The 72,089-nt window shown below is 40.9% G+C and overlaps 1 protein-coding gene across 1 annotated transcript; it reads right to left on the bottom strand.

The window, feature by feature from the left end:
- Nucleotides 1-38,891: 38,891 nt before the first annotated feature.
- Nucleotides 38,892-40,509, bottom strand: LOC147883945 (UDP-glycosyltransferase 85A7-like). Its single transcript, XM_087398929.1, has 2 exons — nucleotides 39,928-40,509; nucleotides 38,892-39,841 (listed from the first exon to the last, which is right to left on the bottom strand). The coding sequence occupies exons 1-2, from the start codon at nucleotides 40,382-40,384 to the stop codon at nucleotides 38,892-38,894; spliced, it is 1,407 nt and encodes a 468-aa protein (XP_087255055.1). The 5' UTR covers nucleotides 40,385-40,509.
- Nucleotides 40,510-72,089: the final 31,580 nt, after the last annotated feature.

Genomic DNA, 72,089 nt, shown 5'->3' with positions numbered 1-72,089 from the left:
TGTATTGTATTTAAGTGTGTAGATAGGCTGACACTCATCTCTCTTGTGAGAGTTGTGTATTACAGTCTGTTTTTGTCGTGTATTGCAATTTTAATTATAATGTAAATAATTATCTTTTACCCGAGACTGGCACTCATCTCTCTGAAGAGAGTTGTGTGTTGTAGTCTCAGTTTGTATAAAAATGTTTGTTTGTAGGAACGCTTTGGCTGGCACTCATCTCTCTTAAGAGAGTTGTGTGTTACAGTCCAAGCTTAGTGATGTTTTCATAGATGCTTATTCTGGCACTCATCTCTCCCTTGAGAGTTGTGTGTTATAGTCTAAGTTTAGAGATGTTTTCAAGTACTTAGTCTGGCACTCAACTGTCCCTTGATAGTTGTGTGTTGCAGTCTAGGTTAGATATCATGCGACGTTGTCTTAGACATTTAGTTTGGCACTCAACTACCCCTGGATAGTTGTGTGTTGCAACCTAAGTTAGAAATCATGTGATGTGTTTTTAGACACTTAGTCTGGCACTCAACTGTCCCTTGATAGTTGTGTGTTGCAGTTGAATCCTAGTGTTAGATGGTGAAGTCTACCATTAGGTTATACCTAGGTCATTTTTTGTGTTTTGATTTTCTATAGTATGTTACATGATTTGAGGCTTGAGCTTGAGTTGAGAGGTTGTACCTAAGTAATTTCTTAGACTTCTTGCATTTCTTAGACTACTTGCATTGATTTTCCTATTGCATCTCGAATTGAATTCTTTTTTGAATTCTATGTTGCAGCTTACTACATATGAGATGGCTCACGTCGGTGAGAAGAGGAAGTGTCAACAACCTGATCTCACAAAGTTTCAGAGGAAGGTGCTGAAAAACAAGAATGTACACTTCTTAATGAATGTCGATCAGGACATCATTGAGACAGCTTTCCAAAATGGTGAAAGTGGTGTACAAAATTTGGTGAGGACAATGGCACAGTGTGGAGGGAGAACCTTGCATGATCGATTTCCAGATGTTTTCATACTAAAGTCTATAGACCAGTATTTGTACCACTTAGCGATGGAGAGCCGATGATGCCTCGGTCAAATAGATCGAGACATAAACTCATGTGACACAAAGTGGGAGGGTCCTGTTGTAGATGCCAGGGTCACGTACATCAAGAATGTGTGGCGAGGTTACAAAGGCAAAGGAGCTACCTCGACCTCCCTTCCATCAATGCACCCATATCCCCAAGCACAGTCGCAACCACAAGCATCAATGCACCCATGCCCCCAGTCAGATGCTGCATTACATCCACCACAACCACAAGCACCAATGCACCCACATCCCCAGTCATATGTTGCATTCCACCCAATGCAGCTGCAAGCACCATTGCAGCCATGCCACACATATGCACCAGTGCATCCACCATAACATGTCGAACCCCATATCCCTTTTTTCCAAGATCTTTCATACCTAGAAGTTCCTCCTCCTTTTTCACATCTCCCACCACATGCATGATCACATTTCACATCTTTTATGCCTCCATTTGTGCCTCCTACCACATGCGCAAACCAGTTTTCATCTCCCGTAATTTTTCCTGCACCACAAATGCACAATCTATCTGCACAAGTAGATACATTCCCATCTCCTTCATTCTTGCCTGCACAAGCACCACGCACATCACATGGCTTGTGTGATCATGTAGAAGTGCCAAGACCCATGTGGCCTATATTGCTTGAGAGATGAGACATTTGATTCATGCCTAGTGTAGATGTGGGCACATGCATGAAAGGAACAATCAACATGTGCAATATTCTTGTCGCTCCCTTTGAAAGGGACAAGATTTATGCATGTAAGGTGCTGAGGGTTTATGTGTCCGTTAATGCATTGAAGGCCAGTGCATTGGAAGAAGCCACATGCTTGGGCGATGTCGTACATCCGGGCATCATCCAGGCAATAGGTCTAACCCAATGATACTATTTCCATTTTGGAGTGGAGATCATTTGGAAAGATGGCTAACCTACCTCGGACATGACAGAAAGTGACCATCTCCGGTGTTTCATCTCCTTCAAAGAACTAAGGTTTAGATGACCAAACCTCTCATGCCACAACTTAGTGTTCTTCACATCTGCTCAAGCACTGAAAGCTGAGAGTTCATAAATGTTGTTGTGCTGTGTACCTTTACCAATGACCTTTCCTTGAAGATCTAGGATCTGTGCACCATTTTTATCGAATTGAACTTTGAGGTCTCGATCCGTGATCGCAGAAATGGACAACAAGTTCCTCTTGATATTTGGAACATAAAGAACATCGGACAACTGTTTTACAACTCCATCTGACTTGAGAGCAATCGTATCTTTTCCTTTTGCTGGACATTTTGCATCATTGCCGACTGCTACTAGGATGTCATTCCCTACCGGCTGTAGAGAAGTATCCCAATCCTTCCGAGTGGTCATGTGGCATGATGCACCATTGTCAATGATCGAAGGTTCATCCGCATGTACATGAACTGCCTCCATGAAAATCTCCTCAATTGCTACAAACAGCTCTATTGGTGTTGCCTGCCCACTATTGCTGGACTCTTTCTATACTCCGTTCTTCTCATCTACAATCTTCTTTTGGCACTCATTCTGCTTGTGCCCTGCCTTGTTGCAATAGAAGCACTTGATCTTCTTCTTTCTCTTTTTATCATCAGAAGAAGATGGGTTACCAGAGTCCTTACCCTTACCTTCTTTGATCCGGTCTAGAAAGCCGAATCTTCTCTAGTCCTCATCTTTTGACGCATCTTCTCCTCCAAAAGCATCGCACTGAAATCCTCAAAGTTGAGGGGCGGATTTCTATTCTGCATATTCACGCCATAACAAGACCGCCGTACTTTGGTGGGAGAATCCGTTGCACCTTCGTGTTAGATTCTCGCTGATGATGGTGATGCCAATCGCAGTCATTTGATCGCACAGATTCTTCACCCTGGTGATGAACTTCTCTGCCGCTTCAGACTCGCTTCAGACTCAGACAACTTCTCATTCGTGAGTTGAGTCTCTAGATTTTGAATCCATGTTTGATTCGTGGTCTCATACTGATTTTTCAAGACTGTCCATGCTTCCTCTACTGTGGTGACATGTTGAATTAATGCCATTATAGAATCACTAACACTACAGACAATAGAACATAGCGCATCTACATTTCTTCTTGTCCATGCGAGAATCTCATCTACAGTTGGTACTATCTATTGTCCTGCATTGGCTGGATCCGGGCCTCACTTCCACCCCAGTAGGAGTTTCCTAAAGCTCGTATGTGCTTAGGATGGTCTTCATCTTGAACTTCCAGAGTAGATAGTTAAAGCCATCCAACTTTTTGCTTTCACCAAACGGTGGGATTCACCGTCTTACAGGCTAGGCCATCTCTCACAATCTGCTCGCAAACAGAAACACACTACCAAATCTTCTTGCTAGAGTCCAGGCTCTGATACCATGTAAGAAAATAATACAACATATGTGCTCAACAGATAACAAGATCTCGTACACAAGAGAGAAAACAAGATAGTATGGAGTATAAAAACTTTGATTACTGTAGAACTGATACAATAGATGGCGTTGCCTCCCAACCGTGCGCTCCTGTGAAAGAAGCTTCGATGGCATGCTGGAAATAGTAGAAGACGGAGGCTGGATGCTAAGGAATCAGGGTTGCTGTAGCCAGTGATGAAATGGGCTTCACGGGCTTGCTCTTATATAGCCACCAGTCGTAGTCGGTTAGGCTCAATTGGGTGACCAACCGAGTCCACCCAAAACGGTCGACTAGGGGTCAGTCCCATTTGATTACTGTAGAACTGATACAATAGATGGCGTTGCCTCCCAACCATGCGCTCCTGTGAAAGAAGCTTCGATGGCATGTTGGAAATAGTAGAAGACGGAGGCTGGATGCTAAGGAATCAGGGTTGCCGTAGCCAGTGATGAAATGGGCTTCACAGGCTTGCTCTTATATAGCCACCAGTCGTAGTCGGTTAGGCTCAATTGGGTGACCAACCGAGTCCGCCCAAAACGGTCGGGCAGTCCCGAAATAGGCCACCGACCATACGATAGAATCGATGTGCAAAATAGAGCAACTGACCTACGATAGAACCGTTCGGCCCAGAGCCATCCGGGATCATCTGAGGCTCCAAATGGGCCCCGCAACCCGAGAGTGGGCTACCTCGGGAAATGCTCTGTCTACCCTCAGTGTGGTCAGTCAAGGGATGCCTTCTCATACTTGCATGTAGCCTAGTTGGTGGTGTGCCAACTCTATCTGAAGCCGTCCAGCCATCAGGCCACACATGGCCCCCATCTAGTGTCCAAACCAGGACCTACTAGATAACCGAGCTACTCAAATGCCTTCTCCTCATATGGGGGGCTTACAAGTAGAGTTAGCTGGTTCCCGCGTAGCTACACGAGAGTGGAGCATTGATATCTAACACTTGTTTCCACCCGCTGGCTATGCCCCACCTTCAATTGATTTCAATCTTATTCCTAGCTATCTCAAAAGTAGCGGCAGTTATCTCCCATGATCATAGAGTCTTTGAGTTGCTAATGGACCTTAATTGGGCAAGCAATTTCCCTGATTTAGTCAACCTGAGAAGTGTATTTGAGTCCTACATCGATGAATTTTATTTGTGGATTCTAGAATCTATATGGGCCACATAGCTATGGGAAAGTGGGGGAGAATAGATGCATTATGGCAAGAGGAGTGAGAACACATAAGATATTGAAATGGGTGTTCTATTAATTTGATAGGGAAGTCCCTCTTTTATAGAAATGGAGAGAGGGTGTCCTAAATTAGCAGCACCTCTCCTACATCAATGGCAATCAGCCCTATATCATAGGCACCTCCCCATGTGGGGGCCCTTGTACTACATCACCACCTGTTTCATGGTCTTGACATGTCATAGCACTAAGTGTGCTACACTACCTACACACACTCAAACATGTGACTACTAGTGGATGCACACATGCACCTAGCAAGCCCTTGATCACAAATGTCCCAACATACCCCCCCTCAAGGGTTTGCCTCATGCTATGCCAAGGATACATCTAGTCACATAGTTTCACAAGCCATCTCATGGTGGTCAAGGATAAATATATGGCTAGCCTTCTTATTCTGGAAAAGGTGCCCAAGGGTCAAGGTTTACAAAAATGGGATAGACCCCCCAAAATGGTTATCTCCCTTGCATGTACAATGAGTAATCTTAGGCCTTTGTGTGGACCTAGTTTCTCATGTCTACAAGAGGTACCATTGTTGAGAGTTGTGGTGCCATGAGCACATGTAGAGTAAAGGTATGAGTAAAGGGCAAGCTGCCACATGGCATGGAGGAGATATCCCACATGTGAGCAAGCAAATGGATGTAAGTACCCTCACCTATAAAAGGGAGGTTCATTTGAAGTAATATCAATCAAGCACTTTGCACTATCTCAAGATTCTCTTTATGAGTCCAAGCTAATCTATCTTGGAACCTAATTGACTTGAGGTACATGTCGTGAGCACTCTCTTCATCATGTTTACACTTAGGTTGCATCCTCCTTAGATTAGTGTTGTATTAGGATGTTGTCTCATGGCTAGGAGAGCTCGATCCCGTGATTTCTCATGGTATCAGAGCATAGGTCTAGTCTCCTAGATTAGTTGTAGGCATGTCTTAAGAGCTCATGTTTTTCTCCTAGGTTAGTTTTAGTTCTTAGATTGAAAGAATTCCATCCATGAGAGTTGAAGATTTCCATTCAATTGTTTTGTGAGAGTTCCATTGTGAAAAAGAGAGAGCTCTTGTGAGTCCACTCTTTGTGCTGATAGAGAGAGATAGAGAGGTGTTCTAAGAGAATTTGATAGTGTTTCTTTTGTTAAAGAGAGGTGAGAGATTTCAGTCTGAGTGATAATGCTCCTACAAGGCCAGCAACAACAACAAAATGACCTCATGCAACACTGTAAACCTCAGGTGGTGAAGCACCTCTTGCAACAGTAGCATCGATGAGAAATCCTCCTCGTAGAGCAGCTCCGTGTTGAAACAAGCTCCATAGCATCTATTAAAGGATGCCCCATCCCAGGTATTGGGTTGTGATATGAGACATCTAGTGGGGAGAGTGTAGGCGATAGCAACGACCTCTTCAGCACACTTGAAGGTTAGGAAGCAGTCCAAAGCATCACAACAATGTAGCTCCAACCATCGACCATCTCTACGAATAGTGGTGCTCCCGGCTCTGTGGCTGTGTAGCAAATCTACAGTCTCCACCTCACATGAAGGACCTCTATAATGAGCTCTACCAGCAGCGCAATCTGGTAGTCCACGGGCTTGGATCATCCCAGCATCAACAGGACAGACTCTCTCTGTAAGTCTGCTTGACCTCTCCAGTCGACGTTCAACTTCAGAAAGCCATCACCAGTGCAACGCCCATGCTACAGCCTCCGAAAAGCCCTTCAACCAGTAGACAAGGCAACTTGACATAGAAGGCAACAACTCTCCTCCGTCTCCAAATGTGGCGACTCCAGCAACCGAAGCAAATAGTGAACGACTCAGCTTGTCTACCTCAACTCAGACAGCCTTTGCGGCCTCCAGAGACTAGTAGACCAGCCCATGACACCATCTCTGTGCACGCTCCAAAATCGACCTCCCGCGATGCCATACTGCATTGCCACCATCATCGTCGCCACTTCAACGCCATCACGGAGTGTTTTCTTCAAAGTTGAAGGTTCACCATTGATTGACATGTGTCAAGATTGGATGTGACAATGGTTAGGTTTGTTTAAACTTTGGGTTATCTCATTTGGTTAAAAGTTTGCCATGTGGCAGATAAGACCTTACTATAGTAAGGTCAAACATAGCCATGGTTAGGTTATGGGGTTAGTTAAAAAAGCCACATCACCAAGTGCCACCTAAGCACACATCTTCTTGCCAAGCACAGTTTGCAAGCAACATATAAATCCCTGTGCCACATCATCAAAAGCCCTCTTCTTCAAGAAAATTTCAGCAAGGAGTAACTTGCAATCTAGGAAGAATTTGGACACGCTCCAAAAAGAAAAAGTGATCATCTTTTCAAGCTCTACATGCCTATTAGATAGGAATCATTGTTAGCAATTAGACATTGCCAATATTGAAAGAAATCAATTGGCAAGACCTTTGCAACAAATGATAAATCAAAGCATGAATGCACACATTGTTGTCATAAGCATGCCAAAAGCTCAAGTGCATGAGATGACCATAGCACGAAGCATGGCATCCACACGTAAAGCATCGAGGCACATGGAAGAATCATGCATGAAGCTACACAAGGAAGAAGATTGCAGATTGAAAAACCAGCAAGTCAACTATGTGGAGTCATCATCAAGCCATGAGTATTCTATGACAACAACATGTATTGAGAAACAAAAAACTTGGCAACCTTGCCTATATTTTGTAAATCAAACCTGACCACCTGAGAGTAGCTATGAAAGCACCCAGGGGAGGTATTGGCATGTAGAAACCACATTTGACCACCTTAAGTAGCAATGCATGCACTAAGGGGAGGTGATGGATTTGTAACTCACATCTGACCACCTTGCAGTAGCCAAAGGGTCATGGCACCAAGGGGAGGTGTTGAGAGTTGTGGTGCCATGAGCACATGTAGAGCAAAGGTATGAGTAAAGGGCAAGCTGCCACATGGCATGGAGGAGATTCCCACATGTGAGAAAGCAAATGGATGTAAGTACCCTCACCTATAAAAGGGAGGTTCATTTGAAGTAATATCAATCAAGCACTTTGCACTATCTCAAGATTCTCTTTATGAGTCCAAGCTAATCTATCTTGGAACCTAATTGACTTGAGGTACATGTCATGAGCACTCTCTTCATCATGTTTGCACTTAGGTTGCATCCTCCTTAGATTAGTGTTGTATTAGGATGTTGCCTCATGACTAGGAGAGCGCGATCCCTTTATTTCTCAACCAGAGGGCAAACACATATCACATGGCCTACATCATATCGTGATTAGAGGTGATTTACAAAAAGACTATAAGGAAAAACATAACCAAGACATTATTTTTTGAGTACTACTCCAAAAAGACTAGAAGGAAAAAATAACCAAAACATTTTTCTTGGAATAGTACTCTAAGCAAAGAACCTCAAAAGTTGACTACATGACCAAGTGGTGACTAAAGTTCAATATGTTGGACTTAGAAGGTCCAAACTTTTTCTACCACAACATTTGTTTCTTCATTTGCTGATGGATTTCTTTCCTCACTATATTTGCCTTGTTGTTGATGTTGCCCTTCTTTACAAGATATGCTTCACTTTCCTTGGAGTTGTAGTAGGAGCCATTTCTCTCCTCTTCCAAAAGAGAATCTTCAATATCCACCAACTTGGATGTAAAAGTGTAGCTATACTCTTCATCTAGAGGACTTTTGAGTAAAACTTGTGCACCAAATACCTTTTCAAGTTGCACCCAAACTTCATGTGAAGTCTTACACCCATCTATGTGATGAATGTATGAGCCTCCTATGAGTCACTAAGTCCCAATGCTATGATAGCAAGGGCCTTTTCATATTGGACTATCCATTGTACTTACCTTTTTTTTAGGATGGTGAACTTCTTGTTTTCCATAATCTTCTTGAATTGTCCAAGCTTTATCTTGGTACCACAACATATCATCTTGATCAAATCACATCCAAGATCATCACTTACAATCTTTTTAGACATCAAGGTCAGGGTAGAGCACCCAATGAAAAGTGATGACCTTCTATATATGTCACTATGAACAAGTAAGTAGCTTTGGGAAACTCCTTCACCTTGTGAATATATGATATTGAGTATGTCTTACCACTTGATATATTATTCAAGGGCACTGTCTATACTCTTACAACCAAGATCTCTCAACACAAGTCACCTATCTCCAAAATGATGACTACCCCTTTGCAAATGGCACTCCAACATAGACAATGTAAGCATCATCACCATAAATGTGCCCTTTTTCATGAGATGAAAAGGCATTGAGCATGGGGACATAAATGGATATTCTTAATTCAATTCAATTAATTAGTTTGTTTGGTGCATGAAGGCTAATAAACCTATGTTTTTCCATGGTTGATTTATTTTATGCGTAGGCTAATCTTTAGGTTAATTATGTCTATGAGAGGCTTCCCCAAAGATTCAAGAAAGGATCCAAACCCAAAACATTATTTTTTCACCTGTTTCTTATTCGCCATACAGAGTTGATGATGACAGCACTGATAGACTACCAAACTTTCCAAAATTCCTCATTAATTCCATTGGATTTTTTTAGTACATTTGTTAAAAGAAAAGAACGTGTTTTTTGAATTAAAATGCGTGTATGTTCAAAACACCAAAAATACTTTTTTACAACCAGTCAACGTGCATCGGTTGACCAGCTATATCCTTACCGGTAAATCCCAATATCAACCGGTATTTTCCCAAAAATATTGACCGGTGTTGGGATTTACCGGTTGATGAATCACCACACCAACCGGTATACAACAAACTAGTTGGTGAAACCAAAAATCGGTTGGTATATTCGAGAAAATACTGGTCGATGTAGTGAAACATCGATCGGTGTGCACGGACTGACTGTCTCTCCATCATTTCTTCAGCAACCCGCCTTTGTCCTCTAGGGTCCCGCATACTTCTAAATGTTACTAGTCCTGTAGGATTCATAACCCGACTATCAGCAATCAGAAGAGGCTTAAAGAAACCTCTATATGTCCAATCAAACAACCAAATAGATCTATTCAATGAGGCATCACTTGCAAATCACTATTAACACTATATTATTAAATTTGGGAATTTTCAAGTAGCCTGGGAATTCCAAATATGGTCAAGATTTGGCCACATGGTTAAATCTTAAGCCATTACTTGAGAGTGGAGGAAACCTCCCTAAACACTATATTAGTCTTGGAATCCTTCCAAGTACCACTTTCCAATAAGGGGTTAAGATTTAGCCATGAGGTCAAGTCTTGACCCCTTAATTAGAAACGGGACCTTGGGAGATTCCCAAATTCTCTAATATAGTGTTCATTTTCTTCCCAAGAGGCATCTACAAAGGCCGATTTCCATTTGGTAACCCCTACCCTCCATTATTATTTAATTGAACCCCCCCCTTTTATCCCTTAGTTTAATCATGGCCTTGCCCTCTTCCTTTTCACCCCTCTTTCAATCTCCACAACTAATTAAGTAAAATTAGATTAAAAGTTGCGTAGGGGCACATATTAAGCTGACCTCTTTTTACTCATAGAATAACATTTTGTAACACTAGGAAATACAAATTGAATAATTTGACTACTAGGAAATTTCACAACAATTTCAACCAACCACCGGGCTCATCATCAATTATTTCTTTCTATTTGTGAAATATTTTTCAGTTTCAACCACGTTGGTTTAAGAGAATCACATAACTCCTATTTGACCCAGAGCTCTTGGTGATATATTTCATGATGTCCTAACCACTAGGTTGGTTTAGGACACTCATATTAAGTCCAAGCCAGCCCGATTTAGAAATTAACTAGTTTATGACCCGAACCAGCCCAAAACTTAAACTTACCTAATAATAGCTACTAGGAAACACAACAACTTTGACCACCATGTTGCTCATCAATAGGATAATAATAATATAATATTGTTGTGTCTTTCTGTTGTAAATTATATTGATGTTCAACCATGCTAGTTTAGTACAATCACCTAAACCTGCATGGTGATATATTGCATGATGTTCCAACCATCGGGCCGGTTTAGGATCACAACCACTATAAGTTCAAGCCGGCGGTCTAGTTTAGAAATTTAATAATTAAACTATTTCAAAAATCATTTAGAAACAACCATCGGTTTGGTCAAATATGTTGTTCAACCATGTTGTTTTAGGACAATGATATACCTAGTGTTCCACCTAAACCAAAATAGTGGTATATAGCATGATGTTCCAACCATCAAGCTAATTTAGGAGAAGCACATTAAGTCCAAGCTAGCCCAGTTCAAAAATTACACAATTAAACTATTCTAAAACTCATTCACAGGGAATATATTGTTGTTCAACCACACTGTCATAGGATAGTCAGATAACTGGTGTGTGACCTAAACCAATGTAGTGATATATTGCATGATGCTCCAACCACCGGGCTAGTTTTAGGACAATCACATTAAGTCAAAGCCAGACTAGCTCAATAATTAAATTACACTTTATGTCTAAGACGATCACATAACTAGTGTGTGACCTAAACCAACATGGTGACATATTGCATGATGTTCCAACCACCGGGCTAGTTTTAGGGCAATCACATTACGTCAAAGCCAGACCATCTCAATAATTAAATTACACTTTATCTCTTTCAACACATGTTGGGGATGCGCTATGACATGCTAGTGGGTGACGTTTTCAAATTTCAAGGTGAGCTCATGCTCTCATCAAGTCTCTAGCTCTCTTTCACTTGGGACAAAACTATTTTTTTGCATTCACAAGGAAATAAAAACTTCCTCATAACATGACGATAGAAAGGAATAGCAAGTAAAGAATTCTCACAAGCTAGTTCAAATTAGAAAGAAAGATGACATTACCATAAATACAATGAAATATGAATTCTTTTTATACTAAAAACTATACAGAGCCTTCTTCAATGTAACACCAAAAAATATCCAATTGTACATTTGTCAAAAAGTGCTGAGGAGCAACGCCCACATGCACTACAAGGCATAGGCCCTTTTTCGACAAAAATACCGACGCTTTTTATAATTTTTTTTTTTGGACAAGCGCAAAGGTCGTTATTTACGTCACTGTAAGCGTCAAAAAAGAACGGTCACTATATAAGCGTCGCTATATAGCGACGCTGGTAAATGTCACTATATAGCGACGATTAATAGAAGCTTTAAGAAAACATTAGTGGGGCTAAACAGGGCCACAGCAAGCCCTGTTTTGCCCCACTAATGTTTTTTATTTAGTAATTACAAAAAAAAGTTTTTTATTACAAAATTTCCATTGTGGAAAGGGTGATACAAAATCACTCAAATGAACCAATCGAGCGATAGAAGCATATACATGTCGAAGATATACAACATTGTTTGTTACAAAATTACCCTTTTGAAAAGGGTGATACAAAATCGCTCAAACGAGCCGATATACAAAAGCATATACATGGCGAAGTATATGCAAACTACTACTACTATTGAGACTACTCATCCGAATCATTGTCATCGTCCTCGTCCTTGTCTTGTTGGCCTGATCCTTGGCCCTTGTGAGTTGCACTGGATCCCTGGCCCTCGTGAGCTGCGCCTGATCCATGGCCCTCATCAAAGCCGTGTAAGCCTAATCCCTCATCATCACCGCTCACCTCCACTAATGGGATGCTCGAGCTTTGATTCTAAGAGTGAAACACCATATTAATTGGAAATTAGATTGGAACTTAAAGAATAAAACACTTTAAAAAGTGAGATTACAAGTAGGAGTAGACTTATAATGTGCAAGCAGCCACCTCAGCCCAAACAACCGTTGCTCCCATTGCCTCTTGCTCAATAAACCACGGCTTTGTTCCTATGTGAAATGCGCATCTCGTCTTTGTGTCTATAGGAAGGCAACCCATCGTAGCTTGCTGTGGGCCCAATTTATGAGAGTTATATAAAGTGCATGCAATATGTAATAAAACAAATAGAACTATACATTAAATGAGAAGAAGTAGACTTACCACGGTTGCCTCAAACGCCAACCGTCTGCTTGCACCAAAGTGCGAAGTACCTACGGTGTCTAGTCATCTCCTCGTAGCCCTCCTCTGACCCTCAAACATTTCGAGATGGTCCTTGTTCTGCTTCTTAAAAAGCTTCTAATCAGCTTTGTCTACCCAGCTGGGTTTAGCCCTCCCCTTTGCGATGAAATTATGCAAGGTTGACCTACGATGCTTCAAGACCAAACCCATGCGCTCTTGCATGTCATTCTCATTGAACTCCCAATTTGGGGGGTTAGGGTATTTTGCTTTCAATTCATCAATGACTGCCTGCTTCTTTTGGTCATCCTTACACCGCCAGTCAGTAGCTATGCCGCTCTTGAAGTGGTGGCTCATCAATCGCCTCATGGTGGCCATCACTACTGCACCCTTTTTATCTTCTATTATCTCTCTAGTAGTCGTGATTCGATAGGACACGTCCTCGATCGGGTAAGGAGGACTCATGGTAGTGGCAGAGTAAGAGCGAGTGGTGTTTGTGCGAGCGCTTCTAGAGCGAGGAGTGTGAAGATAGTGGGAGAGAGGGAAGGAGTCTCACTTGAGGCTTTCTCACAATCACAATTGGGGAATACACACAAAGGTGGAGGCTGAAAACAGTTTTCCTCTTCTTAGTTGTGAAAGCCAAAAGAACTCACTTACAAAGAAAATAGAAGAACCCTATATGTGGGTCTCAAACCAAACTCAACTAACTAAGGTGGCATACTAACTGAGCCACAAACTAGAGTAGATAAGGATAGCTGTCATCCAGCTATTATTCGTGGGTGGTGTACCAACCGCATCTCCAGCTAACAAGTCGGTGACATAAATACAAAACGGTCACCCTGGCATATCGCGAGTGGAGCTCGATATCTCAACACTCCCCCTCGAGCTCAATCCCAATTCCTACACACCAAGCAGGTCTTTGAACTTGCGCAGCTTCTCTGTGCCCAATGCTTTCGTGAATATGTCAGCTACCTGATCCTCTGTGCTGACATAAACTAGATCAATAAGACCTAGTAAAACCTTCTCCCGCACATAGTGATAATGCACCTCAATGTGCTTTGTTCTAGCATGAAAGACTGGGTTCTTTGCCAAGTGTATGCTGCTCATGTTGTCACAATAAATGACAACTGGCCCATCTGTAGACTGATGCATATCATAGAGTAGCTTATGCAACCAAGCTACCTCACATGCAGCCATTGCTGCACCTCTGTACTCAGCCTCTGTGCTCGACAAGGCAACTGTAGGCTGTTTCTTGCTGCTCCAAGTGACTGCAGCACTCCCAAAAGAGAACACATATCCACTGGTAGATCGTCTATCAGAAATACTACCAGCCCAATCAGCATTAGTGTATCCATGCAACTGTATCTGAACCCCAGCCTCATAAAATAGTCCATACTGCAATGTGGACTTCACATACCTGAGTATGCGTCTAGCCGCATCCAAATGCGGTTTCCTTGGAGCCTGCATAAACTGACTTGCCAACCCAACAGCATAGCTCAAATCTGGCCTGGTAATAGTCATGTAAATCAAACTTCCTACTATGCGTCTGTACATAGTAGGGTCTTCCAGAAGCTCACCTGCATCTGCGCTCAGCTTCACATTCTGCTCCAAAGGAACTGAAATAGGCTTACAGCCTGTCATCCCATATTTGGACAGCATGTCCAATCCATACTGCCTCTGCAAGAGCTGTATCCCACTTGGTGATCTAATCACCTCAATGCCCAAGAAATAACGCAGCTCTCCCAAATCCTTCATCTCAAACTTCTGCTTCAATAGCATTTTCACATGAAGGATATCTTCATCACTATCACCTGTGATGATCAAATCATCAACATAAATGACAAGCAGCATAATCCCTTTCTCTGTTTTTCTCACATAGAGTGAGAAATCTGCCTTGGAAATCTGAAAGCGAATAGTGACAAGATACTGTCCTATCTTGTCAGACCATGCTCTAGGTGCTTGCTTCAAGCCATACAAGGCTTTCTTCAACCTGCAAACAAACTCAGGATGAATAGCATGAACATAACCTGCTGGCTGCTCCATAAAGACCTCTTCTTGCAAATCACCATGCAAGAAGGCATTCTTTACATCCATCTGATGTAAAGACCATCCCTTTGATGCAGCCATAGCAATGACTGCTCTTACGGTTGCCATCCTTGCAACCGGGCTGAAAGTCTCTTCATAATCAATGCCATATGTCTGTGCATACCCCTTGACAACTAATCTTGCCTTGTATCTATTCACAGAACCATCTGCATTGTGCTTGATCTTATAAACCCACTTACAGCCAATTGCATTCTTGCCTTTAGGCAAAGGCACCAATTCCCATGTAGCATTAGCATCCAAGGCATCCATTTCTTCATCCATGGCTTTCTTCCATTTTTCATTTCCCATGGCTTGCTCAAAAGAAGTGGGTTCTGGTTCCTGTATCACTTTGACCATATAGGCATAGTGAATGGCAGTAAATCCATCATATTTCAGCCTATCCACAGGATACCTAACCCTGGTAGACCTGCGCAAAATAGGCTCACTTCCAGGTGCTCTCAAAACATCCCTGGTCTTCCTTACTCCAGGTGTAACAACAGAAGGAATACCCAACTCATCATCAATGCTCTGCTCTGAGCCACTGGATTCACCATCCACATAAGAGTGACCTGCATTCACATCAAACATGGGCTGATCTACCTTCTCTTTTCCTTTTCGTGATACCTGCATACCACTCTCTGCATTGCTTTGAGGAGGTTCTCCTGATCTCAATCTGCCTGTCCATGGCGAAGTATGTGAACCGTTGCTAGAGGACACTCCAGGTCCACTAATATTTTGTGATTGCTGCTGTGAATTCTGTGCAGCATTACCATTTTGTGCATCTACATCAATCATCACATTTACTGGTTTATACCAGCTACTCATCTCATCAAAAACAACATCTCTGCTCACTGTGAACTTACGTGTAGAAGGGTTATAGCATCTATACCCTTTCTGCTGCAGAGAATAACCAATAAAGACGCACTTCTCAGCTTTTGGATCCAACTTGGACCTCAACTCATCTGGCACATGGACATAGGCAATGCAACCAAAAATTTTCAAATGAGAAATATCTGGTTTCCTACCAGTATACATCTCCTCTGGCGTCATGCCATGTATTGCTGCAGTGGGAGTCCTGTTCATTATATAAACTGCTGTAGCAACTGCTTCAGCCCAATAATAATCTGGTAGATCTTTTTCATTTAGCATAGCCCGAGATACCTCTCCAATATGCCTATTTTTCCTTTCTGCAATTCCATTTTGATGTGGGGTATGACTGCATGAATATTGCTGCTTTATACCATGCTCCTGCAAGAACCTTGCAAACTCATTTGAGAGGTACTCTCCCCCTCCATCTGACCTTAGGCATTTTATTTGCAGGCCTATTTCTTTTTCAACCATAGCTTTGAAAGCTTTGAAGTGCCCAAACACTTCACTTTTCTTTTTCATAAAATACACCCAAAGTTTTCTGCTGAAGTCATCAATAAATGTGACAAAATAGTGACAGCCACCAATAGATGCAGCTTTAGTAGTCCACACATCAGAGTGGATTAATTCCAATGGCTTTTTACTCTCTTGAACATGCCTAGGAAAAGGTTTCCTTGCCTGTTTCCCAAATTGATAGGCTTCACAAACCTTGTGCATTTCTGCAACTTTGAATTTAGGCAATCCTGCAACAATATTTTGGGCTTGCATTGATTTAAGTCGCTGTATATTAACATGACCAATGCGTTTGTGCCAGATATCAATATCTGCAACTACACCGGTCCCATGTGCAAACATTGCTGCACTCAATTCAGGCATGTCCGCATCCAACGTAAACATCCTGCCCTTCTTCTTTCCTTTTGCTATCAAGCGACCATTATTTTTCATATCCTCAACAAAGCATCCATGAGGATTAAATCTGACCTGCAAGCCCTGCTCAACCATCTGGCCAACAGAAACTAGGTTCTTGGTGATATTCGGGACATGAAATACATCATACAAGTATTTCTTTTTCCCATCCTGCATAGACAAAGGAATTTTGCCAATCTGCACAATAGGATGTGCAGTATCATCACCAATCTCCACAAATCCTGGTTTTTCCATTTTCCTTGCATCCTGCATCCATTCAGCATGACCTGTCATGTGGTTTGACGCGCCTGAGTCAACATACCACACATCATTGCTTTGTTCTGCACTTGTCACAGAATTTGTCATATGCTGCACCAATAACAAATGCTCATTTCTGTCATCATCCTGTCTACTAGAGGATGCATAATTGCCTTGCTGCAATTTTGCATTCATAATGTCATTCTGCTTTTTGTAGCAGTCTTTAGCCATATGACCCATTTTGCCACAATAGTAGCATTCAACATTGCTGTTTGCATTTTGGCCTCTCTGCCATCCACCACGGCCTCTTTGGCTCCCCCTGCCTCTAGAGTTACCACGTCCTCCTGCATAGGACTGGTTTTCTTGCATTTGCTGCATATTCTGATTTCTACCACGGCCTGCAGATTGGCCTCCTCTACCTCTGCCTCTACCTCTGCCAGCATTTGAGTAGAAGACAGCTTCTTTTGAAGTTCCTGCTGAAGAAGATGCACCACCATTTCTTTGCTCTTCAGAAATTAGAAGAGCAATCAACTCCTCAAAATCAGGAAATTTTTCACGGACGGCAATGGATGTCCGGAACTGTGCATAATCCTTTCCTAGACCATTCAAGGTCACAGAAACTAAATCGTCATCATCCACTGGCGACCCAATGGAAGCAAGTGCATCCGCAATTTTCTTCACCTTCATGTGGTAGTCATTGATGCTCATATTTTCTCTCTGCACATTGTGCAGCTCCTGCTTGAGCTGCTGCATTTTCCTGGCCTGCGTATTTGTGCTATACATTTTAGCCAACGTATCCCATGCCACCTTTGGCGTACTTGCATCCTGAATATGCACAATCATGGAGTCCGAAATACTGATAGACAGCCAGTACATAACTTTCCTGGCTCTCTCATGCCATCCTTTGAATGCCTGCATTTCCTGTTGATTGGGAACATTAGGAAGAACAGGTTCTTCTTCATTCCCTGTAATGAACTCCCAATAGCCTTTTCCCATCAAGAAATTCGTCATTCTAAACTTCCATGCCTGGAAGTTGTTCTTGTCAAGCTTTTCAGTGACAATCTGTGAAAGGGAATCAGATGCCATTACAGAACACTGCAAAATATTCTGTCACTGCAAAAACACAGCTTTTGCCTCACACGAGCAGATCTCCAAAACTGACGAAAGTGGTATTTTACCACACAGTCACTTCCTAGTGATGATTTTGCATCAACAGGCAACAAGCATGAATCTGCAACTCCCAAAATCTCTGCACACAGGCATATGATGCAATTTTTGCGGCAACTTTTCACCGACTAGCCGAGTAGTGGTCACACAGCAAAAACAGGGCCTTTTTCTGAGTCCCTGCGGAGAACTTCCGCCTCCAAAACGGGCCCCGAAATGACCTCGAATCAGAAAATGCCCTCTCACAGCATATAATGCCCTCTCGCCACACCACGAAGGGCGTCTCAATCTGAGACAGTGCACTCTTGCACTTCTGGCTGTGCTACCTGCAGAGATTTGCTCCCAAACTCAAAAAAGGAAAGCAACACTTGTCCTCTTACCAGGACACTGCGAACTTGGTTTGCTTTCTTGAGCTCCTTACCACGAACAAGGCTCTGATACCATGTGAAGATAGTGGGAGAGAGGGAAGGAGTCTCACTTGAGGCTTTCTCACAATCACAATGGGGGAATACACACAAAGGTGGAGGCTGAAAACAGTTTTCCTCTTCTTAGTTGTGAAAGCCAAAAGAACTCACTTACAAAGAAAATAGAAGAACCCTATATGTGGGTCTCAAACCAAACTCAACTAACTAAGGTGGCATACTAACTGAGCCACAAACTAGAGTAGATAAGGATAGCTGTCATCCAGCTATTATTCGTGGGCGGTGTACCAACCACATCTCCAGCTCACAAGTCGGTGACATAAATACAAAACGGTCACCCTGGCATATCGCGAGTGGAGCTCGATATCTCAACAAGGAGTAGTAGTGGGAGTAGGAGAGGGCAAGGGATGTGACTGGTACTAGGTCTTGGCACTAAGTGGAGACCTGTAAGGATGTGAGTGTGCTGACTTGTCTACATATCTCGAGTCAGCACAACATAAGCGACCCCTCCTACTCTTTCTTCCCTTACGATGGGCACGTTCAGGTGATGGACCTTCATTCGAAGGGGCTAGAGGGGATGGCTGGGTAGTAGGTCCAGTCGTCGGTGTAGGAGAGGGAATAGCTGAGGTCCTCTGGGACAGCAAAGGGAAGAACCTCGTTGCCTCCTCATCGGTCATCTATGCCACAAACTCATCAAGACTCCCAACAAAGCCATGGGCTGCTAGTAAAGGAGTTCCTCGAGGGGCACTCACAGTGCTATGTCTGAGAGGAGTCAGGGGTAGTCGCAAGGGTAGGCCCCTGAGGTGTTGCCTGAGGGGAATCAAAGTCCTCTGGAGAATAGAGATCATGATGTCTCCTCCTACAAGGGTTTCCATACTTGTCGAACGTGCGATGTGATCCCATGTCTAACGTAGACACGATCATGAAAATAAAAAACAAAAAACAAGAGTGAGTAAGAAGCGGAAAGCATATGAGGGAAAGCATAAGAAGCAAAAGAGAAGGAGAAGCATAAGAGAAGGAGAGGGGAAAAGAAGAAAAATAAAAGGGGAAAAGAGATTGAAAGAGAGGAAAATAACCAAATATGCATAAGAGAAAAAAGAGAGAATAAAAATGCATAAGAGAATACATTGAGAAAGCATATGCTTATGCTTATGCATAAGCATATGAGCATATGCTCATGCATAAGCATAGGCATAGGCATATGCTTATGAAAAGAAGAGAAAAAGAGAGGGAAAAAGAAGAGAAGGAAAGGAGAAGGAGAAGGAGACATATGCTCATGCATAAGCATAAGCAAGGGGCAATTAATTAATTAGTTTGTGGAGGGAGCAAGATAAAGGGGGAAGGGCTTGAATTACCTACCATAAAGGTACCCCCAGATTGAATTAATTAATTAGTTTGTGGGGGGGGGGGGATAAAGGGGGGAGGGCTTGAATAGTATGATCGGATCACAACACCCTATGCAAATGTGCCTTCGACAATGCAACTGACTAGGGGGTTAAGCTACATGCATATAGGGAGAAGAGGAGAAGAGAGTGACATGTGTAACGAGAAGGGAAACCATCTCAACTAATAAAAGGGAACTTTATAAGAGAGAGAATACCATTTTGCTGGTTTTCCTCCCCAAAAAAAATTTAAAAATAAAAGGAAACTTTGGCCATTATAAAAAATTGGACTCTAAAAGGGCCCTGTAAGGGAGCCCTTGGGTTGGTGACATGGAAGAATAAGGTGAATAAAACCCAATAGAATATTGGAGGGCAATAGAATATTGGAAGTGGCCTGACTTCTCTATTTCTTTATTCAATGGCCCAAACAATGATGTGGAGCACCCACTTGCTGCCTCAACTCTCCCATCACGTTTTTCAACTGTAACCAAACTAAGAAACCTAGTTTCTCAACCAAACTTGTACCATTTGACTTGAAACCAAATCCTCCCATCCAACTACCACAACATCATTTCAATTGCTTCAATCCTCTTTTCAATTTTCTTTCTTGCTTCTAAGTGGGAAGCTTCTTTCTAGATTCTCCCTATCATGAGATGGACTCTCATGCCAAAATCTTGTCACTTCTCTTCTCTACTTGCATTTCCCTCCCATTTCACTCTCATTCTTTCAAAACTTTCAAGATTTTCAAATGAGATTCAACCCACCTTCTTAATTCACTATTTTGGGCGCTTCTCTTTCAAATCTTGCCACTTCCTCTCTCATCTGAGATTCTGCCACAATCTAAATCGTTTCATTCAGGAAGACAAGGCAATCAATGTTTTGAGAAAACCATGAGAGCTTAGAAGGAGCTACTAGATGAGATTCTCTAAGAAAGGATCAAAGAAGATTGACTTTTAGGCATTGCAGTTGATGATGCATGAAAATCAATCTTTTTTTTTCCCATCTCTCAATACTAGTCACTTTCCCTATTACAATCTCTAAGGGTGCATGATTTTGAACCATTTGTGAAGGTTTGGGGTCTATCCAAATAGCTTGTATGGAGGTTCAGGTGAGGTAATCTTTGGAACAATGCAACATAATGATAATGATGAGATTTTTTTGTTAATGATGTAACTTTGAAGAAACAGTTAGTTCGTAGTTCATTTCGTGTAGTTGTGTTGTTTTGTTTTATTACATGGTTTGAAAATGTTGAAAGATTTTTGTAAGAAATTTCATGAGAAATGAGTCTTTTCCACTCTTACTATCAATAGTTTTCTACAGAATATTGCTTGAAATAGATTTTGAGATGTTTGGGAGCATATAATTTGTTTTGAAGCAAGAACCATCAACTTCAGTAGTCCTGGAACACAAGAGGGACGACTGGGAGGGACAAGTTTGATCACATTTTTCTTTCAAAGAACCTTGCTCCAAGAATCAGGTTTTGTTCATTCATGTAGTTTTAGAATGTTTTTTGTTTTCAACTCAAATTAGGGTCTATCAGAGTAACTTGCATGAAGATTCAAGTGAGAAAACCTTTAGAACAATGCAAGACAATGAAAATAATGAGATTTTATGATGCAATTTTGAAGAAGCAGTTAACTTGTAGTTTTTTTTGGTAATTGTGTTGTTTTCTTTTAATACATTATTTGAAGAGGAAGAAAGATTTGTTTGTTTTAAAGAATACACTCTTACTATTGACGTTTCGACAGAAGATGGTTTGAAATAGATTTGGAGTTGTTTGGAAGCATACAACTAGTTTTGGAGAAAATTTCATCAACTTCAACATCCTAGATTACAAGAGGGACCATTGAGGACAACAAGTTTGATCATGTTTTTCCTTCAAAGATCCCTATGAGGTATTGTTCATTCACATAGTTTAACACTGTTTGATGATAAGTAAATGTTTTTTGAAATTTGTAGATTTCAATCATTAGATTTTGCATGCAATTGGGGTTTTCATTTTTGCTTCATTTGATACTTTTCTAAAACATGTCAAGTCTGTATATTATTTGTTGATGTCAATGTTATATTATATTAGGTGGAAAGTATATGAAATCATGCAAGCCCCTCAAAATTAAAAAAAGGTGGATATCCATTTTCAAATTGATGTAGAGAATGCACCATTTTAAAAGAAGGAATGAATCCTCCTTAGCAAGTGAAAGTGATTTAGTAGCTCTTCAAAATCAAGGAAAAACACATATGGATTTGTGGTTAGAAGGGAAAATATATCCAATAGATCCACAAACTTGTTAGACTCCTCAATCCATGGATTGACCAACTTAATAAAGTTTTTGTGTAAGGGTGAGAATGGTTTGTTAGGATATTGTCAAAGGTTGATTTCTCATGGACCAAGTAGCCTTCACAACCAATTGATATCTTTGCTTAATGAAAGAGACAAAAGGATTTCAATGTTGATGGCTTGGAATCAACATTTAGTATCATCTATGCAAGCTACAATTGTTCAAATGTCTACATATGGTGGCATAGAAAAGAAAAATCAAGAATTACAGGTAAAGGTTCAAACATTAGATGCTCACTAAGGAGAGAGCACTATAAATACAATTCACTTACAGATGCAAAAGACAGATCTGAAGGATGAGATCAAAAAGTTAGAAAAAACATTATCATTAGTGAAGGATACTCTAATGAGTCCAAGATTGCATAAGAGGAAATTGCATCCAATGGATGAAATATCCAAGAAAAGTGGTCACTGGAACCGTCAAGTGAGAGCTTGTAGGAGTGTTTCAGAATTCATGTCTATCCATGATGAACACTCTGGTGCTATGGGTAAAGTGTTTACAAAAAAAATGTTGGAGTCTATTATACAACATCAAAAATTCAAAAGTCTAAAATCAAAGATAACATATGACTCAATGAACTAAATTGTGGAGAATTTCAATGCAACTAGCGCACAGGGCATTTGTGATATTGCAGGGATAAGTACAAGGGCATATAGGACCATATTTAAGAGAAAAAAAACATCGTGTCTTTCTATGGGAGCAAAATTTAAAGCCCCGCTTCCTAAACTGACTGATGTCGATAAGGCCAGGCATGCACTCGATCTGGGCATAGTTTATTTAGTTTTTAAGCCCCGACATATATGTAGTACACCAACTTTGAAAACAAAGGCTAGAGAGTCTAAAGAATTGGAATTGATAGTCAACAACAACTTTATGATGGACGTTCGAAGAGTTCTACAAGCCATGGTGAAGTTTTATGATATGCCTATGGAGGAATGCAATGGTCAACTGAAGATTGTACTAAAGCTTGATGAAAGTGAGATGGTCAAAGGTAAAAAATTAGAAAGGGTTAGTTTGACAATGATGAATAGAATATGGACCTTGAAGTTAAGCTTGATGATGTAAGACATCTCAATGTGCAATCAAAACAAGATATTTCGTGGTTGGCTACTTTTGAGGTACGATGGAAATTTGAAAGACTTAGAATATTTTGAAATAATATGTGAGTTCTTTTTTAGGTGCCTAAAGAGTTACATTCAATTTTGAAGTGGTTTTTGGACCAAACTGATATCCCAAGTGTGATCAAAGGTCATAACAATGGTGAGCTTCTTGAAGTTGAGGGCTATGGATCCTACCATGTAGAATGGCATCTAGCTACTGACATCAAGACTATTAAATGTACCTCACAGCTTGGTCCCCCTCCAAAACTAGAATTAACAGATTCATAAAAATTTGCAGATCTTTTCTATGGGGAGGCAAGATACCCAAGGTCAGGTGGGACTTCTTTATCAAACCCAAGCAAGAGCGTGGATTAGGAGTTATTGACATAGAACAAGCTTCTCTAAAGCTCTCCTCAACCTAGATTTTAAAGGCAATCCTAAACCCTATTGAAGACTGGGCTCAAATTCTCCTTAGGAATGTTAGCTCCCTAAGACACCTCAGAGTCCTCAAGTGGATAAACTACCCCATGCTATCAGCTATTTGTAACCCAAAACCCTGCAAACCTAAAGGCAGCTAGCTTTGGGTCTCTCTTTGGATAGCTTTTGAAGGGATTAAAAGCCAAATTGTCTTTTCAGGTAAAGGTGCCTTTATGACCTTAGACTCAATTTGGATTTCTGTTATTTTCAAAGAAGCTGTTCTTTCTGAAGAAGAGATAGCCAAGGCAACTCTTCTATTTAAAAAGGGTTTGCAAAGTTGGGGGCAACTGTGGAGCAAATATGAACTAAGGTGAAAAACTTGGGTAGAGATTAGGAGAGAGTTCAGTATAAACAACAAAAGCCAGTCACTTGTTATGAGTAGATTACAACTTTGGAGTGGCAGCCAACAGTGGAAGGGGGGATCTTTCCTTGTGTATAGTAGGGAGTTTAGTTGGGTGGAAAGTTCCTCTTTCTTCCCAATACCCACACCAATCAGGGACATGGGTGATCTCTATAGGGTTCTTAATGACAAGTGGAAACTTCATGACTCCAGAGAGAAGTGGAAATTCAGGTTCTATGCCATCTGGTCTCCTTCAATTCTAGACAAACTATTTGCCCTGATGTGGCTCATATTGCATAAAGCTATGTGGACTAATATCAGAGGACTCAAGATTAGAAAGGGTAATGGTAAATGTATGAATTGTCCCTCTACTAATGAAGATATATTCCATCTCTTTGTGGCTTGTCCAATGGCCAGAAAGGTATGGAAAATAGTCCAACTGGAGACAAGGGAGCCAGTGAATTGGAAGGCCATCTTGCTTGGAGACTCTTCAAGGACAAAACAGGACACCTGATCACCCTTGAGAGCACATGCACTTTGGTTTATATGGGTAACTAGGAATAATCTTCCATTTAATCAAGTTATTTTGCAAGCGGACTTACTGTTTGTTAACTAGCTAAATAGGACTAGAAGAAAATCATAGAACTGATACACACTTTCCAAGCAGAGGTTTCCATCTTCAATGATGACTTACAAGAACACACTCAAAGCTGCTTTGGGATTGATAATTCCACACCCTTTGAAGTCCCTACTGAGATCACTGATTTTCTTAATCAAGTACCTCCACAAAGGTCAAAAAGGAACCTGACTCACCTTGTGAAGCCTAGGCAGATGACATTGATAGCTCTGGAGATTCAGAGAGTTTCAATTACTCTGATTACTTCAATGATGTGACAATACAAATGACACTGAGGACTCCTATGTCCCTCTCTTTTGATTTTGCTCCTACTATTTATGTTTTACTCAGAATTGTTTTGATGAAACTCTCCCCATGGGGGCTGGTTTTTCTTTACCAAAGAACATGTAAATACTTATGGTGATGATGATATTCTAATATAACAAAAACTTTTTCTACCAATGTATGTTTAATGTGGCACATGAAGTAAATACAAGCCATCCTTGTCCACTGTGCATGCAAACGAGAGTATCTGCAAAGGGTGGTAAAAAGAATCAAAAGCAATGGGCTTCTGACCTTGCACAAATAGATCAAACTAAGGCATCGGATATGGTTGTTCTAGGGAAAGATCCATCATGGAGCCCAATTCTTGAAATTCCTCTTGATAGAGTACAATTTGCGTGCTTCATGCTATTGTGAGAATAATTGAAAACTTGGTGCATCTGTACATCATTGATGCACATAACTTGAAGCCCCAACAAGAGAGTGAGAGGATGATTGCAAGAATTGAAAAGGTTCTTTCAGATATGGGACTACACTCTAGGCAAGTAAGGATTACAAAAGATGAGAAAAGACCTAGAAAAGCAGGCAATGTTCCTTGTAAGACAAACTTTGGTGGTGTCAAGGCTTTAATATTCCTTTTTACAGAGAAGAAGAATGACAAGCTCAAAGTGCTAATGAGTTTGATGTATGGAGAAAGTTACAGAACGCCTGTTGTGAATAAGGGGGGAAGGGACCAAAAACATTAGAAGGCTTTAATGTGGTTAGCTCTTGAAATCTTGGTACCTTTAATACAAAAGAAGAGATTCAAAGCTGATGATGCACATCATTTCATCAATGCTATGAATGAATTTAGCGAGAATATGGAGATAGCTTGGGGAAAGAATCATTTCACATAATACATGGTAATCTCTAACTTGGACATTGAGATGTGCATATTGAATGGTCCTATAATTACTAATTTGTTTTTCTATTTGGCAACACATTTTATATGCTCATACACCATACATGGCATGGAATTATGGAAGCATCAGAGTGCGGTCCACTTAGAGCATGGAAAGATCGCATTGGCAAGCACATTGTGCATATAGCAAGTGACCCAACACAGGGGTGGTAGAACTAAGTCAAGACTGATGGTTCAATTGGTTCAATGGTGATACAGGCGTATCGAAATAAGAGTAGCTACAACACTAGCATTCAAAGAGTCCTTCGTGTCCCATGCAGTGCAAGATGTTAACGCGAAATGTCAAAGAAGAATATACAACTCATCAAATTCAAGACAGAATTATGCAAGGTGGCATGCAACCCTTCATAGACAAGGGCGTATATGGGTGAAGATAGATGAAAATGATGGTGTAGACTCTTTCAACGTGGATGCCCATGCCTAAGTTTCAGAATTTCTTTGTAATTTTAGTTATATGATTTGCAGAATAGCCAACATATAATGACCATGAATTGCATTACAATTGAGAAAATTTGAGTATTGGATGTTAATTATAAGTATTTAGCTCAAGGTTGCACCAGTTTTAAAATTTTGAGTTTTTATTAAAAACAAGTATTTTTAAAAATTAGGGTTTTGGGTCTTATATAAAAGAATGGGCCCTCATTTTCATTTCATTGTTTAAAGGGTCTCCACTCCCATACCACCTCCCACTTGCCCCTGACATTTCCACCCTTTCTCTTGTGCTATCTCCATCCTCCATGGCTTGGCCCAAGATCAAGGCACCAAAGAGATTGGCACAGCAAAATCCACCTCTAGACTCAAAGACAAAGAGTGATATCCCCCCTCCTCTCCCCCCAATGATCCTTGTCGAAGGGAGAAACTGCCACTCCGAAAACCAGAGAGGGAGCAAGGGGCAAGGCCATAAATAGAGGGACAGAGGAAGACATAGGACGATCATGATGTAGAGACCGATGACTCAAACAGCATAGAGGAGGAGTGCGAGGAAGAGCAATAGCGAAGGAAAAATCAGAGGACCAAGCCAAGAGCAGAGAATCAACATCCTTGCCCATGAGGGAGAGGACACCCACCTCCAGGTCCAAGGCAAAGAGGTCCTCCACATCCAAGAAGAGGACCTCCATGTCAAGAGCAAAGAGTCCCTCCTCTAGTGCGAAGATACAGGTTCAAGATAGGGATTGTGGCACTTCGGGAAATTAGAAAGATTCAAAAATCTATCGATCTGCTCATTCTGATGGCAAGCTTCACAAGGGTCATGTAAGACCTCAACAATAGTCCCATGTCCCAGTATTATAGGCATGGGATTGTGGAGGCTCTATGGTGTATTTCCAGAGATGCCTTGCTTGCCTTGCAGCATGCAACTAAGGTCTACCTGGTAGACCTCATGGATGACACCCACCTAGCTGCAATCCATAGGAAAAGGGTCATTGTGACCACCAAAGATATGCAGTTTATTTTTCATCTTAGGAAGCCCAAAGGCACTTAAGTTTTTTGTATATACGCATTGGGTGATAGAGTTCATGTACTCTGCCTTTGGGCATTAGTTTTGTATCACCCTTTTTTCAATATAATAAAGTGTTTTTTTTTGCATTGTCTTTGTATGTGCAATCTCAAATTTATTTTCATTGTATTTGCAATCTACAATTTACTTACATGCAATCTCAATTTACTTACATCCAAAAACAAGAAATATCAATGGAAGATGCAAAAGGAAACTTTTACAAGCAAAAGGAAACAATGTTCCGTAAAACAAGAAAATAATTTGAAAATTGTAGTCTTTATTGACATAGAGTGGTATTACAAAGAGCATCCACTTTAGGGCACAAGTGACTCTAGCCTACACTTCTTCTTGCTTGGTTTAGATCCCTTTTTTTGCTTGCTAAAGAAGAGAGGGTTGCACAAATCAATTCTATATAGCCTCGGGGTCTGTAACACCAAATTATCCTACAATAGTTATGATGCTATGGAGAGGGCTGGATAATGTGTATGAGAACAAAAATAAAGCTACATTACACCTAATCAAAAGAACATGATCACAGGAGGATAGATGACCCTCATCTTCACCATCCAACTAAGTTGAGCTTCATTATATTCAACTTTCCATCTGGCGATAATTGTCGATGGAAGACCAAAATGTGTAGAGCCACGCTATTAATGTAGTGGCCAATCGAAGCCATCCCTTCACCCTCGGATTCCACCCTTGCATCTAGCATATTCATCAACCCATAAGATATCCTGGAATCAACATATTACATCAAAACCCTAAACCATGATTCATGAATATATAAATAAAGAAAACATCATTTTTCAAGAATTAATAAGAATTAGGGTTTTCTCACATAGGAAATATAATCTATCAAAACAATCATTTCTGGGAGCTATTGAGACATAAGTCACCATGTATGGTAGCTTATGTCTCAATGGCTCCCAGAAATGATAGTTTTAATATATTATTTTTTCTCTATGAGAAAACCCTAAACCTAATTATATCCCCTATGGCTAAATAAAAACCCTAAACCTTATTTTTCCCCTATGTGAGAAAACCCTAGCCCTAATTTTTTCCACAAGTGGAGTGTCAAGGGCAAGTGGGAGGGTGTTGTGGGAGTGGAGAGTTTAATTTATTCAATTTCAAGTGGTAGGAATAAAAAATATAATTTAGGTTTCAAACCCCAACCTAATTTTTTTCTTTTAAGCCCAAGCTTCAAAAACAGGGCCTTGGTCACACGATGTCAGATATCATGGTTCCAGGGAATACTTTGGTTGGAAAATCCATATGCATGCCTGGTATGCATGTAGGATAGCCTGGGTTTAAAAGAAAAAAATTTGGTTGGGGTTTGAACACTAAACCCTAAACCCTATTTTTTATTCCCTACTAGCTGAAGACAAAGCATGGATTTTCCTTGCTAAAATGGAACCTAGAATTATACAAATGATATTGATACACATGATGAAGCTAGCAAAGCTACATACCTTTTCTACCTCATCGCGGACTGTGTCAACTATAGTGTCCAACTAGACACCCTTGTGTGGTTGGTCTTGAACTTCACGCTGGCTTGAGGTGCCAGCTTCTTCATCTCTCTCCCCAAACAATGCCCTCTATAAATTCATGAACTCCTCATCGAACATGTCATACTCTTGTGCAGCATCCTCGATTGCCTTCTCTGTTCATTGGATTGGCTCCAAATCGGTGAGGCTCGAGTCATCGAAGCATGCAATCTCATCAATTGATGAGATCGACTGGAACATCAAAGTTAATGACATCATCAAAGGTGTCATTTGAGAGCCAACATAGCACCTCATTCTCTCAAAGACCAGTTTCTTCCATCACTTCCTATAGGGTAACATATTCCTCACCCTCAATCTTGATTGGATCAACCAAATGGAGGTGTGGCTTAGTTGCTGCCTCATCTAGATTATAGGTGGAGGATGGGTATGCATGAGTTGTATATGATGATAAGATGACCTCGCTCTCAACTTGCTCCTCAGCTACCTTAATAGTATGCTCCTTAGGTTCTATGTCTAGGTTTATGCCATCTCCTCCACCACTTGTTGATGGACCTACTCCACTACTTCAGGATGCAGAAGGACCCCCAGGGGAATAGTAGTCATCAAAATCTATTCATACATGTAACAATGCCTATTTCCAAGAGCATTGTTGAAGAACTAAGGATCCAAGAAACTGGATATATGAAATACCTGACATCATGTCTCTACTATCTCTAGAGTATGGGGGGGGCAACAATTCCTACAAAGGATACTTGTCTCATCCCTATATCTAACTTTGCGATTATCAAGTATAAAATAATAGTCTTGGGGAGGGCTTGCTGTTGCCAACTGCAATTCTTCCTTGATAAGTTGCATAGTCCACTTCTCTTCCAATTCGAACATTAGATCAGGATGTCCTTGCCGATAAATTGATACCTCGACAACAGGACTGTGTTCTTCCATCTAAACCTTCTATATGTGAAAGTCATGCAGAGATTTTGCCTTCCAATGAAATACCTGCAAAATTTGGGATCTGTTAATACATAGTATCCTAATCATTTTTTATACAAACAAGAATTGTAAGATTTGCTCATTTCAATCGACATTGTACTAAATCTTCAGCATGACATGTTCTTGTTGTCCATCCATTGTCAAATAGCTTAGATAGCTAGTCCATTTCTAAGCTCTTGCAAGTGTAAGTAATCTTTGTTTTCCTTAATTGCCCACAACTTGCAAAGAAATCAACAAAGCATGGAAATGGAAGAAACCAGCTCAACCTAGCATTTCTTCCACCAGTAGTTGGCTTCATAGCATTTCTCACATCATTAAACATTATATTTCTATATGATTCACTTATCTCCATGCTTTGAAGCGGCCATTCTGGACTATCATCCTCATCAAACTTGAAAGTTGCAAGGAGAACGGTAAGGGTTGCATCTCTCTTGATCAAATGAATTGGCAAAGATCAATAATCCCTGATGGGAATAGCATACTCACGGAGAGAGATAGGGACATTATCCATGGCCCTGCCTAATGTCTTCTTCTTGAAGTTAGCCCTTTGGTCAAAAGAGCTCAAAACATCCAATGAAACCCATTGGTGAGGGAAGTCAGCAATCGCAATAGATTGCCCATGGATAAGTCTATCAAAAACTAAAGAGAGTAATTATCAACAGGAAGGAGAGCTCTCAGGTGATACTCAAGACTGAATGCCTTGTAGAAGATAGGATAAACCTGATCTGTAGAGGCATGGGAGTTAATGGATGAAATCCACTGGACAAAAGCCTCTCTAGGGGAAGCCATGAGTGTAGGAGGATGCTCGAGAAGATGAAAGAGAAGGCTGTGGAATGCAACATTACTCAAGAGTAGAAAACTGAAAATGTGAAAATGACCTTAGAAGTGTACTTTATAAAATGGGCATTGCCCTTAAAAACGATTTTAATTAAAATATTTTTATATTTATTGTTTTTACTTTGGAAAGTCTCTCTCTCTCTCTCTCTCTCTCTCTCTCCCTCTCTCTCTCCTCTTCCCTATCTCTCCCTCTCTTCTCTCTTCCCCTCTTTAAACCCATCTTTCCCTCCCTTTGTCTCTCCCCTCCCTCTGCCTCAGCCCAAAGTGGCTTGTATGCATTCCGATCTATGATTGTACTTTGTCCCATAGACTTGCATGTTCAGATGTGGGAACCTTCCTTTAGCCCCAATTCACCTCCATCCTCCAAACCGCAATTTGGGTAGAGTTTCCATGAGAGGGAGAATAGAGAAAGAAGCTTCTCACTCAGGAGGCAGCAGGAAATTTGAAAAGAGGGATGGAGCAAAGAAAAATTCGAAATGGTGGTTAAAAATGAGGGGGAAGCAAGAGGATTAAGAGAGAATGAAAGGAGTGTGGTAATTGGATGGGAGGATTTGGTTTCAGGTCAAATGGTATAAGTTTGGTTAAGAAACTAGGTTTCTCAGTTTGGTTATAGTTAAAAAACGTGATGGGAGAGTGGGTGCTCCACATCATTGTTTGGGCCATTGACTAAAGAAATAGAGAAGTGAAGCCACTTCCAATATTCCATTGCCCTCCACCAACCAATATTCTATTGGGTTTTATTCACCTCATTCTTCCATGTCACCAGCCCAAGGGCTCCCTTACAGGGCCCTTTTTGAGTTCAAATTTTTTGTAATGACTTATGCACTATTGTCTTGGAATTGAGTTCTGGAGAGATTCAGACATCACCTTTATGAGTCAGCTCAAATATGTTGATAGTCTCCTGAAGAAGTTTTAAATGGCAGATTGCAAGATTGCAGCCACTCCCATGGAACAAAGTTTGAAACTTACAAAAGATTCAGAAATGCCTACAGTCAATGATAGATACTACAGGCAGTTCATCAGATCTCTTATATATCTGACTATCACACGGCCAAATATTTGTTATGTAGTAAGTTCACTTGCACAGTTTATGGAAAACCCAAAACGGTCTCACTGGAATGCAGCCAAAAAGAGTCTTGAAATACATCAGAGGTACAAGACAGTTTGGAATAAAATACATAAAAAGTCATCCAAGGTTGCATGGATACTGTGATAGTGACTATGCTAGATATCATGAGACCAAGAGATCCACACAGGCATATGCATTTTTCCTTGGTCAAGGTGCTATATCAAGGTGGTCAAGACTATTATCAGAAACAGATTACTTTGATGAATGAAAGTCAACAACAATATACTTTGATAAATCAATCGGCTCAAGCATTGGGCAAGAATCCCGTATATCACTCCAAGACAAAGCACATTGATGTCAGAGGGCACTTCATCAGAGAAAGAGTGTTACTTGGTGACATCACACTGTAGCATTGTGATAGCAAACAAAATGTTGCATACATCTTTACCAAACCACTCAGTAAAGAGCTTTTTGAGAAACACCGACAAGCTCTTGGTTTGATGCAGAGGAAGGACATTCCCATTAAAGGGGTGTGATGGAATGTAATGTTCAGTCCTTCTTCGATTCCCCAGAATCATCATCTTGAGGGAAGGCCTACTTCATGATGTTGATCTTGAGGGAAGGTGTTGAGAGATGTTGATCTTGAGGGAAGGTGTTGAGAGATCACGCTCAACATCCTGTGATTATATGTGCATAGCACTGACACATATAGAGTGCTATAAAGGAAAGGCTTATATGTCCTAACCCTAACCCTAAATGGGTTTGTATATATTCTACATTTTCAACTAAATCTAGTGTACAGTTAGTCATTTGTGGTGTGCTTTGTAGCTGTGCCCTCTCTCCTCATCTCCACTCTTCTCGTCTCCCCTCTTCATATTTTGTCACTACTTGGCAGTCCTTATACAATCTTGGAAATGATGTTGTGCTGATAGGAGACTCTAACATAGTTGAAAGAAGTGACGACAGATGGTTGGGCAAAGGTAACACCTTAAGAGGATCTTCTTGGAGCGACCTCAAAGATTCTCTACATTTGGTAAACACAATTAGTGCAAGAGACTTCACTTGGTCCAATAGGCAGATTGGGGATTCAAGGAGAGAAGCATGTTTAAACAGAGCCTATCTTTCTCAAACTCTCCTCCAAGATATTGCTAGTTTAAAAAGTACAATCTATTCCACTTTTGCATTCTCTGATCACAAACCAATGTTCCTTCAGTGTGACTTTGGGTTAGGTACAAGAGCCTCATCCTAGTTTAAGGCTCTGATCCCAGCCTTTTCTAGCTAGGTACTATACAAGATAAAGTGAAGGAGCTTTGGATTGCTCCTAGATTCTTTGACGAGTCAGCGATGGCTGACTTTTGGATTACAAATGTACTTAAAATGCAAGAAGTTATCAAGCACGCTAGAATAGAGATAAAGTCCATCGATAGAGAATAGACATTGTCCCGAAGAGGTTCGATACTCTTGAAGCCCAGGCACATAATGATGATACTCAAGGGCAAGTCAAGCTTCGCCTTGCTAAGAGCGAACTAGCCAGACTGGAAAGCATAAGATATTCATAAGCCAGGCTATACAACAGAAGATGGTGGGCAGGTAAACTTGATAGGCCCACCAAAGAAGCTTTCAAGATTATATGGAGGAAGAGAACGTTAGAGGAAATTCCACTCCGTGAAGTCAACACAAACAATTGCACACAATTGGACACTGAAAACAAAGAGTGTATTTGTGAGCACTTTAAGAACCTTTTGTTAAGAACGATGCAATCAGATCAATCAGATGATAGAGTAGCTCATGCAAGACTTAGATGCCAGGCTGCAAGACAAAGGGTTGTCATAGGTCTTGATCATCAGAGCTTGGAAGCTCCTCTTACCCTGTTGGGATATCTCAAGGTGTATGCCTCAGGCACACCTTATGTTTCTATGTGTGAGTGCTAGAGGCACAGTTAGGTGCCCACAAGCACAGTTAGGTGGTGGAAGAGCCACATAGGATGATTGAGAGAATCTAGGAGCAGATTGAGGAGATGATTGTGGAGCTCTGAAGTCATCAGTGATGTCAGTGAGCATGTATGAGGTGCCTACTTAAGGACCTCACTCTTCTTCATTCTACAATGGATGTAATGCAAGTATTCTGAGTTTGTGTCCACTCTACTCTTTTCCTTCAGTTTTCCAACATGGTATCAAAGCCCTTTGATCCCCCTTGAGCCCATTTCTGCCACATCATCATCTTCTTCTTCATCTTCTTCTTCCCCATCTTCCTCCTTCTTCCCAAAATCTTAGAGAGCTTGGTTCTCCGCCTACAAACGACCATTGCCCAAACCCTCTGAGCTAGAAACTCCTCTAGTATGGGCAAACTTCCACCTGCAAGCAATTGAAGAAAAAACGTCTGTGGTGGCTGCCATTCTCCAAACAGCGAATTTCTTCTGTTGCTCAATACTCCTTGCCTGCTCCGCCATTGCCTGAGCCCTCTTAGGAGTAGATGGGCGACCTCAAGACGAAGATTTTGAGCCATTTTTCAGGTCATTTGGTTCAGTAACGAGGGAGAAATCGTCAAAACTCAGTTTCAGTCTGTAGCAACTCTCCCGGGCAAAAGTGCGCACCATTTCGTCCAACCTCTGTGCTGGACCCTCTCTGGTATATGAGCTTTCTTTTGCTTCAGAAAGCCCTCTTTTCCTTGCTTTGAAGAGTGAGCTACAAGCCCTCCAAGTTCAGCCTTTTGGTTTTGACAGTTTTGGACAAGTTTTTGAAGATGATGCTACATAAAATGCTACTCTAGCATTTCTGGTTTTTTGAAGCTTTCAATAACTTCAGTACAAGTGTGGCTTTAGTTTTGTTTTGAATTACTAGACCTGGTTTTGATTGGAAAGTTCTCATTTTAAGCCACCTCTGTGAAGCATGTAAGAAGAAGCATCATTGTTTGAATATTGGTCACTAGTCTTTGCTACATCAAGTGCTCATATTTTGGAAGTCTTTCAGTTTTTTTTTTTTGCCTTGTAAGAGAGATAGACACTGCCCAATATCTGGGTTAGACCCTCTCATGGCTACCCTATTGAATCTAGAAAAGTTCAATGGAAAGGGCTTCCATACATGGCAGATGAAGGTGAAATTTGCATTGATGAGGGAGAACTTATGGGGACTTGTCAAACCTAATCCTACCGCTTCTTCTACGGCCTCCAATGCTGGAGAATCCTCAACTCCGACACGACCGGCAAGGGATCCAGCTAGAGAAGAAAAAGCATATGGTATCATTGCTCTTGCTTTAGGAGATGATTATATACACCATATCTCTGACTTGGAGTCTCCTTCGGAAGCTTGGCAGAAGCTTGACATGATTTTTGGTGCTAGCTCTCACATCTCTAAACTATCACTTAAAATCTCTTTCTTTGAATTGAAGATGACTAGTGGTACTACTTTAGCAGCTCATGTCAACTATATGCGGAGTCTTATGACTCAATTAGCTTCTATCAACTCTCCTATTTCTCCAGATGATGCTATGGCAGTGTTACTTAAGAGCATGCCTGAAGATTATGATCACATAGTTACCACTTTGAAAAATCTTCCTAATCCTAATCTTGAAGGTATTATCTCTGCTCTCCAAGAAGAAGAAAGGCATATGGAGCTCAGGAAAGGCAATGACACTGCTTATGCTATAAAAGTCCAGAAGGGCAAGTATACTCCTTGCAATCACTGTGGAAAGACAAATCACCTTTCAAAGGACTGCTTCAAAATTAATCCATGCAAGCACTGTGGCAAGAACAACCATAATGAGAAGTTTTGCAGAGCCAAAGCAAAGAAAGAAAGTGCAAATCTACTTTCAGTTGAGCCTCCACAAGATGAGGCATCCCATGAAGATTATGCATTTTAAATCATCTCTATGTATGCTCCAGATCTCTCTTTTTATGTCAAGGTACTCAGCCTGGATAGTCCTCCAAAATGAATGAAATAAACTATTGTGTTTTTGTGTGTTTTGTAAACACCTCTGGTCACCTTATGATGTAGGCCATGTGTATGTTTTGCTCCATGGTACCTCCTGCAGACATTGTGTGCATGTACATGCAGGGGAGATAACCATTGGAAGGTCTTTTTGTATCCCTTTTTGTTTACCTTACACCCAAGGGAACCCTTGCTAGCATGAGAACCTAGCCATAGATTAATCCTTGACCACCATGAGATGGCATGAGAAACTATGAGACTAGATGTATCCTTGACATAGCTTGAGGCATTCCCTTGAGGGGGGGTTTGTTGGGATATCTCAAGGTGTATGCCTCAGGCACACCTTATGTTTCTATGTGTGAGTGCTAGAGGCACAGTTAGGTGCCCACAAGCACAGTTAGGTGGTGGAAGAGCCACATAGGATGATTGAGAGAATCTAGGAGCAGATTGAGGAGATGATTGTGGAGCTCTGAAGTCATCAGTGATGTCAGTGAGCATGTATGAGGTGCCTACTTAAGGACCTCACTCTTCTTCATTCTACAATGGATGTAATGCAAGTATTCTAAGTTTGTGTCCACTCTACTCTTTTCCTTCAGTTTTCCAACATACCCTTGGTGAACTTAAGGAAGCAATGATAGCCATGAAAGATGGAAAAACCCCTAGAGAATATAGCTTACATGTTGAATTCTACAAGGTCTTTTGGGAGTGGATAGGCTCTAGACTTCTGGAGGTATGGAAGGAAAGTATCTCCACCTCTTCTCTCCCTGATCACCTGAATAGTGGAAGAGTCAAACTTATTCCAAAAGACGAAAGAAAAGATTTAATAAAAAACTGGAGACCTCTGACTATGCTTACTTGCAGCCACAAAATCTTTTGCCAAGGCACTAGCACTAAGAATCCAACACAAGATGGACAGATGGATTTTGCAAGAACAGAAGGGATTCATAAAAGGGAGACACCTTCTAGAGGCTATTGTAAATATCTGGGAAGGATGTGAGCATGCTAGGGAGTCTAGTCAAGATATTTGTTTCATCAAAATAGATTTTTATAAAGCTTATGATAGGCTTGCTCGGGAGTTTCTAATGCAATCCATGAAAGACATGGGTATGGGACCAAATTTCATCGCTGCGGTCAAATTGCTGCTTTCCAATGCCTCAACCAAGGTATGCATCAATGGTGAGATTTAATCACCTTTCCAATTGAAAAGATCCATTAGGCAAGGCTGCCCCATCACCCCTCTCCTATATGCTATAGCTACGGACACGTGGGGCTAGTTGCTTATTGAAAAACGTGTGAGGGCTCAGTCAAAGGAATTGAGTTGCCTAATGGCAACCAGATGGTGATGCAACAATTTGCGGATGACACCAATCTTATGCCTAGAAACCCCATTCGTGATGTGAGTGAAGTTATGGAATGCCTGGAAACTTATTGTCTAGCTTCTGGTTCACTCATCAATCATAACAAAATAGGTTGTTGCACTCTCAGTGGAAAAGCTCAAGTTGAGCTAGATCACCTAGGTTGTTAATTGATCCAAAAAGACACTATGTTCAAACTGCTTGGCATACCCATGGGCTTTGAGGTGTCTATGAAGGATCGATGGGACTGGGTACTTAACAGGTTCAGCACACAGTTGGAAAAGTGGAGAGGATTTAAATCAAACCTGGTGGGAAGAAGGATGGCACTAAATCATTGCCTGTATCCCATAAATAGTTTTTACTTGTCTTGTTGGCATCCAAGTCAAACGGAACTGGATAAACTTGTCACCAAATGTAGATCCTTTATGAGGGGGGGTATAATAGAATCGCCAAGGTGAGATGGGACTTCTGCACTTAACTTAGAGTGAAGCAGGTCTAGGAGTGGTTGACATAAAGCAGGTGGCGGTGAAATTCGCTATGACATCAATCTTCAAATTTCTTCTAAACCCAGAACTAGATTGGGCTACACTCCTCACTCAAAACTTCAAGCTCATTCGTCTTGTCAGGGCAAAGAGGTGGAAGAATTACCCAATTCTGTCAATGGTGTTCTGTCCTTAACCCTGCACAACCAAGGGAAGTGAGTCATGGAAATCCCTATGGAGAGCACTAGAATCAATAAAAACTCAACTGCACTTCTCCAACAAAGGTTCTTTTTTTAGACTGGATTCTATTTGGGCATCAGTAATTCACAGAAATGCTTTACTTAGCAATATTTCATTCACTTGTTTGTAGCATGCCCGTCAACTAGGAAAGTCCGAAAGAAAGTGCAGATACAATTAAGCGAGCTACTTAGGAATGCATCTAAAGTCAAACACTCACGATGGGCACTCATTCGAGCACATACATTATGGCTTGTGTGGATTTCCAGAAATAAATTTCAATTTAATGATAAGCATACTAATGTAGAATATATTTTTTATGAATGGTTAGCAGGCATCGTGGATATATGATAGCAACCTTGCGTAGTTCTTCGCGGAGATCAAGAACCACAAGCTGAAAGCACCGCCAAAACTTCAACCAAGAATGCCACTTCAAGGGATTCATCTATTATGAGACTGACTCAAACTCAAACTGATTCAATTGCGACGTATCATCTGGATGATTTCAAGATGTGCAAACTTGCATATATAACTATTTTTTTGGAACATAAATGTATATCATATGAATTGTTTATAATATAAATCCATTTTTCTCAAAAAAAAGAGTAAAGAATTCTCACAGACTAGTTCAAATTGGAAAGAAAGATGACATTACCATAAATACAATGAAATATGAATTCTTATTATAATAAAGACTATAGAGAGCCTTCTTCAATGTAACACCAAAAAATATCCAATTGTACATTTGTTAAAAAGTGCTGAGGAGGCCCACATGCTCGACCTAATGGTTAGTCACAAACATCCTCTTACATCCTTAGGGTACGATGTATAAATTGTGACTCCAGGATGCAAAGGCTTATATCATTTCAGAACACCATTGAAATCTTTAGCAGATCTAGCTATTTGTACCCTATTTTTTGATGTACGAATTTCAATATACCATTGAATATCTGTAGCCAATCTAGCACTCATAGTTGTAAGAATTACATTATTGTGCTCAAAGAAGACTTGTTGCTTAGAACACATCTTCTTAGATTCTTCAAATATGATGTATAAATATTTAAAAGTGACTCCATGATGCAAAGGCTTACATCATCATTGAATATCTCTACCGAATCTAGCTATGTGCAAGGAAACACAACTAGCCAATCTAACTAGGTAGTGGTTCACATGGTGCTCTTGTGTTACTCAAAGCAATATCGTGAACAAACGTGAGGAGGTTAGCGTGAGAGGCACCCCCTTGAACAGGGACCTTCCTCACAAACTCTTTGAGCTTGAGGGCATTGCTCCTCGCAAGGTGTCCTTCCTCGCTCGCCATCAAAGCCTTCACGCCCCTCTCCACTTCTGCCCTCTCCAAACCTCCCTCCTCCGTCCTCCCCAGCTCCATCCCCACTCCCCATACTTCCTCTACATACCTTGCATTTGTCCTCTGCTCTGCCCCCCTCGGACACCCCAGCATCGCCACCCCCATCCATATACTCTCCATCGTCGAATTCCACCCGCAATGCGTCAGAAACCCCCCCACCGCTCCATGCGCTAACACCTCCACCTGAGGTGCCCACGCCACTATCAGGCCTCTGCCCTTAGTTCGTGCTTGGAAGCCCGCAGGCAGCATCTCGGATACCTCGCCCTTGACCGTGTCGGAACGCATCACCCATAAGAAGGGCTGCCCGCTGGCCTCCAGACCGAACGCCAATTCCAGGATCTCCTCTGGAGACAGCGCCGCAATGCTGCCGAATGACACGTATATGACGGAAGAGTTGGCCTGTGTATCTAACCACCTTAAGCATTCGGGTGCCCCGTTGTTCGTTTGATTTGTTGAGCCGAAAGCATGATGAAGCAATGGACCAACGGCGTAGGCTCGAACCCCAGCCTTGCGTAAACCCTCGAACGCATGGCTCTCTAATTCGTACACAGAGTGGATGAGAACCCTCTCAGCTTCCCTGGAGCGACGTCCTGCGTTCAAAGCTGCCTTGAAGCCAGGACTCGTACTGTCCGCAATACGAAGCTCCATGGGGTACTCGTCTAGAGGAAAACGAGGAAGCCCGGGTATGCAGTCAAGAAAAACGGGATTCTTGCTTCTCCAGGGGAAAGGTGCACCTACAACCAAAACGAGGAGGGTCAGCAACAGAAATCCAATTGCAAATCGTGTACACAGTTTGCAACCACTATCGCTGAAATCTTACAATTTAAACCGACGTATCCCTTCGAAAGTAGCTCAGGAAGAGCTTGAACCATCAAGTATGCCGTCGCATTGGACGTCCAGTATTCGATTCTAGGAATTCCAAGCTTATTGGCCACATCCTGAGTCCAAGCCAGATAGGGGTCTGCAACGATGCAGGAAACGGGTTGATCAAGGCTGAGTCTGCGGACGAGCTGTTCTAGGCTCTCGTGCATGGTTGGAGTGGCAGCCAAAAGGTCTTGGAAGGCCATGGTTTCAGCAGGCAATCCGTCGGGGAGAACTTCGATTCGGATGCCAGGATCTAGAGATTGGAGGCGGTTGGCTTTGGAGTGAACAGAGAAAGGTCGAGCAAAGCAAGCTAAAACGACGGAAACGCCTGCTGAGAGAAGGGCCTTGGCGAGGACGCTGCAAGCGTTGAGGTGACCCATTCCAGGCGCGGGAACTAATACAATACTGCCCATGTTGAGATTTGCGATTGGGAAGATGAACCAGTTCTCCAAATACTGCAAGCCTCTGATTGGGAAAATAAACCACTTCAATCTCTGTGATTGTGTGAGAAGCTGTGACTGTTGGGGAGATAAACCACTTGAGAGTTGTGCCCAAGCACAAGCTAATGTATGCTCGCATAGATTTATATCCAAGCGTTTGATCTCTTTTTATCATAGTGATATTGTGATTATATTGTGATTGAGTCGTAAGTCAATAGTCGCTTCCAAATAGTCCTTCTCATTGTCCCATTTCATCTACTCGTCACGCTTGACGCTATTCGTCTAGTAATACACAAACTCGTGTTCAAAGAAACACTCGTGATGCAACTCAATTACTCATTCTCCACATGAATAAGAGTCAAGACCCCGTCACGCCTTAAGCTATTCTCCTCACTGTTATGTGACTCACTACCCAAAAAGCACTCTCAATTACTAGAAGTGTATCACTACCCCAAAAACACTATTGAGATACATGAAGCATGTGCACTTTAGGGACCCTTGCTATAGCAAAACATTGACACAACCTTCCTTTGAAGCCATCAAACCCATAAGTACGCTCCTCCATGCCCCCTATTTGTGAGGTAGCTTGATGATTTCTCGGGCTCAAAGATAGTTAGACTCCCTTAAGGCTCCCTTGCATATACCGTGAATTTGCAAAATCCCTCCTAAGACTTGCACAAGATATGCTTGACATTTGTTTTGCAGAATCCAAAGTGATTTGATGGATGGAGGTACTAGTAGGAGATCTCTAATTTATGTCATGCTAGGACAGCTCAACACAATGAAGACATCAAAAGAAGCATGGGATATGTTCATAGCTCTCTATGAGTCCAAGAACACATCCAAGATTCTCACAATGAGAAACCAAATAAACCAAAGTTTCTACAATAGCAATGAAATTGGTATACTTACGTACTCAGAATCAAGGATTACAACAATCAACTCATAGTGACACGAGAGACCATGAATCTAGCAAAAATGGTTCAAGTCATCTTGAATGACTAGGAGAGGTATACGAGAATCTACTCCAGAGTATTGCCATCCAACGGTAAATTTTGACATTGAAAGAACTTTAGTCAGTTTTACTTGGTGAAGAACTCAAGACGCAAGCCATTTACACACACAAAGGTCATTCCAATGATCAAGCATTCATAACTTCAGATAGAAGCAGAGGCAAAGGCAAAGGCAAAAGTAGATCATTCCAGTGAAGTGGACATCATCAACAACAAAGTGAGCATCAAAGTCAAAATCAGCATCAGCATCATCCTCAGCAACAGCAACATTAGCAAAGAGGAAATCATTCCAACCGAGGAAGATTCCAAGGACAAGGGAATGCATCCACCAACGTGTCAAACATTCAATGTAACTATTGTCATAAGTTTGGACACTATGAAAGAGATTGCCACAAGAAGCAGTACGACCAAGGCGGGCAGTCCAACATCAATCAAGGGAATTTTCGAGGAAGAGAAGATCATCTTGGTGGACATTCTAGTCACAATCATTATGCCAATGAACCTGAGAATATGTTCCTTGTAAGCGAGGATATGCAAAATACTGAAACAATATATCGTGACATACATTGCAATTAAGAAGGGGAATATAGTTATCAAGTCAACCAAGTAGATCAACATCCTTGGTACATCGACAGCAATGCATCATCTCATATGACAAAACATCAGGAATGGTTCATAGAGATGAAACCATTAGAAGGACAAAAAAACATTATCTACACTACAGAACACCCTGAATCTAGTTCAAGGGAAAGGCATTGTCCCTATGAACAATTTCACTGGTACAAAAGGATTGGTGAAAGATGTACTCTATGTTTCGAAACTCAGCAAGAACCTCCTATCAATTGGTCAAATGATGGAACACAACTACTGAGTCATCTTTGACGGAGATGAATGCATGATTAGAGACAAATATTAGCTAGTAGGCAAAGCAGTCAAGGAAGGATGCTTGTTCAAAATGCTAGCTATAGTACCAGATTTGCATGCCATGTTAGCTCAACCGCAACAGATGCCACTTTCTGCAAAATGGCACAAGAAATATGGACATGTCAATTTCAAAAGCTTGATAGAGCTCAAAAATTAGAATATGGCAATTGGAATTCCAAAACTTCAGTTTCTTGGAAAAGTTTGCGAAGCATGCTACTTCAATAGACAAAAGCGAACCAACTTTGGCATAAGCACCTCTTGAGGAGCTCTCGAGCTACAGGTATTCTTGATTTTTTACATACAGATGTATGGGGTTATGCCCATACCCACAGCATCAATGGTTCACTTTTCTATTTGAATTTCATTGACGACTACAACATATATTTTTGGGTTTACTTTCTGAAAGAGAAATTTGAAGTGTTTTCCAGATTTCAAGAATTTAAAGCCATGGTAGAAAATGAGATAGGCAAAAAGATCAAAGTCATGAGATCAGACAGAGGAGGTGAATGCATGTCTTCAACATTCATGAACTTTTGCAAAAGTAATGTCATTCAAAGACCTAGGGTTAGCTTGACCAAAAACAAAGAAAAATTGATCTCAACTTTGAGCTCGGACCAAATTAGTCCCCCCCAAAAAAAACTAGCAGTTTCTATAATTTTTTAAAGGGCCAAAAAGCTTGGCAATGGAAATGAGTGTTGCAGTTTGAGAAAAGACAAGTTTGGGAATAAAAGGACTCTTTGAAGATGATATGCTTATCATATAGTTGTTTCGACCTTGCTAGTTAATGAGGCAACTGATAGAGCGAGTGGGAAAAAGCGAGTGAAAATTGCTGAAGCCACATAAAAATCAAGCAAGAAAAGAAAGAATCTAAGTGTCTAATAAATAATTGCTTGAAGTATAAAGTATTCAAATGGGGCTTTGGGTGTCACATTTCTTGAAATTGAGTAGTGCAAAGTTAGCGTTTCGAGGAGCACCAACAAGCTCTTGGTTTTTGACTCAGAGCTCAAGGAAGGACATTCCCATTAAAGGGGTGTGATGGAATGTAACGCTCATTCCTTCTTTGATTCCCAAGAATCATCATCTTGAGGGAGGGCCTACTTTATGATGTTGACATTGAGGGAAGGTGTTGAGAAACCATCTCAATATCATGTGTTAGATATTGTGAATAGCATTAACACATAGAGTGCTATAAAGGAAAGGGTTAGATGCCCTAACCCTAAAAGGGTTTGTATATATTCTACAATTTCAACTAAATCTAGTGTATAGTTCATTATTCATGGTGTGCTATCTAGCTATGCCCTCTCTCCTCATCTTTACTCTTCTCCTCTCCCCTCTTCATATTTTGTCATGGTTATGGGCCTCATTGCAAGGTAGTGACCCTAAAAGGGAACAATGCAAAATGGTAAAAAAAGTGCGATTTATTCAAAGAGGATTGCACATGTATGAATTTAATTTTTTTTAGTGCATCCAATTGTGTGTGAACTAAGCTACAAATTTCACCAAATATTGAAGTTTAAAGACCACCATGCACTAGCTCCATAAGTCTGGAGTACATTTTTTCAAAAAAATTTCCTTTTTGACCAAATGAGAAAAAGTTATTAAGTTTTCCCTCAAAGGTATGCACAGAGTTGCCGCATTGTATTAGAAACCTCCTCAACCATATCATTGAAGGTTCTCAATTGGTTATCTCCTTTAGTTTGTGGCAAGCTCAAAGAGTGCATTCTAAAATAAACAATAGCACCCATATATGTGTAAAACAATTATGTGATATTTTTTTTAAAAAATGGATATCCTACACAACCCAAGATGCATGCTTCATAGCCATTATAGCACTTGCAATAGTTTAGTGGTCTCATTTAAGATGCCAATTGTATAATTTTTTGATCTTAGATTGAAGTTCAAAATGTGTAGATTAGTTTAGACACCAATTTTGTGAAATTCCATTGAGAAACGTGTAAGTTATGAATCAAATTAGCCATATTCAATATATTCTCTGAACTTCACAAAAAATGGCTACACCCAATCATGCATTGGACCTAGAATGTGCTTCCTACATCTAGTAACTTGAATGGAATCTATTTGAATTCATACAAACCCCCCATTGTTCTGATGCTAACTTGTATGTGTCCTTCAGGTTAAGTGGGATTTGCCAATAGCCTACTGCTAAATTGATTGAGGTAAAATAAGTTGAGTTGTCGAGCTAATTGAGAAGATCTTCAACCCTTGGAAGGAAATATACATCATGTTGGATGACTCCAAATTGTTGGGCTCGTATGCAAGGGGGTATAATTTCTTGTGGAGGTGAAAACATTTGGGACTATTCTACGTGTAATGGGAACTTAGACCAAGTGATGTTGTGGTGGCTTTTCAATGTGATTTTTTGAGTTTGAAATTGATTTGTTCTTTGTAAACATAGAACCATTCACAATCTATAGTTAGTGGAAGTAATTAGCGAGGTGTAATGTAAAAGTAATGTTGAAAGGTTGTTTCATTGACTGTATTGGTTTCATAGCCCTTGGAATTGTCACCAAAAAAATGTGGGGTTTTTTGTGTCCGTAATTTGTGTGTTTGGACTAGTTTGTAACTAGATAAAGAGAGGAGCTTTCAAAATCAAGGAGTGCTAGGGTCAGTGAGCTATGGATGTGCATGACTAAAAGTGGGAACAAAATTGTGCAATTGCTATTGAGATGGTGTAAATTGCACCATTTAAGTAGGGAATAAGGGGCAAAAACCCCAACCCTAAGGGGTACTCATGTAGATATTGATGTTTATGTTCAATATAGCATAGTGTACACAGGTGTGCCCTCTTCTCTCTCTCTCTCTCTCTCTCTCTCTCTCTCTCTCTCTCTCTCTCTCTCTCTCTCTCTCTCTCTCTATCTATCTCTCACTCACTCTCACTCACTCCCCACTTCATCATGGTATCAAAGCACCAAGTGCTCCCAAGCCCTTGCATCTTGTCAAGGCACCAAGCCCTCCTTCTGTCTTCCTTGGAGACATTTTTCTATTTGAGAGAGTACAAGCCCTTGCCCTTGCCCTTGTCAAGGCAAAATCCCTTGCTCCATAAAGGCACAAGACCTCCCTCATGACGCACCTTCATCATCTTCTCTACCTATTCTTGTAGAGCTCATCCTCATCTTTGATTTGAGGCTAAAAGCGTCCGATTCTCACCTTAGGAGTTTCATATATGTTCATTGTTTTGGATATATTCATTATTCTGGATAGTTCATTTAAGTCTTATAGTTCATTCCTTTGAGAGATTGAGTTGATTCTTTTCTTGAAAAATTTGTGGAGAAAGAGGTTCATTTCTGTGAATCTTGTAAACTCCATTGTCTTCAAAGTTTTTAATGAGAGAGAGTATTCTTAGAGGTTTTGAGTGGAGTCATCTCCAGTCTCTGTCTAGTTCATTCCTCTCTAGTACCTCCCACAAGCTAAGAGTACATGAGCTATAGATCTATCTCAACTCAGGTACAGGACATAAAAAACTTATGAAGCTCAGGGGCATTACAAGATATAAGAGGTTGCCATCAGAGAACTCATGCTATCTACAATAACTTCTATGCCATGACATAGCTGCATAGTCAAAGGCAACACCAGTAGCTCACAAGCTCCTCTACCATAGCCAAAAATCCTCCACCAATTGAGCTCCAAAGCTCCAGTGTTGAGCCGATAGATTCACAGGCAATCAACATCAAGCTTGCTCAATGTACCTGCAAGATGAGCAGCCTAGCCAGACCAAAGTCTACATCGTCCTCCTACGAGCTCCTTTATCGATAATGACTACTCAGCTTGACTCCATAGTGTAATTCCAAACTCTAGAAACACGACTCCAACTGACAAACCAACATGTCTAGTAGATCAACTACTATCCTGACAACTCAACAAAATTCCATCAAAGCTCCACACTTAGCTCCAGACTCAGCGCACCTCTACGACCACTACTCCCTCTAGTGAACTATGCAACCACAACAGCTTCATGATCCTCTAACAGCGACTCTCTAGCCATGGGTTGATGGGATCTTCACCACCAAGAGCAACCTGAAGACCTCACTCCAATGTGGATCACTCCATCAATGAAGGGAGACCCAGTAGGCAACTCTACAGCAAGCATGACTGGCTCCCATAGCATCCACCAGTAGGAGCTGACAAGCAAAGAAAGCCCTTGCACCATCAACATTTGCAATCACCATCTCCCTCAAACCTGCACGTCTCCTTTCACATCACCATCCCTACAAACCTTCAAAATATAAGGTTTACACCTCCTAACACATGGCAAATAGGGTTGGTTACGGTTTAGCTATGTCGATCTTATGCTACATGGCACATAGGATCCCACTTGCCAGTTAAGTTGACCTTGATTATGTGATTGGTCAGGTGTTAGCCACGTGGTAGCCTCATCATCTGATTGTACCACCACATGAGTCATCTACCAGCTCACTTGCCATGTCATCATCATTACACAGTGCCTTTTTAGTCTACACAGTCAGCATGCCTCCTCATCAGTGCCATGTGGCAGTCCCCTACTAGGCATTGATATCTCTTCATAGGCACAAAATGCATTTGGCATGTGGCCTCACACTGCTACATCACCACAAGACACATCATCATTTCTATCACTATCACGTACCGGTTGAAGGATGCACATGTGTGAAAGAAGGATGGATATATTGAGAAGCATTGGCCCTCCAAATGGGGTGGAAGGAGTGCCCATGTGAGTGTATTTTTGCTATGACCAACTACCAGAATGCTCCTGCAATCCACATACCACATATGAATGCATAATGGCTCATGCACACACTCCATGCATACGAGAGGTCACAACCTCTCATGCCTCTTGGGATCCATCCCTTGGGCATACCCCATTATTCTACCCTTAGCCTATGACACTTTATGCCTTCCATTTATTAATGCATACCCATGCATTCGTACCCATTCCTATCGTAGGACCTACATGTGAGTGCACCATTTATTCCATATCAAATTAACATATCCAGTACATTATTCATATGGCATTTAGCCATTTAAACCTACTTAGCCTACCTTCTAATTATTACATTTGATCATGCTAGCCTAATACATTCTAGACTACAAAATCATGTCGTGACAATCACCCTCTTGGGATCAAAGTTTGCCTATTCTTCTGAAAGCCATAACTTCTGATCCAGGTGGAATTTGGAGGTGACCTAGAAAGCAAAAATGATTCCCAGATCATGGTCTATATGATGAGTACTCTAGATCTGAATTTTAGCTTATGCATAGGTCAGCATCATCCAATCCTCATTATTGAAACCACCTCCTGATCCATTGCATTGCACCCAACACATAAAAATGAGTGAACTAAAATTCATTTCGCTGCATTTTGCACTTTGATGTGTAGTCAATCTGTAGAGACTAGCATAGCCATAGATGATAATCAACTCCACCAAGCCAAGTAAGCCATTGCCACTTTACCCAATTAGTTCCCAACATCGGCATCAATCCCATCGGATCTATCATCGGTTACACACTCACACATCTGACACCAGTTCAATACATTTGGTAGTTTGGCACTTCTTCACATCAGGGATTTGTGACACTTGGCAGAGTGATCTTTCTCAAATTCAAGATTTTTACATTATTCTTCCATGCACACATGCCACCCATGTACAATCATATTCAATGACTATTTTTGGCATTAGTTATTGCACACATACATCGGCCTTATACAGCCTCTTGACTACCCCCAACACAGTTGTCATCATTCTATTACAGTATTGATCTTTGGCACACATGCAACTCTTCTATCAGATGACTTGGTTTAGAGACTGATTATTTAGCATAAGCACCCAGTATCAGCTCGAGCATAATCCCCTCAATGGCATCTCTCATATAGTATTCTCATGGGTAGACACTCGCATCAATACATGGGTAATCCTTTTGCACAAAGCATCAGACCGCCGCCTCCAGCATGGACTTATCCACATCACACAATTGATGATATACCATTCATGACTTCGAATGAGATCCGTAAGTGGAAAGAGAACCTACTTCAACCATGCATTGCCACAGGGTATGCACTAGTGTATGATACATACTTGAGCCTCATTGGTCTTGAGTGATTGGACATGGATGTTCCACATGTTAGCATGGATCAGCCCATAGTTTTTTATCAAGCATATTTGTTAGTAAGCCCTTGCACAATCTGATTCTTGTGATGTTCAGCCATCACATTCATGCATGGATCCGCCCGACTCCATCTATTATCCTACTAGATGTAGGTACACATCAAGAGTTTAGTTATGTTCACATAGTTATTCAGCAAGTAAGCCCTCAGTACAAGGCACTCACATCTTCTACCGCATGCAGAGATATATGCCACAGTGCATTCAACTCTTTAGGTGATTTCATTCTAGCATCAATCCCTGATGCTTTGACCTCTAGGTCATTGTTTGCTTGAGAGTAGCCATTTTTGGTGAGGTTCAGGGAATTTTCTATATATAGGTATTTTGCATGACCCATAACTTGTGCATTTCTCAACGAAATTCGGCAAAATTCGTCTTCAAGTTGTAGTACACATTCCAAAATTAAACATGAGACCAAAAAATTATGGAATAAGTATTTGAAACGAGAATGTTGAAGCATTACAAGTGCTATGTTGCATGTGAAGCATGCATCCTGAAGACTATAGGATATAGCAATTTATTCAAAAATAATAAAAAAACTTTTATGTGCATACATGCAACCAAGTAATCAATCAAAAGTACACTATGTGAGCTTTTCCTCAACCCAAGGACACACCTAAATGAGAACATTAGGTATGGGTTAATGGGCCTCCAATGTTGTGCTAAAGTGATACACACTGATTTGACGGCACACTCCATAATTTGTTTTTGATTTGTTGAAAACCAAAATGGATTAAACATTTGGAATCCAAACTAGTGGGACTCTTGCATGGTGGTCTTTAAACATTGATAGTTGTTGATATTAGTATCTAGGTTCACCCTAACATGGAAGAAGTTGAAAATGTGCAATTTGTGCATGTGCAAAGATCTTTTAATAAATTGAACACTATTTACAATTTTGAATTGTTTCTTTTTCCATGCACTTGCTTGCTATATGGCTCATAAGCATGCCAAATTTCATTGGATTTCATAATAGACAACATCAAATCCGATACCCTGCCCTTTGGCCTATTTGTGTTTTGAACTATTTTAGGCCACATTGCACTTGTTTGGGATATGCAATTCTACTGACCTGTATCGTCGAAGGGGGGAAACCCGATGGGGCTAAAAATTTTGCTACTCCTGTGAATTTTGAATTTTCACACCTCTCACCCATCAAATAAGTGCTTGCAACCTACCCCCGCCCTACAAATGTCCTGAAACTCGCACGCACCTTGACATGACCTTGTGCAGACTTTGGTTTGGCAGTCTTCTTGTTGCGGGTAAGTAGCTTCTATTATTTTCTTGCCTCACAAGCTAGCTTCTCTAGGTCTATTCTAGACTAATCATGGCCATGGTGTCAATGGCAACATGCAGCTCACCACCATGGATTGCAAGAGAAGCAAACAGAGGCTATGAGACATGAAAGTTGAAAATGTAGGATCCCATAGGATAGAATAGATGCATCTTGCAAGAGGTGTGAGAGCACAATGAAAGAAAGATGGTAGATCTCTATAACGATTGTGAGAGAGAGGACTCTCTCTTATAGAAAGGGGGAGAAGGTAATACCTTCCCTACATAGTGGCAATCAGCCCGTACATCAGTGGGAATCAATCCCTACATCAGTGGGATTGCCTTTGTCTTACATCATCACTTAGGTCACACACTAGACACATCATAGCCCTTGATGTGCCTTTACAACACACACAAACACACATGTGACTCCCCTAGATGCACACATGCACCATAGAGCAAGCCCTTGATCATACTTACCCCAACAAACCCCCCTCAAGGGGTTGGATCTTGCAGTGTCAAGGATACATCTAGTCTCATAGTTTCTCAAGCCATCTCATGGTGGTCAAGGATTAATCTATGGCTAGGATCTCATGCTAGCAAGGGTTCCCAAGGGTGTGAGGTTCACAAAAATGGGATACTCAAAACACATATCACATGGCCTACATCATATGGTGACCAGAGGTGATTTACATAACATATTCTTTTTGGAGTACTACTCCAGGCAGAGAACCTCAAAATTTGACCAAGTGATGATAAACAAAAAAGACAAAGTGCCTAAAAAGCATAGTCTTCATCATGTGGAGACTCATCAAATGAAAGTAGATTGGCAGTTTCTAACATTGTAGTCTCTTCTTTTTTGGCTTTACAATACTTTTCATGGTGATTGTTTTTGCCACAATGTTTGCATGGATTGATCTTGAAGCAATCTTTTGAGAGGTGATTAGTCTTCCCACACTGTTTGCAAGGTGAAAACTTGCCCTTTTGAATTTTTATGGCATAGGCTGTGTCATTGTGCCTTTGGTAAGCTGTGTCATTGCCTCTCCGGAGTTCCATGTGCCTTTCTTCTTCTTGAAGAGCAGTAATAAGACCTTCAAGAGTGTTGAGATATCAAGCTCCACTCGCGATATGCTAGGGTGGCTGTTGTGCACTTATGTCACCGACTTGTTAGAGCTGGGGATGCGGTTGGTACACTGCCCACGAATAATAGCTGGATGACAGCTATCCTTATCTACTCTAGTTTGTGGCTCAGTTAGTATGCCACCTTAGTTAGTTGAGTTTGTTTTGAGACCCACATACAGGGTTCTTCTATTTCTTTGTACGAGAGTTCTTTCGGCTTTCACAACTAAGAAGAGGAAAACTGTTTTCAGCCTCCACCTTTGTGTGTATTCCCCCATTGTGTATGTGAGAAAGCTGCAAGTGAGACTCCTTCCCTCTCTCCCACTATCTTCACATGGTATCAGAGCCTTGTTCGTGGTAAGGAGCTCAAGAAAGCAAACCAAGTTCGCGGTGTCCTGGTAAGAGGACCAGTGTTGCTTTCCTATTTCGAGTTTGGGAGCAAATCTCTGTAGGTAGCACAGCCAGAAGTGCAAGAGTGCACTGTCTTAGATTGAGACGCCCTTCGTGGTGTGGCGAGAGCGCAGTATATGCTACGGGATAGGGCAAAGCCCTTGGTGACTTTATTTTTCTGATTTGAGGCCATTTCGGGGCCCGTTTTGAAGGCGGAAGTTCTTCGCAGGCACTCAGAAAGAGGCCTTGTTTTTGCTGTGCGACCATTGCTCGGCTAGTCGGTGAAAAGTTGCCGCAGAAATTGCATTGTATGCCTGTGTGCAGAGATATTGGGAGTTGCAGAATCATGCTTGTTGCCCGTTGATGCAAAATCGTCACTAGGAAGTGACTGTGTGGTGAAATACCCCTTTCATCAGTTTTGCAGATCTGCCCATGTGAGGCAAAAAGCTATGTTTTTTGCAGTGACAGAATATTTTGCGGTGTTCTATAATGGCATCTGATTCTCTTTCACAGATTGTCACTGAAAAGTTTGACAAGAACAACTTCTAGGCATGGAAGTTTAGAATGACGAATTTCCTTATGGGAAAAGGCTATTGGGAGTTCATTACAGGAAACGAAGAAGAACCTGTTCTTCCTAATGTTCCCAATCAACAGGAAATGCAGGCATTTAAAGGATGGCATGAGAGAGCCAGGAAAGTTATGTACTGGCTGTCTATCAGTATTTCGGACTCCATGATTGTGCATATTCAAGATGCAAGTACGCCAAAGGAGGCATGGGATACTTTGGCAAAAATGTATAGCACAAATATGCAAGCCAGGAAAATGCAGCTCAAACAGGAGTTGCACAATGTGCAGAGAGAAAATTTGAGCATAAATGACTACCACATGAAGGTGAAGAAAATTGCAGATGCACTTGCTTCCATTGGGTCGCCAGTGGAAGATGATGATCTAGTTTCTGTGACCTTGAATGGTCTAGGAAAGGATTATGAACAGTTCCGGACATCCATTGCCGTCCGTGAAAAATTTCCTGATTTTGAAGAGTTGTTTGCTCTTCTAATTTCTGAAGAGCAGAGAAATGGGGGTGCATCTTCTTCAGGAGGAACTTCAAAAGAAACTGTCTTCTACTCAAATGCTGGCAGAGGTAGAGGCAGAGGTAGAGGAGGCCGATCTGCAGGCCATGGTAGAAATCAGAATATGCAGCAAAATCAAGAAAACCAGTCCTATGCAGGAGGACGTGGTGACTCTAGAGGCAGGGGGAACCAAAGAGGCCGTGGTGGATGGCAGAGAGGCCAAAATGCAAACAGCAATGTTGAATGCTACTATTGTGGTAAAATGGGTCATATGGCTAAGGACTGCTACAAAAAGCAGAATGACATTATGAATGGAAAATTGCAGCAAGGCAATTATGCATCTTCTAGTAGACAGGGTGATGACAGAAATGAGCATCTATTTATGGTGTAGCATATGACCAATTCTGTGACAAGTGCAGAAGAACGAAATGATGTGTGGTATGTTGACTCAGGTGCGTCAAACCACATGACAGGTCATGCAGAATGGATGCAGGATGCAAGGAAAATGGAAAAGCTAGGATTTGTGGAGACTGGTGATGATACTGCACATCCTATTGTGCAGATTGGTAAAATTCCTTTGTCTATGCAGGATGGGAAAAAGAAATACCTGTCCGATGTATTTCATGTTCCGAACATCACCAAGAACATGGTTTCTGTTGGTCAAATGGTTGAGCAGGGCTTGCAAGTCAAATTTAATCCTCATGGATGCTTTGTTGAGGATATGAAAAATAACGGTCGCTTGATAGCAAAAGGAAAGAAGAAGGGCAGGATGTTTACGTTGGATGCGGACATGCCTGAATTGAGTGTAGCAATGTTTGCACATGGGACCGGTGTAGTTGCAGATATTGATATTTGGCACAAACGCATTGGTCATGTTAATATACAGCGACTTAAATCAATGCAAGCCCAAAATATTGTTGCAGGATTGCCTAAATTCAAGGTTGCAGAAATGCACAAGATTTGTGAAGCCTGTCAATTTGGGAAACAGGCAAGGAAACCTTTTCCTAGGCATGTTCAAGAGAGTAAAAAGCCATTGGAATTAATCCACTCTGATGTGTGGACTACTAAAGCTACATCTATTGGAGGCTGTCACTATTTTGTCACATTTATTGATGACTTCAGCAGAAAACTTTGGGTGTATTTTATGAAAAAGAAAAGTGAAGTGTTTGGGCACTTCAAAGCTTTTAAATCTATGGTTGAAAAAGAAACAGGCCTGCAAGTAAAATGCCTAAGGTCAGATGGAGGGGGAGAGTACCTCTCAAATGAGTTTGCAAGGTTCTTGCAGGAGCATGGTATAAAGCAGCAATATTCATGCAGTCATACCCCACAGCAAAATGGAATTGCAGAAAGGAAAAACAGGCATATTGGAGAGGTATCTCGGGCCATGCTAAATGAAAAAGATCTACCAGTGGATATGTGTTCTCTTTTGGGAGTGCTGCAGTCACTTGGAGCAGTAAGAAACAGCCTACAGTTGCCTTGTCGAGCACAGAGGCTGAGTACAAGGGTGCAGCAATGGCTGCATGTGAGGTAGCTTGGTTGCATAAGCTACTTTATGATATGCATCCGTCTACAGATGGGACAGTTGTCATTTATTGTGACAACATGAGCAGTATACACTTGGCAAAGAACCCAGTCTTTCATGCTAGAACAAAGCACATTGAGGTGCATTATCACTATGTGCGGGAGAAGGCTTTACTAGGTCTTATTGATCTAGTTTATGTCAGTACAGAGGATCAGGTAGCTGACATATTCACGAAAGCATTGGGCATAGAGAAGCTGCGCAAGTTCAAAGACCTGCTTGGTGTGCAGGAATTGGGATTGAGCTCGAGGGGGAGTGTTGAGATATCGAGCTCCACTCGCGATATGCCAGGGTGACCGTTGTGCATTTATGTCACCGACTTGTTAGCTGGAGATGCGGTTGGTACACCGCCCATGGGATGATAGCTATCCTTATCTACTCTAGTTTGTGGCTCAGTTAGTATGCCACCTCAGTTAGTTGAGTTTGTTTTGAGACCCACATATAGGGTTCTTCTATTTCTTTGTACGGGAGTTCTTTTGGCTTTCACAACTAAGAAGAGGAAAACTGTTTTCAGCCTCCACCTTTATGTGTATTCCCCCATTGTGTATGTGAGAAAGCTGCAAGTGAGACTCCTTCCCTCTCTCCCACTATCTTCACAAAGAGTAGGATTAGGAAGATTTTTCAGAGTGGTAACAACATTATCATAATCTTCAGGCATACTTTTGAGCAATACTACTATTGCATCATCTGTAGTGATTGGAGAGTTGATAGAAGCAAGTTGAGTCATGAGACTCCACATGTAATTGACATGGGCAGCCAAGGGAGTGCCACTAGCCATCTTCAATTCAAAGAAAGCAATTTTAAGTGACAATTTTGAGATGTGAGAGCTAGCACCAAAAATAATGTCAAGCTTCTACCAAGCTTCAGAAGGAGATTCTAAATCAGAGATATGATGGGATATAGTCATCTCCTAAGCCAAGAGCAATGATGCCATAGGATTTCTGCTCTCTAGCAGGATCTCTTGCCGGGAGTGTCAGAGCTGAGGATTCTCCAGCATTAGAGGCTGTTGAAGAAGAAGATGAAGCAGGTTTGCCAAGCCCCCAGAGGTTTTCCCTCATCAATGCAAACTTAATCTTCATTTGCCATGTGTGAAAGCCTTTACCATTGAACTTATCCATATTCAAGATGGTAGCCATGAGAGGGTCTAACCCAAAATGGGCAGTGTCTACTCTCTTACAAGGCTAGAAAGAGTTGAAGAGCTTCAAAATACAAGCATTTTAGAGTAGCAAAGACTTGTAACCAAATTCGATACTACAAAACATAATGGAAATGATGCTTCCACTTGCATGCTTCATAGAGGTGGCTAAATGAAAGTATTCCAAGCAAATCCAGGTGTAGCAACTTAAAGCAAAGCTGTAGCCATAGTTGTACTGAAGCTATTCAATACTTTAAAACATCAGAATTGCTAAAGTAGCATCTAATGTAGCATCAAACTCACAACCTTGTCAAAACTGTCCAAAACAGAGACCAAAACTTGGAGGGCTTGTATCTCACTCTTTAAAGCAAAGAAAAGAGGCCTTTCTAGGTAGAAACAAAGCTAGTATGCCAGAGGAGAGCCACTGAGGAGGAGCAGCTTGAAAGTTGACTGGTTTTTTTGTTGTTTCTCCCTCCCTGGTGGACCATTTCCCTTCAAATCTGGATAGGAGCTAGCTCATACTGTTGTGCAAGCTTGGCTCAAAGGAATTTTGGAATGGCTGCTCCAGCAAGTCGCATTGCAAGAAAAGACGTCAGGATGAAAACGACTGTTGCGCAGTTTCATGGGCAGCATTCTCTAATTCTTCTGACATGGAAGTTCACCCATATGAAGGGTCTCTCCAACCAAAAGCACCCTGGGAATGGTTGCTTGTAGGTGGTGAACTCAGCTCTCAAAGATTTGGGGAAGAAGGAGGAAAATGGAGAAGATGAGAAACTAGTAGTTTATGCTAGAGATAGCATCTAATGCTAGGCTAAGCTAGATCTAGAACCTAAAGCTCTGATACCATTTGTAGGATCCTGTAGGATAGAATAGATGCATCTTACAAGAGGTGTGAGAGCACAATGAAAGAAAGATGGTAGATCTCTATAATGATTGTGAGAGAGAGGACTCTCTCTTATAGAAAGGGGGAGAAGGTAATACCTTCCCTACATAGTGGCAATCAGCCCCTACATCAGTGGGAATCAATCCCTACATCAGTGGGATTGCCTTTGTCTTACATCATCACTTAGGTCACACACTAGACACATCATAGCACTTGATCTGCCTTTGCAACACACACAAACACACATGTGACTCCCTTAGATGCACACATGCACCATAGAGCAAGCCCTTGATCATACTTACCCCAACAAAAAGCCTAGTTAAGGCACAAGGAATAGATTGTCCGTTGAGGAAAGCAATAGTACAGTATCGAAACGGTAACAAAAGGCACTTTTGCAACATTTGCAAAGGGAGAAACAACAAGAAGAAAGAAGACTCCTTGTAGAGCAACAACAAGAGGCAGTTATTTGCAGATGCACACATTCGATTATTTCCATCGGAGCAAAGGCCATGAACTGTGGTGTCACGATTGGTGGGAGCATTCAAGGCAACAACATCAGGCCATTCAAGTGAATACTAGTCTCGAGTCTTCACAAGCTTTAGCATGTACCCTAAAGTTCATAGAGTAACAATCCTTCCAACACCTCAAGAGATGCACGCCCAAGAGGCAATGCTCTCTAACCTGAGAAATGGTTTACTTAAAGTGAAAGGGGTGCATAACTTAGACCAAGTAGCTATAAAGAGGGCGACATTAGGTTGGTGTCCCCTAAAACAAAGGAGAAACGACTTGGGCATACAATATCAAAGATGTTGTCAATCAAAAGGACCAGTAGTGATTGAACATAGAGCAGAAGTAATGCACAATCATCTTGATTTGAGAAGTCTGTGGGATTCAACACAAGAAAAGGAGAGACAGTTTAAGTGTGGAAGTCATTACTAGAGTGATGACATTTTGGCACGAAAATACAAAAGTTTCTCCAAATAGAAAGGACATTTGTGAAAAGAAGATAGGACACAACGTGTTTGATGAGCACATCATACACATGCTTGATACAATGCAGGTCAGTGGTGCCTAAACCATCCCAATGGTTGTTTGTGATTGAGCTTTGGGATAGTTTACTTGTTTCATTTCTTAAACCAGGCTTGGACTAAATGTTATTGTCCTAAACCATCTTGGTGGTTGGAATATCTTGCAACGTAGGCCAGTTCAGCTCAAACACTGGTCAGTTATGTGATTGTCTTGAACTAGCATAGTTGAACAAACATTAGTTGTTTACCAACTCGGTAGCATGGTTGAGCAGAAATTAATTGCAATATATTTTGTGAAAGAAAATAAATATATTGTTATTTTACTAAACCAGCTCAGTGGTTGGAACATCATGCAACTATGGCTACTTTAGCTCAATCTCTAGTTGTGTGATTGTCTTGAACCAACGTGGTTGAACAGACATTAGTTGTTGACCAACCTGGTGGTTGAAATTACTTGTTCTTAGTACTTAAATTAGATAAATATAATTTCCTACTATTCAGGTCATATACAACTTAATTTCTAGACTAGGATGGCTTGGACTTAATAGGATTGTCCTTAACTAGCCCCATGCTGGTTCAAGGCAAGCATCAATTTTACTGATTGAAATTGTGAAATTCAGAAATGAAAATCAATATATTGTTATTTTCTAATTGTGAAATTCAAAAATGAAAAGCAATATACTTGTTATTGTCTAGTATGTGAAGTTGAGACCGTTAGGCTAAACCAGCTCGGTGGTTGAAATTGTGATAGTGTCTTAAACCAGCCCAGTGGTTGAAATTGTGACTGCACTAAATGAGCTCAGTAGTTGAAATTGTGACTGTCCTAAACATGTCCTAAACAAGCCCAGTGGTTGAAATTGCGACCGTGTCCTAAACCAGCCCGATGATAAAAATTGTGACTGTCCAAAAGCAGCCCCGGTAGTTGAAATTGTGACTATCTTGACTCCTAACCTAGCATGGTGGTTGAAATTGTTTTGCTTCTAGTTTAATTATTAGATAATTAGTTCAATGTAGATTCATTATATGTGACTGTATTAAATGAGCCTGGGAGTTGAAATTGTTTTTTTTTCCCCTATGTTAATTACTTTAATTAGACCCCGTGTTTTTGTGTGTACTGTGTTTTGTATTGTTTTAGTAGTGCAAAAAGGGGACTCATTGTATTGTTGGGTCAGCAGACAAAGTTGTATCTCAAGTTTATGGATCAGAATCATGACATTTCAATTGGGCAGAGAAGCATTGAGCATTGTAAGCCTTGGTATGGTAGGAAACTCAAAGACAAGAATGTTTGTTGTTGCAAAACAATGGGCAGAGGAGATTTGAGCATTGTAAGACCTGGTATGGTAGGAAACTCAAATACAATAATGTTTGTTGTTGCAAAACAGTGAACACACATAGACTTTGGCTAGGCCTAGCAAGCTATGAATGACTTGAGATCCGGTCATGTTGGAGAATTGCTCCTTAGGGATCATTGCCCATCTCTCCCTGATGAATGCACAGTATATAGGCCACCTGGATCCTCATCATGTGTTGCAAGGGAGAATGGGTTTCAAGTAGCCTAAGGCCTCTATGGGAGCCAATGGTTTTGTCCAAAGGGAGACCATGAGTGGCATCACATTGAATGCATTCATGACACATGCAAGCATTGTGGTCTAGAACTGAATAAGTAGACATTTCATGTTTGCCCAAATGAAATGAGGTGACAACCATGTTGCTCTAAAATGGAGGAAATTGGAAAATGTCCATGTTGAAGGATTCGATAAAAAGAGATGGCTACTATCGTATAAGAGCACTCAGTCGAGGGAGCTTATAGATCACGTGGTTCAATCCATCCCAAAATATGCGCTTCACAATTTCACAACCAGCTGGTAGGATAAGTAGTTCAGGACGTGCCTGGACAATTTTCCCCATGACACTATTATCTCTATCATAGATTTTGCTGAAAATTATTCATTTCAAGAACAAGATGATCACTGGTACAACAAAAAAATAACAATTCTTGTGCATATCACGTACAATCATTTGCTTGATTCTTCTACAACTGATGCCAATGTGCTTGGTGACTCATAGGAGTCCAGGTCTGCGCAATGCACATACCATTTCTACATTTCAGATGATAGGGAACATGACACCTTATTTATATAGCATGCTTTTCTATTGCATTGGGAATGGCTGAAAATCCCCATGCAAAAAATATAAAACAACATTGGGTGTGGTCAAATGATGCTGCTCCTCAATTTAAATCAGCCCGTGTATTACACTTTGTCTCAAGGTTCAAATCCCTAACCGATCTACACATGATAGTGGAATTTCTTTGGGTCTAGCCATGGCAAGGGTGAACATGATGGATGTGGTGATATTATTAAGCAAGATCTGTTCAAACACCAATTAAAATGCCCTCAAGAAAAGCTCAATGATGCCCATGATGATGCATCATGGCATACATCCAACCTCTCCATAGGCGCGCATTCAACATACAGTAAACAAAGCCTTAAGAATAGTATAGTACACGGAGTGTTCCATGAAGTGAAAGTGGATGAGGTGAAAAGGAGAATCTAGCATGATTGTGAGAAAATTAAATGAGTTCATGGTTTGCACAGCATATGGGTCTTTTCAAACAACCACCTAATTAAAACAACAAAACTTTCTTGTTTCTACAGTGTGTGCATCATAGGGGACCATGACAATTGTGAGAACATTGCAACTGTGAAGACATGGGAGTGAGTTAAAGTTTTCCCTCTACGTTCAGATGGAGTGAAAAAAAATAGAGAAACAAACAATGTCTCGCCACAATTTGGGGAGAGTTTTGATGACCTCATTGACTGTCTAGAAGAGGGGGATAACTTTGCAGGTGTCATTGCCTCTAGGGAGAATAAGGAAGATGACTCATACCTTGTCAATACATTACACAAAATCTAAGCACAAGTTTGAGTAAGCATTTAAGGATGATTGGGAAACAACCTATGAGAAGTGGGTTGTAGCAGTTCGAGCTTTTTGGTACAAAAAAACATCCAAGAGAGGCCACAATTACAACTGTTACATAAAAGTTCTCAAACTTTTGTGTACTCTCATCTAGTAAGAGTTATTAAGTTCGAGATGCAACTTGTGCCACAACAAAAGAAGCACAAGAGTATCTTCAAATTGGATTTAGACACGCATGAGAACATCTTGGGGTGTCTTGGAGTAGTGGATGAGGATGACTAAGATAGTACTAAGAAAATGTAGTCTCATTGCAAGGAAACAATATTCCACTTATCTTGGAAAATGGAAAATGGATTTGAGACTGCGCTTCTTTTACTAAATCCCAAACTAACCCACTCTTATTTTTAGTATATTGGAAACAACCACCGTGCTAGTTTTATTAAATCCCAGAACTAATGTGACAAATCCTAAAGGAATGAATTGTATGCCATTCATCTATTAATAATAGAAGCAAACCACCACTATAGTGGCAATTAATATCCTAGTGTGCAACCAACTACTGCATTGGCAACCACTTATCCTGCACTACCACCGCTGTTCTATACTAAAATTTGTTATAAAGTGCTACATTGAAACAGTCCCCTTTAGGCTAGTTATCTTTAACTGTGTCAAATTTCATCCATGAAGATTAGTCCTATTTCATCGCTTCATCCACCTCGTGTATTAAGTAGTCGTGTATTAAATTGAGATCCATCCGAGTTTACTGTGGTTGACTAAAATAAGATCAGTTAATAGTTTACTCGGGAAGACCTGAGATCATTCATATATGCTCACAAAATATTACGCTAACATATTATTGACACTAAGAATAAACCAACTATCTTTCCAAGAGACATTTAATTATTAACATGGAAGTAGGTCGACACAAAATAAGGTATTGTGGGCACCATGGATCATGGATGATGCATCCAATAGTATTCTCAGATAGAACATGAGCATTCCAAAGTCTTTTGGGTATGCCATTGACTTGCAATAGGTGGATTGGTGTATAGAGTTTTGGGGCTAGATTTCAAAATGGGCTTCTCATTCTTCTTTCATACAATGTGACATGTCCACCTCTCAACCTTTGGCTCAGATGAGTAGCCTTCTCTCTCAACATGTTGGAATTCCAACAAAGATATGCAAAGTTATTATGTGAGCAATAACTTCCATACATGGAAGTTACAAAAAGAATCACAAATACATGGGTTGATGTCACAAGAATCTATGTGAGGACCTGCAATTATTCACTTGCCAGTTACCACCACCTAGCTTGCATGATTAGTAGAGTGGAGTTGATTACAAGTCACCAAGCTTGCATGCTCAGGAGAGTGCAATTAATAACCAGTCCATCGGGCTTGCATGCTCAGTAGAGTGTAGGTAATTACCATAGTTAATTACAATTAATTACCTGGACGGTGTCACAAGAATCTATGTGAACTCCTAAATGGATGAATTGTAAAAAATCTTGAATGAATGAATTATATGAGATTCATATTCATATTTTAATAATAGAAGCAAACTTCCGTGCTAGTGGCATTTAATATCCTAGTGTGCAGGAGAGTTCATTGAGCCCAGCCTTCTCATTCTTGAGTTCATTGAGCCCATCCTTCTCATTCTTCTTTGATACAACCTGAAATGTCCTCCTCTCATCATTTGGCACTTAAATACAGAGAGAGTTCATTGAGGCTGGCCTTCTTATTCTTCTTTAATATGACCTGACATGTCCACCTCTCATCATTTGGTTGAGGTGGATAGTCTTCTCTGTCAGCATGTTGAAACTCTAGCAAAGATATGCATAGATAATGTTCAAGCAATGACTTCCACACATGGAAGTTATAGAAAGAATCACAAATACATGGGGTGATGTCACAAGAATGTACGTGAACTCCTAAATGAATGAATTGTAAATGAATACTAAATCCTAAACAAATGAATTGTATTCCATTCATATTCATATTGTAATAATAGAAGCAAACCTCCATGCTGATGGCAAATAATATCCTAGTGTGCAACCAACCACTATGCTCGTGACCACTTATCTTGTATTAGAGGGGTGGTCAGCCCCTAAAAAAGACCCGAGTAATTTATATCCAAGATTTATTCTTATACATTTTGAATTGGTTTCACTTAGAATGAAAAAGTGATTTTGAGATTGAAGTGGAAACCAAAAAAAGACGGGTGAAAATATAAAAAAGAGGAGCAAAAGCTCCAAGAGATCAAGTGTGCGATCTCTAAATAACTTTATATTCATGCAAGATTTTCAGGACAGTGGCACGATATAGAACATAGTGGGAGCCTTCAGCAACATATTTCGCAAACTATGGGTCCTTACAATATTGAAGGCCTTCCCACAGTTCCTCCTACAATCGATCCATGTTTTGAATGAAAATCTCGGGTTGATGTTGTGGAACACTAAGTACCTCCTCCAATCGATCAATCTCTTGTACGATAATCTTGGGTTGCCGAGGGACCCATTGTGAAATGGCTTCATCTTTTGCAGGACCATCAGTTGAAGAAATGTCATTTGCTACAGTGGCTTTCCATCTATGTTCCTTAGTTGTTCCTTCACTAGTTTGTATTGAAGAGGATGAAGATTTGAGAAATCTTTCTACAACATCGCTTCAATAACTTTGGAAATATTTATAATATTGGATATATAGACATATAGATATTCAAAATCTTTTGTCTAACATTATGGTCCTTGTCCTATCAAAGGATCACTTCAATCACTTTGGAGCTTTGTACAACATCACTTTGATCACTTTGGAGCTTTGTAGAAGATCACTTAGGCCACCTCTTCTATAAGATTGGATATATATAGACATATAGATATATGTAGATATTTGGCCTAACATTATGGTCCTTGGCCTATCTTGACACTTTCTAGACTCGGAGTGTAAGTGCTACCATCATAGTGATCTCTTCCTCTCTCATTAGCATTATCCAACCACTTTATTTTAAAATTTCAACTCAGTTTAGTGAAAATCTTTCATCTCACATTATGGTCCTTGGCTTGTCAAAGGATGCTATCTAGTCACATAGCTGAGAAAACATCACTTCAATCACTTTGGAAATATTTAATATAGTATATATATACATATGCATATATATATATATATATATATATATATATCACTTACATTGAGAAATATGAAATCCCATAACTAATCCACAATTCCTAAATGAATAAATTGTATGTCATTCATCTTGTAGGAATAATAATAAAGCAAACCACTGCATTGGTGGAAGTTATATTCCTACTGTGCAACGAACCATCGCATTAGTGACCACAAATACCTTCCTGGTGGTAGTTAATTTAATATTCTAGTAATAATAGAAGCAAACCAGTGCATTGTGGCACTTAATATGCTAGCGTACAACCAACCTCTAGGCTATAACCAACCAGTGCTATACTAGAATGAATTGCATTGTTGCAAAGTGTTATCCTAAAATAGATACATTGCCCAAGTAAAATTTTGAGAACATTAATAATTCAATAGATTACATACAGATTACATCTCAAAGACTCCTTTCCTTTAGGGGGGGGCTGGTTCAACATTGCTTTGAGCAGGTCACCTTTTTGAGCTCTTTGATTTTGTAGGCTTGGACCTCCTTGCTCCTTTCCTGAAGGGGGTTGTTCCTCCCTTCATGTCACTTCCTCTTTTCTTGCTTTGAGGCCCCAGGTTGCAGGCTCGGCCCTTCTTGCTCCTTTCCTAAAGGGGATTGGTTCCTCCTTTCTCAGTATAAGTTGTTGTTCATTTTTATATATCCTGTCTTGGATGTAGATGTAATCTCTTTTGCTTAATTTTTACTTGATGAATTGTAGTTGATTATCTGGATGGCACCAATAGACCTCCAGTCACTACGGTGGATCAAAATATTTTTACAATCATTTAGGATTTATTACAACAAATACTAAAATACCAATAAAGTAGGACTACAATTTCCTTGGTTTAGGACCAAAATAGTGCTAAAATAGCTCCAACAACCTATGGTGGTGGTTGCATGGAGATACATCTAGAAAAATACAATTAAAATATTTGAAAATACAACTAATGACATGGGCCTTGTGGAGTTCCCTCTAGGGCAACGGCCATATCAACATGCATTATACAATATCCAAGATGCCACTAGACAAATATGGCATGTCGATATGGTCCTTTCCCCTAAAGGGGACCCCTCAAGAGCCATATTGTCAATTTGAATTTTCCTTGGTTGCATAAGGAAATACATTTTCCTTGGTGCACTAATATATATCTCCAAGAACCAGTGTAGTGGTTGTCATAGATCTCCTTCTATTTGCCAGCACAGTGGTTGTCATATATCTCCTTCTATAATAAGTAAAAATAGGTAATGGATCCATAACTCGAAGAACCAACATGGTGATTGCTCTAAGACAACCTTCAATTTTCTTGATCTACATGGGTGTGCTACCCAGTGATAAGTGACAAAGCTATTGCAAAAGGCTGGGCGATGACAAGTGGTCATGTTCAAAATGATAGATTGCATCTCATTATTATGCCAAGAACTAGCACGGTGGTCTCTCTCCAAGCGACCCTTTAATTTTCATGATCTACATTGGTGCGCTTCCCAGTGATAGGTGGCAAAGCTACAGCAAAAGGTTGCACGATGATAGGTGGATAGGCCAGAGACTGCACTATGCAAAGCAGTGCAAAGATGCACGATGTAGTGCAGAGCTGCCATGTATTGAGATCTATGGTGTCACCTCAATGCTTCCATCGTCCTTGCCAAGACCCTTCTCTCAACATGCATTTTCATTATTTTAGCTTGCTTCGCTCGAGATTTCTCTACCCACATCAAAGCCAACCACCTCTAGCCTCTAGATCCTTCCATCCAAATTGAAGTTCTCTTTAACAGATCTCTTGTTGAAATCGTAGCCTTCCATGAGCTCTTAGCTACTGCAACTCCAACCATGCACAACAGCCTAGAACAGCTCATCCATAGACTCAGCCTTGATCAACCCATTTCATACATTTTTGCAGACCCCTATCTTGCATGGACTCAGGTTGTGGCCAATAAGCTTGGAAATCCCAAAATCAAATACTGCACATCCAATGCTACGGCATACTTGGTGGTTCGATCTCAACCTGAGCTACTTTCAAAGGGATACATCGGGTTAAATTGTAAGGTTTCAATTTCTTTAGCTATGGTGGTTGCAAAATGTGTACACAATTTGGATTTCTTTTGCTGACCTCCTTGTTTTGGTTGTAGGTGTGCCTTTCCCCTAGAAAAGCAAGAATCTGGTGTTTCTTGCCTACCTACTGGGGCTTTCTTATTTTCCTCTAGATGAGTATCCCATGGAGCTTTGTATTTCAAACAGTTCGAGTCCTGGCTTCAAAGTAGCTTTGAATGCCAATCATTGCTCTAGGGAAGATGAGAGCGTTCCCATCCACTCTATGTACGAGTTAGAGAGTGATGCATTTGAGGGTTTATGTGAGGTTGGCATTCGAGCCTACGCAATTGGCCCATTGCTTCATCATTCTTTTGTTTCAACAAATCAAACGAACAATGGAGTATCATCTAAACCCAAATACTAAGGTGGTTAGATACACATGCCAACTCCTTTGTCATATACGTGTCTTTTAGTAGATTGCGGCACAGTCTCGAGAGGAGATCTTGAAATTGGTGTTCGGTCTGGAGCCCTTCTTATGGGTGATCCATTTTGACACGGTCAAGGGCGATGTATCTGAGATACGGCCTGCAATTTTCCAATCATGAACCAAGGACAGAGGCCTGATAATGGAGTGGATGCCTGAGGTGAAGGTGTTACCACATCCAATGGTGGGGGGGGTCTGACGCATTTACGAGTGGAATTCAATGATGGAGAGCATATGGATGGGGGTGGCAATGCTAGGGTGTCCGAGGGGAGCGGGGCTGAGGACAAGTGCAAGGTCTGTAGAGGAGGAATGGGGAGTGGGGATGGAGCTAGGGAGGATGGAGGAGGGGGGGTTGGAGAGGGCAAAAGTGGAGAGGGATGTGAAGGCCTTGTTGGGAAATCAATAGGTTCTTGTGGGTCTACCTCCATTGTAAAGGCAAGTTCCTGTGGTGCTATTGCCACCTTGCTATTTTATGACACTGAAAACTACTTGATGTTCATGGGGTTCCAAGGAAAGACAAAATAGCTATGTGATGGGTCTTAGGTACCCAAATATACCCATTGCCTTTGCAACAACCTTGAGCTGCTAGCACTCTCTTAGGAATCCACCTGGGGTGACTTGTTTGCTTTTTGGTTTTCTTCACACGTCTCCTTCTTCATGATCTCCTTGGTTTAGCAGCTCATACCTGAATCGGGTGTAGAAGCTAAGGGTGGAAGCAAGACTATGTGATGAAGTTGACCCTCTAGAGATTGGCGAGTATTGGCTAAGAGAATACCTTTGGGAATCCTACGGTGTATTTTCTCTTGAGTTGGAGAGATAGGGATTGAGGCCATCAACATGGTGGATATAGCCACTAGTGGACTTCTTGCCTTTTCTTCTAGTGCCTTGATGGTATTATCATTGGAGGAGGATGCTGTGATGCTCATTTTTCCACTTGCAATCCTAATTGTGGCAGGGGAAGATGAGGATCTTAGTGGACTTATAGTTCTCTTACTGACTAGGACATGCTCATTGTTGGATTCATGGGTAGGGGAGATCTCTAATTTTGAGGTTCCATCATTTGGAAATAGACTACCCAACACCAGGTCCTCCCCAAGGTCACCTATTCATCCAAGGCACCTATAGGTATCCCATAGCATCTACTTGCCACCCTATGGCTATTTACTAATATTAGTATCTGCACATGACCTATGGTTGGCGTGCTCTAACCATTTACTACTCATACCATGACAAGAGTAGGTTCAAGGTTTATCTCAATGTCAAGAGTTTGTCACACACCTCTTAAGATATTAGGCTATGACTTGCCCTTGGGTCCAAAAGGCTTCAGTGGCATAGATAGTCTCCCCGCACAATTGAAAATCCACATGCACTTTATCATGTGCAATTGTTAGATCATCCAAAGGGTTTAACCCTTCAACAGTGGCTTTACAAATTGATATGAGTCTTACTTGATTTGCTTTTGCCTAGCAAGCTTGAGCCTCTTATATTGCCTACTGTCACATGCAGGCAACTTACTTTTCAACTCCTTTTCCCAATGGATGGCTTGTAGCATTTGGAGAGTTAGGGGGCCATAATAATTTTTAAGCTTACTCCCATTAATGTAGCCATCCATTCCAACTCTGTCAAGGGTCATGATGCAACATTACCCTTTAGGGTGGGGGGTCACTCATAAAAATGTAAGCATAGCACATCAATTCAACATAATTAAAACCTCCTTTTTACACATTTTTAACATATAGAAGGGTATCATATGAAGTGGTTATTCATAGATTGAATATAAAAAGGGCATGTTTTATTCATGATAAATTTACAATTAATGGTTTTTACAAATACGACTTAAACGCACGTGATATACAAGTTTTGTACATAGTAAACCCCTCGAGCATGACCCTTGCGGCATGATTCCCATAACTCAATGTGGAGCCCATGTTGCAATATTTAATCTTATGCTTAGTATTCCTCATGCTATATAATAGCACAAGGTCACCTTACTTAAGGTCCTTGTTTTAGAGATTGCCATAAAACCACTTTTTTTGGCAAAGTTTTTTGACTTTGATGCCATATGCCACTATTAAGCTCATCTCATCAAGCTTTTCAAGATCTATTAGCCTTTTGGGAATGGCCTCTTCTGATAGTATGTCCTAGACATCCACCCTCAAGCTTAGAACTATAAATTCCATAGGAATAATTGCCTAAACCCCAAACTCAAGGCTAAAGGGCATGAAATTGGTCATGACTTCGTATGTCATGCGAGATGCCCAAAGTGTTGCAGCGAGTTTGTGCTCCCAGTCATTAATGGTTAGCCTCCACCATGCACGTCATAGTTAACACAAATTCTTATTAGAGCTTTCGGTAGTGGCTGGGTTGCTTACTCTAGGGTAGCAGGGGGAAGATTTTATGTGGACGATCAGGAACTCACTCAATAGACTATGAATTGTGTCATTGAATTGAGCTTCTCGATCACTTACAATTTCAAGTAGAAGGCCAAAGGGTCATATAACATTCTCATACAGGTGTTAACCTTCCTAATGGCATTGTATTCATCCCACTTTGTGAAATATTCAGTAGCCATAATAATATATTAGGCTTGCATCCCTTTTGCCGCCAGACTCATTGGTCCTATAAAATCAATGCCCCATTTTTTTATTTTTTTTCTAAGAAAGAGACTTCTATGAAGTAAGAGAAAAAACCCATGAGAGCAAGCTCAAAGCGGAATACATCATGAAATCTGCCGTAATAGGCTTCTTCCAACACCTCTACAAACTCATTCTCATGGACACAGTGGCACATCATGCCATCCTTACCCATTTAGTAGAGTTGGATGGCTATCAATTGGTATGGCACTGCATCTTTGATGAGTTTTTAGACCCTATCTCTGTTAAGGGCCTTATCTTGTGGGAACCTGTCAGCCAAAATGTGTCCAATCTCCTAAGCCCATTCTGGTACTAATTCTACAATGAATAATGGGGCATCTGGGAGGATTCTAGGAGATCGTCATCCACCCCAGTTTTTGCAGGTTCTCCATTTGGCATTTGAGACACATGATCATCCACAAATTGAGTGTAGCCTTTTCATATAGATATGATGAAGTTGAACTCTAAAAGAATAAGCATTCACCATGTGATGTGTTTGGTCTTGCAGGGTTTATTCACTAAATATTGGAGGGCCTGGTCATCCATAAAGAGGGCAAACTTGTTTGCTAACAAGTAATGATAAAACTTCTTAACATCATAAACCATTGCAAGGAATTCCCTCTCCATTGTCATGTAATACATCTATGCACTATTAACATGGTGACTATCTAGTTGCACCAACACACACCCTATTGTGAACTTGGAGGCATCTATATGAACATGTAATATTAAATCCTAGTTTGATGCTTGCAAGATCTGAGCAAAATCTAGAACGAATTTAAGGGTTTCATAGGAGGTTTCGCAAGCCTCTGTCTAGCTGAATATGATCAACATCTTATATAAGGGTGAGAAATCATAGCATAATTATAACTAAATCTATGATAGTAGCCTATATGCCAAGTAAATCTCTTCACAACATTTGCATTAGTAGGGGGAGTTATCTCCAAGATGAGCTTGATTTTATCTTTTGTAACCCATGGAGATTCCATTATTGGATACAACATAGCCTAATATAACCCCTTGGTTGACCCAAAATTACCATTTGAGAGGATTGAGGGAGACCCTATAGAGGCAACACCACTTAAAAACGATTCTAAGATATTTAAGGTGATCATCCCATGTGGAATGTACACACAAGGATGTCTAGAAACACCTCAAGGAAGTCCCGCAAGTACCATTTACAAAAAGTGATCATTAAGGGTCATTGTTTGCTTGGATGTAGCCATTTTGGGTGAGGTTCAGGGACTTTTCTATATATGGGTATCTTGCATGATCCATAACTTATGCATTGCTCAACCAAATTCGACAAGACCGTTAAAGCATTACAAGTGCTATGTTGCATGTGAAGCATGCATCCTAGAGACTATAGGATATAGCAATTTATTCAAAACCATCAAAACTTTGTTCTATACATACATCGAATCAAGTAATCATTCTAAAGTACACTACATGAGATTCGCCTCAACCTAAGCGCACACCTAAATGAGATCATTATGCATGGGTTAATGGGCCTCCAATGTTGTGCTAAAGTGATGCATACCCATTTGAGGGCACGCTCCATAACTTTTTTTAAATTTGTTGAAAACCAAAACGGATTAAAATTTTGGAATCCAAACTATTGGGACTAGTGCATGGTGGTCTTAAAACATTGATAGTTGTTGGTATTGGTATCTAGATTCATCTTGAAATGGAAGAAGTTGGAAAAGTGCAATTTGTGCATGTGCAAAGATAGTTTAATAAATCCAACACTATTTACAATTTTGAATTGTTTCTTTTTCCATGAACTCGCTTGCTATATGGCTAATAAGCATGCCAAAGGTCATTGCATTTAATAATACATAGCATCAAACCCAATAGCGTGCCCAAGTTTGGCCTATTTGTGTTTTGAAGCATTTTAGGCCACATTGCACTTGTTTGGGATATCCACGTCTACTGCCATATATCGTCGGAGAGGGGGGAAATAGGCAACTGAAATTTTGCTACTCCTGTGAATTTTAAATTTTCACACCTCCCACCCATCAAATCTCAGAAGATTAAGTACTTGCAACCTGACCCCGCCCTGTAAACGCCCTACAACCCGCATGTACCTCAACGTGACCTTGTAGAGACTTTGGTTTGCCATTGTCTTCTTTTGGGTAAGTTGTCTTCTATTCTTTGCTTGCCTCACCAGCTAGCTTCTCTGGGTCTATTTTGGACTAATCGTGGCCATGGCATCAATGGCAACATGTAGCTCACCATGGCTTGCAAGATAAGCAGAGAGAGGCTATCAGACAGGAAAGCCAAAAAGCTGGGTCAAGGCACAAGGAACAAAGTGCGGGTCAAGGAAAGCATTGGCACAGTATTTAATTGGCAACAGAAGACACTTTTGCAACATTTGCGAAGGGAGAAACAACGAGAAGAAAGAATACTCCTTACAGAGCAGCAACAAGAAGAGGTTGCAGATGCACACATTCGATCATTGCCATTGGAGCAAAGAACACGAGCTGTGGTTTCATGATTGTGATGGGATATCTCAAGGTGTATGCCCCAGGCACACCTTGGGTTCTATATGTGTGTGTGCTAGAGGCATAGTTAGGTGCCCATAAGCACTGTTAGGTGGTGGTAGATGCCACATAGACTGATTGAGAGATTCTAGGAGCTGATTGAGGACATGATTATGGAGCTTGGTGGCTCTTGTAGAGGTGCCTACATATGGACCTCACCCTTCTTCATTCCATAAGCATTCTCTTGTTTCATGTTCAGCTTCATGCTTTCCTTTCACTTCTTCAACATGGTATCAGAGCACTATGATCCTCCTTGAGCCCATTTATGCCATGTCATCTTCTTCTTCTTCTTCTTATGCCATTTTCCTCTTTCCTTCCAAAATTTTGTGTGAGCTTGCTCTCTACCTACAAGCAACCATTCCTAGAGTCCTTTCAGACCAAGCATCCTTGAATATGGGCAACCTCCTGGCAGCAAGCAATTAGAAATATATTCCCGCATACGCCCATGCTGATAGCTTCTTCGCTCAGTGAACTTTCACACAATTCTGCCCAATGCCTCGACTATTCAATAATTCCTCTAAGCACGAGTTGGGCGACACTACAAGCAAGTTGCTGATGAAGTTTGAGCTCATTTGGTTAAGCATTTGAGGAGAAATAGACAAAAAACCAGTCGACAATCAAGCTCCTAGCTATGGCGACCGGACGTGGCATTTCCACTTTTCTTTTTGATGGCTCTTCTTTGGTATACCAGCTTTATTTATACCTAGAAAGCCCTCTTTTCTTTGCCTTGAAGAGTGAGATACAAGCCCTTGAAGATCAGGCCTCTGTTTTGGACACTTTTGATAGTGTTGTGAATTTGGTGCTACATTACATGCTACTTTGGCATTTTTGATACTTTAAAGTGTTGAATAGCATAAGTACAATTGTGGCTACAACTTTCCTTTAGGTTGCTATACCTAGATTTGCTTGGAATACTTTCATTTAGCCACCTCTATGAAGCATGCAAGTTGAAGTATCATTTCCATTATGATTTTTATTATGGAATTCGGTTACAAGTCTTTGCTACACCAAATGCTTGTACTTTGAAGCTTTTCAGCTTTTTCTAGCCTTGTAAGAGAGTAGACACTGACCATTTCAGGTTAGACCCTCTCATGGCTACCTTCTTGAATATTGATAAGTTCAATGGTAAAGGCTTTCACACATGGCAGATGAAAGTTAAGTTTGCATTGATGAGGGAAAACCTCTGGGGGCTTGTCAAACCTGCTTCAACTTCTTCTTCAACATCCTCTAATGCTGGAGAATCCTCAGCTCCTACATGCCCAACATGTTGAGATATCGAGCTCCACTCGCGATATGCCAGGGTGACTGTTGTGTATTTATGTCACCGACTTGTTAGCTGGAGATGCGGTTGG

This window comes from Dipteris shenzhenensis, chromosome 27 (genome assembly GCF_047967505.1).
Source record: "Dipteris shenzhenensis isolate YYH24624 ecotype China chromosome 27, Dip_SZ_1.0, whole genome shotgun sequence".
NCBI lineage: Eukaryota > Viridiplantae > Streptophyta > Polypodiopsida > Gleicheniales > Dipteridaceae > Dipteris > Dipteris shenzhenensis.
Note: the sequence above shows the minus strand (reverse complement) of the source record. Positions and strands in the feature narration are given on the sequence as shown.

Excerpts from the sequence above, each read along its gene's own strand:
- LOC147883945 (XM_087398929.1), bottom strand. The coding sequence starts at position 40,384 with ATGGGCAGTATTGTATTAGTTCCCGCGCCTGGAATGGGTCACCTCAAC. Across the intron at positions 39,842-39,927 it reads GGGATACGTCGGTTTAAATT|GTGCACCTTTCCCCTGGAGA; the intron begins GTAAGATTTCAG and ends TTTTGGTTGTAG.